The sequence below is a fragment of the Aegilops tauschii genome, chromosome 1, assembly GCF_002575655.3.
Source record: "Aegilops tauschii subsp. strangulata cultivar AL8/78 chromosome 1, Aet v6.0, whole genome shotgun sequence".
In the NCBI taxonomy this organism is placed as follows: Eukaryota; Viridiplantae; Streptophyta; class Magnoliopsida; order Poales; family Poaceae; genus Aegilops; species Aegilops tauschii.
Window position 1 is genome coordinate 331,822,188 of NC_053035.3, and position 72,089 is coordinate 331,894,276.

Here is a 72,089-nt window from a genome sequence, read left to right on the forward strand (position 1 = left end):
TTCCCACACTTGGCGCACGCGGGCCTCCGGGGTTGGTGGCCCCTCCCGGTAGACCCCCGGAACCCTCCGGTGGTCCCGGTACATTACCGGTGACGCCCGAAACTCTTCCGGTGGCCAAAACCTCACTTCCTATATATTATTCTTTACCTCCGGACCATTCCGGAACTCCTCGTGACGTCCGGGATCTCATCCGGGACTCCGAACAACATTCGGTAACCACGTATATCTATTCCCTATAACCCTAGCGTCATCGAACCTTAAGTGTGTAGACCCTACGGGTTCGGGAACCATGCAGACATGACCGAGATGTTCTCCGGCCAATAACCAACAGCGGGATCTGGATACCCATGTTGGCTCCCACATGTTCCACGATGATCTCATCGAATGAACCACGATGTCGGGGATTCAATCAATCCCGTATACAATTCCCTTTGTCAATCGGTATGTTACTTGCCCGAGATTCGATCGCCGGTATCCCAATACCTCGTTCAATCTCGTTACCGGCAAGTCACTTTACTCATTCCGTAATGCATGATCCCGTGACTAACTACTTAGTCACATTGAGCTCATTATGATGATGCATTACCGAGTGGGCCCAGAGATACCTCTCCGTCATACGGAGTGACAAATCCCAGTCTCGATTCGTACCAACCCAACAGACACTTTCGGAGATACCTGTAGTGTACCTTTATAGCCACCCAGTTACGTTGTGATGTTTGGTACACCCAAAGCATTCCTACGGTATTCGGGAGTTGCACAATCTCATGGTCTAAGGAAATGATACTTGACATTAGAAAAGCTCTTAGCAAACGAACTACACGATCTTGTGCTATGCTTAGGATTGGGTCTTGTCCATCACATCATTCTCCTAATGATGTGATCCCGTTATCAATGACATCCAATGTCCATGGTTAGGAAACCATAACCATCTATTGATCAACGAGCTAGTCAACTAGAGGCTTACTAGGGACATGTTGTGGTCTATGTATTCATACATGTATTGCGGTTTCCAGTTAATACAATTATAGCATGAACAATAGACAATTATCATGAACAAGGAAATACAATAATAACCATTTTATTATTGCCTCTAGGGCATATTTCCAACAGTCTCCCACTTGCACTAGAGTCAATAATCTAGTTCACATCACTATGTGATTGTAATGAATCCAACACCCATGGGGTTTGTTCATATCTCGCTTTGTGAGAGAGGTTATTAGTCAACGGGTCTGAACCTTTCAGATTAGTGTGTGCTTTACAAATCTCTATGTCATCTTGTAGATGCAGCTACCACGCGCTACTTGGAGCTATTCCAAATAACTGCTCTACTATACGAATCCGGTTTACTACTCCGGATTAGTGTCAAAGTTTGCATCGACGTAACCCTTTACGACGAACTCTTTTACCACCTCCATAATCGAGAAAATTCCTTAGTCCACTAGATAGGATAAGTTCGACCGCTGTCATGTGATCCATTCCTGGATCACTCTTGTACCCCTTGACTGACTCATGGCAAGGCACACTTCAGGTGCGGTACACAGCATAGCATACTGTAGAGCCTACGTCTAAAGCATAGGGGACAACCTTCGTCCTTTCTCTCTCTCTTCTGCCGTGGTCATGTCTTGAGTCTTACTCAATACTCACACCTTGTAACACAGCCAAGAACTCCTTCTTTGCTGATCTATTTTGAACTCCTTCAAAATCTTGTCACGGTATGTATTCATTTGAAAGTACTATTAAGCGTTTTTTATCTATCCTTATAGATCTTGATGCTCAATGTTCAAGTAGCTTAATCCAGGTTTTTCCATTGAAAAACACTTTTCAAATAACCCTGTATGCTTTCCAGAAATTCTACATCATTTCTGATCAACAATATGTTAACAACATATACTCATCAGAAATTCTATATTGCTCCCACTCACTTCTTTGGAAATACAAGTTTCTCATAAACTTTGTATAAACCCAAAATCTTTGATCATCTCATCAAAGCGTACATTCCAACTCCGAGATGCTTACTCCAATCCTTAGAAGGATTGCTGGAGCTTTGCATACTTGTTAGCATCTTTCAGGATTGACAAAACCTTCTGTGTATCACATACAACCTTTCCTCAAGAAAATCGTCGAGTAAACAATGTTTTGACATCCTATCTGCAAGATTTCATAAATAATGCAGTAACTGCTAATATAAATCCAACAGACTCTTAGCATCGCTACGAGTGAGAAAATCTCATCGTAGTCAACTCCTTGAACTTGTCGGAAAACATCTTAACGACAAGTCGAGCTTTCTTAATGGTGACACTTACCATAATTGTCTGTCTTCCTTTTAAAATCCATCTGCACCCAATAGCCTTACGACCATCAAGTAGTTCTTCCAAAGTCTATACTTTGTTTTTATACATGGATCCTCTCTCGGATTTTATGGCCTCGAGCCATTCGTCGGAATCTGGGCCCACCATCGCTTCTCCATAGCTCGTAGGTTCATTGTTGTCTAGCAACATGACTTCCAAGACAGGATTACGTACCACTTGAAGTAGTACGCATCCTTGTCGTCCTACGAGGTTTGGTAGTGACTTTGATACGAAGTTTCATGATCACTATCATAAGCTTCCACTTCAATTGGTGTAGGTGCCACAGGAACAACTTCTTGTGCCCTGCTACATACTAGTTGAAGTGACGGTTCAATAACCTCATCAAGTCTCCACCATCCTCCCACTCAATTCTTTCGAGAGAAACTTTTCCTCGAGAAAGGACCCGTTTCTAGAAACAATCACTTTTGCTTCCATATCTGAATTAGGAGGTATACCCAACTGTTTTGGGTATTCTATGAAGATGCATTTATCCGCTTTGGGTTCGAGCTTATCAGCCTGAAACTTTTTCACATAAGCGTCGCAGCCCCAAACTTTTAATAAATGACAGCTTAGGTTTCTCTAAACCATATTTCATACAGTGTCATCTCAACGGAATTACGTGGTGCCCTATTAAAGTGAATGCGGTTGTCTCTAATGCCTAACCCATAAACGATAGTGTAATTCGATAAGAGACATCATGGTATGCACCATATCCAATAGGGTGCAGTTATGATGTTCGGACACACCATCACACTATGGTGTTCCAGGCGGTATTAGTTGTGAAACAATTTCCACAATGTCTTAATTGTGTACCAAACTCATAACTCAGATATTCATCTCTATGATCATATCATAGACATCTTATCCTCTTGTCACGACGAACTTCTACTTCACTCTAAAATTACTTCAGACTTGTATTTCATCAAGTAAATATACTTAGAATCTACAATCATCGGTGAAGTAAGAGCATAATGATATTCACTGCGTGCCTCAGCACTCATTGGATTGCACACATCAAACGTATTACTTCCAACAAGTTGCTCTTTTGTTCCATCTCACTGAAAACGAGGCCTTTCAGTCATCTTGCCCATGTGGTATGATTTGCATGTCTCAAGTGATTCAAAATCAAGTGAGTCCAAACGATCCATCTGTATGGAGTTTCTTCATGCATATCTACCAATAGACATGGTTCGCATGTCTCAATCTTTTCAAAAACGAGTGAGTCCAAAGATCCATCAACATGGAGCTTCTTCGTGCGTTTTATACCAATATGACTCAAATGGCAGTGCCACAAGTATGTGGTACTATCATTACTATCTTATATCTTTTGGCATGAACATGTGTATCACTACGATCGAGATTCAATAAACCATTCATTTTAGGTGCAAGACCATTGAAGGTATTACTCAAATAAACAGAGTAACCATTATTCTCCTTAAATGAATTATCGTATTGCGATAAACATAATCCAATCATGTCTACGCTCAACGCAAACACCAAATAACAATTATTTAGGTTTAACACCAATCTCGATGGTAGAGGGATCATGCGATGCTTGATCACATCAACCTTGGAAACACTTCCAACACATATCGTCATCCCACCTTTAGCTAGTCTCTGTTTATTCCGTAGCCTTTTATTTCGAGTTACCAATACTTAGCAACCGAACCGGTATCTAATACCCTGGTGCTACTAGGAGTACTAGTAAAGTACACATTAATATAATGTATATCCAATATACTTCTGTCGACCTTGCCTGCCTTCTCATCTACCAAGTATCTAGGGTAGTTCTGCTTCAGTGACCGTTCCCCTCATTACAGAAGCACTTAGTCTCGGGTTTGGGTTCAACCTTGGGTTTCTTCACTAGAGGAGCAACTGATTTGCCGTTTCATGAAGTATCCCTTCTTTCCCTTGCCCTTCTTGAAACTAGTGGTTTTACTAACCATCAACAATTGATGCTCCTACTTGATTTCTACTTTCGCGGTGTCAAACATCGCGAGTTGCTCAAGGATCATCATGTCTATCCCTGATATGTTATAGTTCATCATGAAGCTCTAGTAGCTTGGTGGCAGTGACTTTGGAGAACCATCACTATCTCATCTGGAAGACAACTCCCACTCGATTCAAGCGATTGTAGTACTCAGACAATCCGAGCACATGCTCAACGATTGAGCTTTTCTCCCTTAGTTTGCAGGCTTAAGAAACTTGTTAGAGGTCTCATACCTCTTGACGTGGGCACTAGTCTGAAATCCCAATTTCAGTCTTTGGAACATCTCATATGTTCTGCGACGTTTCAAAAACGTCTTTGGCGCCTCAATTCTAAACCGTTAGCATTACGCACTGAACTATCACGTAGTCATCAAAACGTGTATGTCAGATGTTCGCAACATCCACAAACCACGCTCGAGGTTCAGCACACCGAGCGGTGCATTAAGGACATAAGCCTTCTGTGCAGCAATGAGGACAATCCTCAGTTTACGGACCCAGTCCGCATAATTGCTACTATCAACTTTCAACTAAATTTTCTCTAGGAACATCTCTTAGTAGAACTAAAGCGTAAGCTACGACATAATTTGCAAAGACCTTTTGACTATGTTCATGATAATTAAGTTCATCTGATTATTTAATGAACTCCCACTCAGATAGACATCCCTCTAGTCATCTAAGTGATACATGATCCGAGTCGACTATGCCGTGTCCGATCATCACGTGAGACGGACTAGTCATCATCAGTGAACATCTCCATGTTGATCGTATCTACTATACGACTCATGTTCGACCTTTCGGTCTCTTGTGTTCCGAGGCCATGTCTGTACATGCTAGGCTCGTCAAGTCAACCTAAGTGTTTCGCATGTGTAAATCTGGCTTACACCCGTTGTATGCGAACGTTAGAATCTATCACACCCGATCATCACGTGGTGCTTTCGAAACAACGAACCTTCGCAACGGTGCATAGTTAGGGGGAACACATCTCTTGAAATTTTAGTGAGGGATCATCTTATTTATGCTACCATTGTTCTAAGCAAATAAGATGTAAACATGACAAACATCACATGCAAATCATAAAGTGACATGATATGGCCAATATCATCTTGCGCCTTTTGATCTCCATCTTCGAGGCGCGGCATGATCACCTTCGTCACCGGCATGACACCATGATCTCCATCATCGTGTCTTCATGAAGTTGTCTCGCCAACTATTACTTCTACTACTATGGATAACGGTTAGCAATAAAGTAAAGTAATTATATGGCGTTTTTCATTGACACGCAGGTCATACAATAAATTAAGACAACTCCTATGGCTCCTGCCGGTTGTCATACTCATCGACAAGCAAGTCGTGATTCCTATTACAAGAACATGATCAATCTCATACATCACATATATATAATTCATCACATCCTTTTGGCCATATCACATCACATAGCATACCCTGCAAAAACAAGTTAGACGTCCTCTAATTGTTGTTGCATGTTTTACGTGGCTGCTATGGGTTTCTAGCAAGAACGTTTCTTACCTACGCAAAAGCCACAACGGTGATATGCCAATTGCTATTTACCCTTCATAAGGACCCTCTTCATCGAATCCGATCCGACTAAAGTGGGAGAGACAGACACCCGCTAGCCACCTTATGCATCAAGTGCATGTCAGTCGGTGGAACCTGTCTCACGTAAGAGTACGTGTAAGGTCGGTCCGGGCCGCTTCATCCCACAATGCCGCCGAATCAAGATAAGACTAGTAACGGTAAGCAAATTGAACAAATCATCGCCCACAACTACTTTGTGTTCTACTCGTGCATAGAATCTACGCATAGACCTAGCTCATGATGCCACTGTTGGGGAACGTAGCAGAAATTCAAAATTTTCTACGCATCACGAAGATCAATCTATGGATTAACTAGCAACGAGAGAGAGGGGAGTGCATCTTCATACCCTTGAAGATCGCGATGCGGAAGCGTTGCAAGAACGCGGTTGGTGGAGTCGTACACGAAGCGATTCAGATCGCGGCCGAATCCGATCTAAGCACCGAACAACGGTGCCTCCGCGTTCAACACACATGCAGCCCGATGACGTCTCCCGTGCCTTGATCCAGCAAGGAGAGAGGGAGAGGTTGGGGAAGACTCCGTCCAGCAGCAGCACAACGGCATGGTGGTGATGGAGGAGCGTGGCACTCCAGCAGGGCTTCGCCAAGCACTGCGAGAGACGAGGAGGGAGAGGGATAGGGCTGCGCCAAGAGAGAGGGAGACTCGTGTCTATGGCAGCCCCAAAACCCCCACTATATATAGGGGAAGGTGAGGGGCTGCGCCCCCATCTAGGGTTCCCCCCCTAGGGGTGGTGGCCAGCCCTAGATTGGATGGAGGGGGCGGCCAAGAGGGGGAGAGAGGGGGGCGCGCCCTAGGGTGGGCCTTAGGCCCATCTGCGCCTAGGGTTTTCCCCCTTCCCCCCTTCCCTGCGCCGTGGGCCTCTTGTGGGAGGCGCACCAGCCCACCTAGGGGCTGGTCCCTTCCCACACTTGGCCCACATAGGCCTCCGGGGTTGGTGGCCTCTCCCGGTAGACCCCCGGAACCCTCCGGTGGTCCCGGTACATTACCGGTGACGCCCGAAACTCTTCCGGTGGCCAAAACCTCAGTTCCTATATATTATTCTTTACCTCCGGACCATTCCGAAACTCCTCGTGATGTCCGGGATCTCATCCGGGACTCCGAACAACATTCGGTAACCACGTATATCTATTCCCTATAACCCTAGCGTCATCGAACCTTAAGTGTGTAGACCCTACGGGTTCGGGAACCATGCAGACATGACCGAGATGTTCTCCGGCCAATAACCAACAGCGGGATCTGGATACCCATGTTGGCTCCCACATGTTCCAGGATGATCTCATTGGATGAACCACGATGTTGGGGATTCAATCAATCCCGTATACAATTCCCTTTGTCAATCGGTATGTTACTTGCCCGAGATTCGATCGCCGGTATCCCAGTACCTCGTTCAATCTCGTTACCGGCAAGTCACTTTACTCATTCCGTAATGCATGATCCCGTGACTAACTACTTAGTCACATTAAGCTCATTATGATGATGCATTACCGAGTGGGCCCAGAGATACCTCTCCGTCATACGGAGTGACAAATCCCAGTCTCGATTCGTACCAACCCAACAGACACTTTCGGAGATACCTGTAGTGTACCTTTATAGCCACCCAGTTACGTTGTGACGTTTGGTACACCCAAAGAATTCCTACGGTATCCGGGAGTTGCACAATCTCATGGTCTAAGGAAATGATACTTGACATTAGAAAAGCTCTTAGCAAATGAACTACACGATCTTGTGCGATGCTTAGGATTGGGTCTTGTCCATCACATCATTCTCCTAATGATGTGATCCCGTTATCAATGACATCCAATGTCCATGGTTAGGAAACCAGAACCATCTATTGATCAACGAGCTAGTCAACTAGAGGCTTACTAGGGACATGTTGTGGTCTATGTATTCACACATGTATTGCGGTTTCCAGTTAATACAATTATAGCATGAACAATAGACAATTATCATGAACAAGGAAATACAATAATAACCATTTTATTATTGCCTCTAGGGCATATTTCCAACAGCAACCACGGACTAAGCCACAAAGCGGGACCGCCTGGGCAAGCTGAAGGAGGATGTGGACAAGGCCCAGGCGTACCGTGCCCAGCTCGTCTCTAAGGCAACGACACGGCTGGAAGCCAGGGAGAAGACCCTCGTCGCCACCGAGAAAACGGCGGCCATGGAACGCGAAGTCTTCGTCTCCCTCGAGCTCAGGTCTCGCGGGGCACTGTGCTCCATTTACAGAGGGGGGTACGAGAAGCCACTGGTGACTCCGGAGGATGGCCTTGCCGGGCTTCTCCCCAAGCTTGCTAAGGCGCTTGAGGGCGTCACCGCTGGGGTGGAATCCGCGGTGGAGGAGGAGTGCCACGCGCTCTTCACCTCGGCCGCAATGCGCGTCTTCAGCCGCCTCCACCTCCGGGACCCGGGCTTCGACCTTAGTGCACTGATCGAGCTGGTGGCCCTTGAGTCCCACACCGTTGCCGCTGAAGCCGTGAAGAAGCAGGTGGAAGACCTGCTGGGGAAGTTCCTCTGCGTCCCCGACCCCACAGCCGCGGCGGCAGAGGCCGGCGGCGAAGATGGTGGCAGCATCATCAATCAGGGGCTTCCCAAGGCGAGTGGCAGCGACCAAGGCGGTGGCAGTGCTTCTTCCTAGTTTGACCCTACAACATTTATAGTGCCTCGTGGAGGTGTGAGAACTTCTGCTTAAATTTGTGGGACATCATGTTTTGTAATAACTTATTGGAACTCCACGATTTCCTTTTCGTGCTCAATTTCGTTCCTGCTTGCCTTAATGTTCAGCGTCGGCAGGGCCCGGCCCCGCGCATACCTCAGCCGCCGTTGGGGCATCCGGATCACCAGGACGAGGCCAAGGCATGAGGGGCTACATGACCAGTGAGGCCCCTGAATCGCGATGCTCAGGAATCCCCCTTGACGTACGAACAGCCCTCATGAAGGAAACGTGAGCAGTCTGAGTTAATCCGGAGCCCTCCATACCTTTCCTCGCCAGCTTTTGTGTGTGTGGGGGGGGGGACGCGAGAAGACCAGGTGCGATAGACTTGGTGAGGTGGCATGCGTCAGGCGTGGCCTGAGCATAGCCCCCGTGCCCAGCCCCCTCGCGCGGCCCTCCCATAGGGAAAGCGGCGGGGTGGGACCGTACAACGAGCCTATAGGCCCTCCTGAGTTTATTGCAGCCGCTAGGGTGCCCTCAGTTGTTTATTCACCAGCACAGAGCATGGTGCTTCCACTTTACCATGGACATAGCCGCTTCTCGACCGTGTCGTCCGCCAGCAGGAGCATGGGGCTTCCACTGGTGCGTGGGTGGGAGTTCCCTCGGGGGGGACTCTGAGGCGTGTACAGCCCCATCGGTACATGTGGCTTAGCACGGCATGACTGGAGGAGGTGTATATGGGCACTCATGAGCCAGCTCGGGACTCACGAGGCCCTACCTCAAGGCGGGTTGTGTTGGGAAACATAGCATGCAATTTCAAAAATTTCCTACACTCACGCAAGATCTTTCTAGGAGATGCATAGCAACAAGAAGGGGAGAGTGTGTCCACGTACCCTCGTAGACCGAAAGCGGAAGCGTTTGACAACGCGGTTGATGTAGTCGAACTTCTTCTCGTTCCAACCGATCAAGCACCGAACGCACGACACCTCCGAGTTCTGCACACGTTCAGCTCGATGACGTCCCTCGAACTCTTGATCCAGCAAAGTGTTGAGGGAGAGTTCTATTAGCACGATGGCGCGGTCACGGTGAAGTAATCTGCGCAGGGCTTCGCTTAAGCACTACGTGAATATGACCGGAGGCGTAAACTGGGGAAGGGGGCGCCGCACACGGCAAACAATGGTTGGTGTGTGTTCTAGGCGGTGCCCCCCTCATATATATAGGTTGGAGGGGAGGAGAGGCAGCCAAGGGGGCGCCCCAAGTAGGAGGAATCCTACTTGGGTACCTCCCAATTCGGCCTCCCCCCTTTCCTATTCCTATTCGGAGTAGGAAGGGAAGAGGGGAAAGGGGGAATCCTATTCCCTTTTTCCTTTCCTCCTTCCCCTTTCCTTATCCAATTTGGCCAGCCCATATGGGGGGGGGGCGCACCAGACCCTTTGTGGCTGGTGTGTTTCCCCTCTTGTCCCATAAGGCCCATATCTTTTGCCGGGGGTGCCCGGAACCCCTTCCGGTGACCCGATAAGTACCCGGTGTTTCCCGGAACACTTCCGGTGTCTGAATACCATCGTCCTATATATAAATCTTTACCTCTCGACCATTTTGAGAATCCTCTTCATGTCCGTGATCTCATCCGGGAATCCGAACAACATTTGGTCACAAAATCACATAACTCATATAATACAAATCGTCATTGAACATTAAGCGTGCGGACCCTACGGGTTCGAGAACTATGTAGACATGACCGAGACACCTCTCCAGTCAATAACCAATAGCGGAACCTGGATGCTCATATTGGCTCCCACATATTCTACGAAGATCTTTATCGGTCGAACCGTTATGACAACATACGTTATTCCCTTTGTCATCGGTATGTTACTTGCCCGAGATTCGATCGTCGGTATCTTCATACCTAGTTCAATCTCGTTACCGGCAAGTCTCTTTACTCGTTCCATAATACACCATCCTGTAACTAATTCATTAGTCACTTTGCTTGCAAGGCTTCTTATGATGTGTTTTACCGAGAGGGCCCAGAGATACCTCTCCGATACTTGGAGTGACAAATCCTAATCTTGATCTATGTCAACCCAACAAACACCTTCGGATATACCTGTAGAACATCTTTATAATCACCCAGTTACGTTGTGATGTTTGATAGCACACAAGGCATTCCTCCGGTATCCGGGAGTTTCATAATCTCATAGTCGAAGGAATATGTATTTGACATGAAGAAAGCAATAGCAATAAAACTGAATGATCAATATGCTATGCTAACGGATAGGTCTTGTCCATCACATCATTCTCCTAATGATGTGACCCCGTTCATCAAATGACAACACATGTCTATGGTTAGTGTCGGATTTCGGGTTCCGGCAAAACCCTTAAGGTTCGAACACTGGGGTGCGCGCGAAGATCTCCCCCTCACACACTTCGCGATCCCTAGGCTAGGCACGACAAACTCACAACACACGAGACACAAGATTTATACTGGTTCGGGCCACCGTTGTGGTGTAATACCCTACTCCAGTGTGGTGGTGGTGGATTGCTGATAACCACAAGTATAGGGGATCAATTGTAGCCTCTTTCGATAAGTAAGAATGTCGAACCCAACAAGGAGCTAAAGGTAGAAAAAATATTCCCTCAAGTTCTATCGACCACCGATACAACTCTACGCACGCTTAACGTTCGCTTTACCTAGAACAAGTATGAAACTAGAAATACTTTGTAGGTTTTTTCGGATAGGCTTGCAAGAATAAAAAGAGAGCGTAAATAAAAAGTAGGGGTTGTTTAGATAAAGAAGCAACTAAAGTAAATATAGCAAGTGTGGAAAAGTGGTGGTAGGAGTTGCGAAATTGTCCCTAAGCAATTGACTACTTTACTAGACCGATAGCAAGTTTTATGTGGGAGAGGCCACTGCTAGCATGTCATCCCTGACTTGGAATTCTATGCACTTTTGATTGGAACTATTAGCAATCATCTGCAACTACTAACGTTCATTAAGGTAAAACCAAACCATAGCATTAAGATATATTGGTCCCCCTTCAATCCCGTATGCATCAATTTCTATGCTAGGTTGAAGCTTCTGTCACTCTTGCCCTCCAATACATAGTCCTATCAACATACAACTAACCCTATGGTGTGATCCACGCGCGCGCTCATATGATGGGCACCAAAGGACAACAACATAACCACAAGAAAATTAAATCAATCATAGCAATTCATCAACCACCGATAGGACAACGAAAATCTACTCGGACATCATAGGATGGCAACACATCATTGGACAATAATATGAAGCATAAAGCACCATGTTCAAGTAGAGGGTACTGCGGGTTGCGGGAGAGTGGACCGCTGTAGATAGAGGGGGGAAGGTGATGGAGATGTTGGTGAAGATGGCGGAGGTGTTGGTGAAGATTGCGGTGATGATGATGGCCCCCGGCGGCGTTCCGGCGCCACTGGAAGCGAGGGGGAGAGAGCCCCCCTCCTTCTTCTTCTTCCTTGACCTTCTCCCTAGATGGGAGAAGGGTTTCCCCTCTGGTCCATGGTCTCCATGGCGTGGGAGGGGCGAGAGCCCCTCCGAGATTGGATCTGTCTGTCTGTCTCTCTTTGTTTCTGCGCTCTCCCGCTGCCCTTTAACCGTTTCGTGTATATATGGAGATCCGTAACTCCGATTGGATAGAAACTTTCGCCCAGATCTTTTTCCAAAAATTAGTTTTCTTGCGGCCGAAGAAGGGCATCAACCGCCTTACGGGTGGCTCATGAGGGTCAGGGGCGCGCCTGCCTGGAGTGGGCGTGGGCCCCACCCTCGTGGCCACCTCGGGCACCGTCTCGCATTAATTTTACTTCCCAAAAATCACAAATATTCCAAAATAATTCTCCATATGTTTTTATCCCGTTTAGACTCCGTTTGATATGGGGTTTCTGCAAAACATAAAACATGCAACAAACAGGAACTGGCACTGGGCACTGGATCAATATGTTAGTCCCAAAAATAGTATATAAAGTTGCCAAAAAGTATATGAAAGTTGTAGAATATTGGCATGGAACAATCAAAAATTATAGATACTACGGAGACGTATCAGCATCCCCAAGCTTAATTCCTGCTCGTCCTCGAGTAGGTAAATGATAAAAAAGATAATTTTTGATGTCGAATGCTACCTAGCATAATCTTGATCATGTATCTAATCATGGCATGAATATTAAGACACGAGTGATTCAAAGCAATAGTCTACCATTTGACATAAAAACAATAATACTTCAAGCATACCAACCAAGCAATTATGTCTTATCGAAATAACATAGCCAAAGAAAGCTCATCCCTACAAAATCATATAGTCTGGCTATGCTCCATCTTCACCACACAAAGCATTCAAATCATGCACAACCCCGATGACAAGCCGAGCAATTGGTTCATACTTTCTAACGCGCTTCAGCCTTTTCAACCCTCACACAATACATGAGCGCAAGCCATGGATATAGCACTATAGGTGGAATAGAATATGATGATGGGGGTTATGTGGAGAAGACAAAAGGGGAGAAAGTCTCACATCGACGCGGCTAATCAACGGGCTATGGAGATGCCCATCAATTGATGCTAACGTGAGGAGTAGGGATTGCCATGCAACGGATGCACTAGAGCTATAAGTATATGAAAGCTCAAACTGAAACTAAGTGGGTGTGCATCCAACTTGCTTGCTCATGAAGACCTAGGGCATTTGAGGAAGCCCATCGTTGGAATATACAAGCCAAGTTCTATAATGAAAATTCCCACTAGTATATGTAAGTGATAACTCAAGAGACTCTCTATATGAAGAACATGGTGCTACTTTGAAGCACAAGTGTGGTAAAAGGATAGTAACATTGCCCCTTCTCTCTTTTTCTCTCATTTTGTTGTTGTTTTATTTTCTTTTTTTTGGGCCTTCTCTTTTTTTTGGCCTTTCTCCTTTTTTATTTTTTACTTTTTTTCGTCCGGAGTCTCATCCCGACTTGTGGGGGAATCATAGTCTCCATCATCTTTTCCTCACTGGGGCAATGCTCTAATAATGATGATCATCACACTTTTATTTACTTACAACTCAATATTACAACTCGATACTAGAACAAAGATATGACTCTATATGAATGCCTCCGGCGGTGTACCGGGATGGGCAATGATCTAGCGTAGCAATGACATCAAAAAATGGACAAGCCATGAAAACATCATGCTAGCTATCTTACGATCATGCAAAGCAATATGACAATAAATGCTCAAGTCATGTATACGACGATGATGGAAGTTGCATGGCAATATATCTCGGAATGGCTATGGAAATGCCATGATAGGTAGGTATGGTGGCTGTTTTGAGGAAGATATAATGAGGCTTATGTGTGATAGAGCGTATCGTATCACGGGGTTTGGATGCACCGGCGAAGTTTGCACCAACTCTCGAGGTGAGAAAGGGCAATGCACGGTACCGAAGAGGCTATCAATGATGGAAGGATGAGAGTGCGTATAATCCATGGACTCACATTAGTCATAAAGAACTCATATACTTATTGCAAAAGTTTATTAGCCCTAGAAGCAAAGTACTACTACGCATGCCCCTTGGGGGATAGATTGGTAGGAAAAGACCATCGCTCGTCCCCGACCGCCACTCATAAGGAAAGCAATCAAAGAACACCTCATGCTCCGACTTTGTTACATAACGGTTCACCATACGTGCATGCTATTGGACTTGCAAACCTCAACACAAGTATTCCTCAATTTCACAATTAATCAACTAGCACGACTCTAATATTACCATCTTTTATATCGCAAAACTATTGCAAGGAATCAAACACATCATATTCAGTGATCTACAAGTTTTATGTAGGATTTTATGACTAGCCATGTGAATGACCAATTCCTGTCATCTCTCTAAATAGATATAAGTGAAGCAAGAGAGTTTAATTCTTTCTACAAAAGATATGCCCACGCTCTAACAAATATAAGTGAAGCAAAAGAGCATTCTACAAATGGCGGTTTTCTATGTAAAGAGAAACAGGCAATCCAAACTTCAAATGATATAAGTGAAGCACATGAAGCATTCTATAAAGCCATATCAAAAGATATAAGTGAAGTGCATAGATCATTCTATAAATAAACCAAGGACTATATCATACCAGCATGGTGCATAAAATAAAAATGAAAACTAAATGCAAAAGACGCTCCAAGATTGCACATATCGCATGAACGAAACGAATCCGAAAACATACCGATACTTGTTGAAGAAAGAGGGGATGCCTTCCGGGGCATCCCCAAGCTTAGACGCTTGAGTCTCCTTGAATATTTACTTGGTGTGCCTTGGGCATCCCCAAGCTTGAGCTCTTGCCTCTCTTCCTTCTTCTCACATCGAGACCTTCTCGATCATCGAACACTTCATCCACACAAAACTTCAAAAGAAAACTCGGTAAGATCCGTTAGTATAATAAAGCAAATCACTACTCTAAGTACTGTTGCAAACCAATTCATTTTTTTTCATTGTGTCTACTGTAATATAACTTTTTCATGGCTTGATCCACTGATATAAATCGATAGTTTCATCAAAACAAGCAAACTATGCATCAAAAACAGAATCTGTCTAAAACAGAACAGTCTGTAACAAACTGAACATTCACCATACTTCTGTTACTTGAAAAATTCTTCAAAAATTAGGAAAACTAAACAATTTGTATATAAAGACAGTGCAAAAAGAATCAGAACCATTTGACATTCCAGTAAAAAACTAAAAATCGTGCACTACAGCCAAAGTTTCTGTCCTGCACCGCACAAACCAACAAGCGTTGTAAACATCCTAAAGGCAAACCTTGGCACATTATTTTTATAATACAATGGAATTGTACAAGGGGATAATTATTTTTTTTGAAATTTTTCTGTAATCAAGATTCACAAAGTTTCCGTGAGCATGAACAAAGTTCAAGGAGCTCTCCCACTTCAACAATGCTTGTCTTTCTCACTTTCGCTTTTCTTTTTGAAAAAGTTTTAGGTTCCCCTATTTTTTTTTAACTATATAAAAGCACACAAAGGAAATAAATGACTCTCTAAAACTTCCGGGTTGTCTTCCTGGCAGCGCTTTCTTTAAAGCCATTAAGCTAGGCATATAGTGCTCAAGTAGTGAATCCACCCGGATCCCAAGGTATATCAAAGCCAATTCTAAGTAGCAATGATTTGGCATTTAGTAGTGAGCACAAGGCAACATCTATCACGCAACAACGAAGTCTAACTCTCTTCCTACGCATCGGCATGTCATAAAAGAACAATTCATGCACACATAGTAAAGGCCAATGCATAGTATAAACAGTTTCTTGCAATTTTTTCATGTTGGAAACATAGAGAGGTGGAGATATAGTTCCTCTCCCATAATAATTGCAAGTAGGAGCAGCAAGCACATGCATATTATATTCATCAAAATCGTCATGTGTAGTAGTAAGAGGCAACCCATCAATATAATCCTTAATAAGGGCGAACTTCTCCGATATAGTGTATTCGGGAGAATTCAAAAAGATAATGGGACTATCATGCGTGGGTGCAATAGCAAAAATTTCATGTTTAACATAAGGAACTATAGCAAGTTCATCTCCATAAGCATAATTCATATTGGCATCTTGGCCACAAGCATAGCAAGCATCATCAAAAAGGGATATTTCAAAAGAATAAAAGGGATCATAACAGTCATCATAACAATCATCCTTCGGTAAGCACGAAGGGGAATTAAACAATGTATGAGTTGAAGAGTTACTCTCATTAGAAGGTGGGCATGGGTGATCAATCCGCTCTTCCTCCTTTTGTTCTTCACTCTCCTCCTCATCTTCTTCATCCAATGAGCTCACAGTTTCATCAACTTCTTCTTCCATAGATTCCTGCAAAATATTAGTCTCTTCTTGGACAGCAGAGACTTTCTCAATAAGTGCATTAATATCGGAATTGTATTCATAATTCTCATAGCAATATTTGAGGATAGCTAAATTTTCAGATCTATAAACAACATCATCAAAATCTTCAAACTCTTTAAACATAGATTCAATTTCATAAGCACCCATAAAAGCAACAAATTCTTCTATTTGTTCCACATCATAGTAATCATATATACCATTAGCATAAGAAGCTAATGTTTTATTATCATTAAAATTGCATGAAAAGGGAAGGTGTGGAGCCTTCATCCTAGAGCAACAAGTATAATCATATCTCAAGCATAGTTGCCTAGCATACCACTTCAATATATGAATTTGATCCCATAATAGTTTCCCTTTTTGAGTCAAGCGATAATCCCTAAAGTATTCATGTTGACCCAACATTACTCCCATTACATAAATGAATGGGGTTTTCTCAGGATTATTAAAGTAGTACATAATATCTTTCACATAACCAGCATCGAGGGTTTTAGGAGGTTCCCCATCTCCATGAGCAGCAAGTACACCTAATTTTTTTGGTATTTCGTGTTCCATATCCATAACTAAAGATAGAGAACAACTAAGAACAGCAAATAAAAATTACTTAGTGATAAAGCAAATAAGCACACACGAGAATATTCACCCCACGCTATTGCTCCCCGGCAACGGCGCCAGAAAAAGGTCTTGATAACCCACAAGTATAGGGGATCAATTGTAGCCTCTTTCGATAAGTGAGAATGTCGAACCCAACGAGGAGCTAAAGGTAGAACAAATATTCCCTCAAGTTCTATCGACCACCGATACAACTCTACGCACGCTTAACGTTCGCTTTACCTAGAACAAGTATGAAACTAGAAGTACTTTGTAGGTGTTTTCGGATAGGCTTGCAAGAATAAAAAGAGAGCGTAAATAAAAAGTAGGGGTTGTTTAGATAAATAAGCAACTAAAGTAAATATAGCGAGTGTGGAAAAGTGGTGGTAGGAGTTGCGAAATTGTCCCTAAGCAATTGACTACTTTACTAGACCGATAGCAAGTTTTATGTGGGAGAGGCCACTCCTAGCATGTCATCCCTGACTTGGAATTCTATGCACTTATGATTGGAACTATTAGCAAGCATCCGCAACTACTAACGTTCATTAAGGTAAAACCCAACCATAGCTTTAAGATATATTGGTCCCCCTTCAATCCCGTATGCATCAATTTCTATGCTAGGTTGAAGCTTCTGTCACTCTTGCCCTCCAATACATAGTCCTATCAACATACAACTAACCCTATGGTGTGATCCACGCACGCGCTCATATGATGGGCACCAAAGGACAACAACATAACCACAAGCAAATTAAACCAATCATAGCAATTCATCAACCACCGATAGGACAACGAAAATCTACTCAGACATCATAGGATGGCAACACATCATTGGATAATAATATGAAGCATAAAACACCATGTTCAAGTAGAGGGTACAGCGGGTTGCGGGAGAGTGGACCGCTGTAGATAGAGGGGGGAAGGTGATGGAGATGTTGGTGAAGATGGCGGAGGTGTTGGTGAAGATTGCGATGATGATGATGGCCCCCGGCGGCGTTCCGGCGCCACCGGAAGCGAGGGGGAGAGAGCCCCCCTTCTTCTTCTTCCTTGACCTTCTCCCTAGATGGGAGAAGGGTTTCCCCTCTGGTCCATGGTCTCCATGGTGTGGGAGGGGCGAGAGCCCCTCTGAGATTGGATCTGTCTGTCTGTCTCTCTCTGTTTCTGCGCTCTCCCGCTGCCCTTTCACCGTTTCGTGTATATATGGAGATCCGTAACTCCGATTGGATCGAAACCTTTGCCCAGATATTTTTCCAAAAAATAGCTTTCTTGCGGCCGAAGAAGGGCATCAACCGCCTTACGGGTGGCCCACGAGGGTCAGGGGCACGCCTTCCTAGAGTGGGCGTGGGCCCCACCCTCGTGGCAACCTCGGGCACCGTCTCGCGTTGATTTTACTTCTCAAAAATCACAAATATTCCAAAATAATTCTCCGTCCATTTTTATCCCGTTTGGACTCCGTTTGATATGGGGTTTCTGCGAAACCTAAAACATGCAACAAACAGGAACTGGCACTGGGCACTGGATCAATATGTTAGTCCCAAAAATAGTATATAAAGTTGCCAAAAAGTATATGAAAGTTGTAGAATATTGGCATGGAACAATCAAAAATTATAGATACGATGGAGACGTATCAATTGCCTCTTGGGATGAGGATGAACAGTACAAGGGGAAGAACAGCCTCCTGAGGAGAGGTGCTCTTGTGCTTGGTGAGTGGGTGTGCGGCTGAGGATCCCATCCCCTTTTCTACTGTGGTGGCTAGTCCTATTTATAGAGGCCATGGCCCTCTTCCCAAATATTGAGCGGGAAGGGATGCCACAACGGCTAATTTGAAAGGGGACAGCTAGTATAACTTATCCTGACAAAAGTAGTCTTCGCCTACCAAAGGCTCTGGTGGTGACGCCGTCTTGGGCTCCACGGTGACTGAGGGAGTCCTAGACTAAGGGGTCCTCGGGCGTCCGACCTGTTATCCATGGGCCAGACTGATGGGCTGTGAAGACACGAAGGCCGAAGACTATACCTGTGTCCGGATAGGACTCTCCTTGGCATGGAAGGCAAGCTTGGCGATCGACTATGGAGATTCCTTTCTATGTAACCGACTCTATGTAACCCTAGATCTCCCCGGTGTCTATATAAATCGGAGAGCTTAGTCCGGATAGTGACATATTCATTACCATAGTCATACAGGCTAGACTTCTAGGGTTTTAGCCATTACGATCTCGTGGTAGATCAACTCTTGTAATACTCATATTCATCAAGATCAATCAAGAAGGAAGTAGGGTATTACCTCCATGGAGAGGGCCCGAACCTGGGTAAACATCGTGTCCCCCGTCTCCTGTTACCATCGACCTTAGACGCACAGTTCGGGACCCCCTACCCGAGATCCACCGGTTTTGACACCGACATTGGTGCTTTCATTGAGAGTTCCACTGTGCTGTCGACGAAAGGTTCGATGGCCCCTTCGATCGTCGATAGTGATGCTGTCCGAAGGGAAACCTTCCTTCCCGGACAGATCTTCATGTTCGGCGGCTTCGTACTGCGGGCCAACTCGCTTTGCCATCTGGAGCAGATCGATAGCTACGCCCCTGTCCACCAGGTCAGATTCGGAAGCTTGAACTACGTCACGGACAACCGTGGAGACTTGATCTTCGACGGATTTGAGACCGTGGCGATCGCTCCCTGATAATCCCCAAGTGCACGGAATCATCGTAGCAATTTCCAAAGGTGGAAGTGATAAGTATGGAGTGTTGAACCCACAAGGAGCTAAAGGTAAGATCAATATTCTCTCAATCCCTATCTGCCACCGATACGACTCTACGTACACCGAACGTTTGCTTCCAACTAGCAACGAGAAATAAAACTACGTTGTGGGTATGAAGTGGATAACTTTGTATGATATCGGAGAGCTAAAACATAAAAGTAGGTGATGTTATCATAAAGTTAGAATATATTACTAAATATTATAAATAGCGAGTGTGGAATAATGGTGGATCGGTGTGCGGAATTGTCCTAGGCAATTGTTAACAAGACCGATAGTCGTCATTGCAATTTCATATGAGGGAGAGGCTTAAGCTAACATACTTTCTCTACTTGGATCACATACACTTATGATTGGAACTCTAGCAAGCATCCGCAACTACTAAAGATCATTAAGGTAAAACCCAACCATAGCATTAAAGCATCAAGTGCCCTTTTATCCCATACGCAACAACTCCCTTACTCGGGTTTAAGCTTCTGTCACTCTAGCAACCCACTATAAGCGAATCATGAACGTATTGCAACACCCTACAACGGGAATCCCTCACGCTTGCGCGACACGGAGGGCACCATAGGACAGCACCAAAATAAAACATACAACTCGTACCAATCTAGATCATCAATCAACCCAAGGACAAAAGATATCTACTCAAAACATCATAAGATGGCAACACATCATTGGATCATAATATGTGGCATAAAGCACCATGTTCAAGTAGGGATTACAGCGGGGTGCGGGAGAGTGGACCACGTAAAAGAGATGAGGATGGTGATGATGGTGGTGATGTTGATGAAGACGATCACCGCGGCGATGATTCCCCTCTCGTTGGCACTCCGGTGCCACCAAGAGAGAGGAGGAGAGGTTCTCCCCCTTGTGCTTCCTCCTCCATGGCCTCCCCCCTAGATGGGGAAAGGTTCTCCCTCTGATCCTTGGCCTTCATGGCGATGATGGCCTCTCCGGGATACTCCTCCATGGCCACCGGTGATGTTGGCCCCCTCCGGCAGGGTGCGGAGAGGGCCTAGATTGATTTCTCATGGCTATAGAGGCTTCTGGCGGAGAGACACCCGATCTAGGTTAATTTTTCGAGGTTTCTGTATTTATAGGAATTTTTGGCGTCGGTCTGACGTCAAGGAGGTGCCCGAGCTGTCCACGAGGCAGGCCCACGCGCCTAGGGGGTGGGCGCGCCCCCCACCCTTCTGGGCAGCCCGGGAATCTTCTGGCCCAACTCCGATGCTCCGTGGTCTTCTTTTGGTCCATAAAAAATCATCAAAAATTGGCACGTCAATTGGACTCCGTTTGGTATTCCTTTTCTGCAAAACTCAAAAACAAGGAGAAAACAGAAACTGGCACTGGGCTCTAGGTTAATAGGTTAGTCCCAAAAATCATATAAAACAACATATAAAAGCCCATTAAACTTCCAAGATAGATAATATAACAGCATGAATACTTCATAAATTATAGATACGTTGGAGACATATCAGCATCCCCAAGCTTAATTCCTGGTCGTCCTCGAGTAGGTAAATGATAAAAGAAATAATTTATGAAGTGCGAATGCTAGCAAGTGCTTAAGTTTGATCAATGATAATTCCAATCACTTTTTCTAGCATCATTATATGTCATAACAGTAGCTCATCTCATAAAACTTTTCATGATCAAGTAACAAGCTATTCACATGTTAAAGTATAGATCATAAACTTTCTTGAAAACTAACAAACCGTGTTATCAGTCATCAAACAATTACAATTCATCTTATTTTCAGGAAGAGTCTATGTCAGAGCTTTGATTTAGCAAACTCCACATACTCAACTATCATTTAGTCTTTCACAATTGCTAACACTCATGCGATATTTATGGGTTCAAAGTTTTAATCAGACACAGAGAAAGATAGGGGCTTATAGATTCGCCTCCCAACCTTTTACCTCAAGGGTAATGTCAACAATAATAGTTCATGATGCCTTACATCCAACTGGATATATATATATATATATATATATATATATATATATATATATATCAGAATCTTTCCAACACAATGTGCTTGCCAAAGGATAAAATGTAAAAAGAAAAGGTGAAAAATCACCATGACTCTTGCATAAGGGTAAGAGATAAATGTAAAAGATAGGCCCTTCGCAGAGGGAAGCAGAGGTTGCCATGCGCTTTCAGGGTTGGATGCAAAAAATCTTAATGCGAAAGAACGTCACTTTATATTGCCACTTGTGATATGGACCTTTATTATGCAGTCCGTCACTTTTATTTCTTCCACATCACAAGATCGTATAAAGCTTATTTCCTCCACACTAATCAATCATACATATTTAGAGAGCAATTTTTATTGCTTGCACCGATGACAACTTACTTGAAGGATCTTGCTCAATCCATAGGTAGGTATGGTGGACTCTCATGGCAAAACCGGGTTTAAGGGTATTTGGAGGCACAAGTAGTATCTCTACCTAGTGCAAAGAATTTGGCTAGCATGAGGGGGAAAGGCAAGCTCAACGTGTTGGGCAATCCATGACAATATACTTTATTTCAGATATAAGAAAACATAACCCATTACGTTGTCTTCCTTGTCCAACATCAACCTTTTAGCATGTCATATTTTAATGAGTGCTCACAATTACAAAAGATGTCCAAGATAGTATATTTATATGTGAAATCCCTTTTCCTTCAATATTCTTTCATGAATTGTTCAAGTGACCAATTCTACGTTTGCTAACTTTCAATAAGTTTACTACCTATACTTATTATGTGTGAAGTCATTACTCCGCATGTTATAAGCATATGAAACATATATAAATTTAGGTTTATGAAATTCAATTTATTCAACCATTTACTCATAGGATATACGTGAAGCACATGAGTAAATGACAAACTACTCCAAAAGATATGAGTGAAGAACACTGAGTAGTCAAATAATTAACTAGCCATGGGAGGATTCTTTTTCATTCAATATTTCAGATCCAATGATTTTATTCAAACAGCAAGTAAAATTGAAAATACGCTCCAAGCAAAACACATATCATGTGACGAATAAAAATATAGCTCCGAGTAAGGTATACCGATAGTTTTGAAGACGAAAGAGGGGATGCCTTCCGGGGCATCCCCAAGCTTAGGTACTTGAGTCTTCCTTGAATATTACCTTGGGGTGCCTTGGGCATCCCCAAGCTTAGGGTCTTTCCACTCCTTATTCTCCTCATATCGATATCTCACCCAAAGCTTGAAAACTTAAATCACACAAAACTTAACAAAACTTCGTGAGATAGGTTAGTATGATAAAGAGTAAACCATCCACTTTAGTACTGTCTAATACAAGGTTCATAATTTTTCCCACACAATGTCTACTGTACCACATCATTTCTACAATTTATATTGAGAAATATAAGTCATAGAAATTAGAAAACAAGCAAACTATGCAATGAAAACAGAATCTGTCAGAAACGGACTGTAATGATCTGAACATAAACCATACTTCTGCTACTCCAAAAATTATGAAATAAATTGTTGGACGTGAGTAATTTGTGTATTAATCTTCTGCAAAAATAATCAACTCAAAAGCACTCTTTTGTAAAAAATGACAGCTAATCTCGTGAGCGCAAAGTTTCTGTTTTTTACAACAAGATCACATTAACTTTCACCCAAGTCTTCCAAAAGGTCTTACTTGGCACTTTATTGAAACAAAAGCTATAAAACATGATTACTACAGTATATTAATCATGTAGACACACAAAAACAGTAAGGGTAAATATTGGGTTGTCTCCCAACAAGCGCTTTTCTTTAATGCCTTTTAGCTAGGCATGATGATTTCAATGATGCTCACATAAAAGATAAGAATTGAAACATAAAGAGAGCATCATGAAGAATATGACTAGCACAATTGATTCTAACCAACTTCCTATGCCTAGGGATTTTGTGAGCACACAACTTATGGGAACAAGAATCAACTAGCATAGGAAGGCAAAACAAGTATAACTTCAAAACTTTAAGCACATAGAGAGGAAACTTGATATTATTGCAACTCCTACAAGCATGTATTCCTCCCTCATAATAATTTTGTAGCATCATGGATAGCAACTTTGTTCTCATACTCAATTGGAACCTCTTCCAAAATAGTGGAATCATTATTAGCTAAAGTTGACACTCTTCCAAATCCACTTTCATAAATGTCACACTAAGATTCAACACCCTCCAAAATAGTGGGATCACTAATTCCTAAAGTTGACACTCTTCCAAACCCACTTTAAATTATAGTATTACTCATACTCCAAAAGATATAAGTAAAGTTCATGGAGCATTCTACAATTAATATAGACTAACCAATATCCAAGCTCAAAATATGTAAGTGAAGCACACGAAGCATTCTATAAAACCATACTCAAAAGATTTAAGTGAAGCACAAAGAGCAATTCTATAAGGTCATACTTAAAAGATATAAGTGAAGCACATAAAGTATTCTATAAATCAATGAAGGGCAATCTCATGCTAGCATGGTTCTTAAAGGAAAAAAAACACAAAGGACACAAATCATGTGAACAAAACAAAAACGAGGTATACCGATAATTGTTGAAGAAGAAAGATGGGATGCCAACCGGGGCATCCCCAAGCTTAGATGCTTGAGTATCCTTTGAAATATTTACTTGGGGTGCCTTGAGAATCCCCAAGATTGAACTCTTGCCTCTCTTTATTCTTCTCATATTGATAGTTCCTCGATCTTCAAACACTTCATCCACACAAAACTTTAACAAAAACTTTGTGAGATCCGTTAGTGTAATAAAGCAAATCACTACCTTTATGTACTGTAATGAACTCATTCTTTATTTGTATTGGTGTTAAACCTACTGTATTCCAACTTATCTATGGTTCATACCCCCGATACTAGCCATAGATTCATCGAAATAAGCAAACAACACACGCAAAACAGAATCTGTTAAAAACAGAACAGTCTGTAGTAATCTGGAAGTTTGGTAAACTTCTGTAACTCCTAAAATTATGAAATAAATTTGATAATTTTAACAATTTGTACAGAAGTAATGTGCAAAAAGTTTCAGACCCATTTGACCTTCCAGTAAAAAATGTAAATTCATGCACTACAGCCAAAGTTTCTGTTTTTGTTCTGCACATAGTAAACAAGCAATCTAATCATCCTAAAACCAAAGCTTGGCACATTATTTTTATAATACAATGGATATACAAAAAGGGGATAATTATTTACAGAGAAACTTCCATGAAAAATTCTACATTGTTTCCGTGAGCATGAACACAAGTGCTCAAGGTCGACCCTCACTTCTTCAATGCATAACTTTCCAATCACTTCTCTTTTTGAAAAACTTTTTAGGCATGAAGGGCAAGTAAATTTTTTTGCATTTTCATTCTTTTAATTTTTTTGTATGTTTCACCCACAACTAAACTAAAACAAAAAGGAAAAAACAAAATCTACTTAGTGAAGAAAGCAAACAAGCACACACGAGAATATCAACCCCACGCTATTGCTGCCCGGCAATGGCGCCAGAAAAGAGCTTGATAATCCCCAAGTGCAGGGAATCATCGTAGCAATTTCCAAAGGTGGAAGTGATAAGTATGGAGTGTCGAACCCACAAGGAGCTAAAGGTAAGATCAATATTCTCTCAAGCCCTATCTGCCACTGATACGACTCTACGTACACCGAACGTTTGCTTCCAACTAGCAACGAGAAATAAAACTACGTTGTGCGTATGAAGTGGATAACTTTGTATGATATCGGAGAGCTAAAAACATAAAAATAGGTGCTGTTATCATAAATTTAGAATACATTACTAAATATTATAAATAGCGAGTGTGGAATAATGGTGGATTGGTGTGCGGAATTGTCCTAGGCAATTGTTAACAAGACCGATAGTCGTCATTGCAATTTCATATGAGGGAGAGGCATAAGCTAACATACTTTCTCTACTTGGATCAGATGCACTTATGATTGGAACTCTAGCAAGCATCCGCAACTACTAAAGATCATTAAGGTAAAACCCAACCATAGCATTAAAGCATCAAGTCCCCTTTTATCCCATACGCAACAACTCCCTTACTCGGGTTTAAGCTTCTGTCACTCTAGCAACCCACTATAAGCGAATCATGAACGTATTGCAACACCCTACAGCGGGAATCCCTCACGCTTGCGCGACACGGAGGGCACCATAGGACAGCACCAAAATAAAACATACAACTCGTACCAATCTAGATCATCAATCAACCCAAGGACAAAAGATATCTACTCAAAACATCATAAGATGGCAACACATCATTGGATCATAATATGTGGCATAAAGCACCATGTTCAAGTAGGGATTACAGCGGGGTGCGGGAGAGTGGACCGCGTAAAAGAGATGAGGATGGTGATGATGGTGGTGATGTTGATGAAGACGATCACCGCGGCGATGATTCCCCTCTCGATGGCACTCCGGTGGCACCAAGAGAGAGGAGGAGAGGTTCTGCCCCTTGTGCTTCCTCCTCCATGGCCACCCTAGATGGGGAATCTTCTGGCCCAACTCCGATGCTCCGTGGTCTTCTTTTGGTCCATAAAAAATCATCAAAAATTGGCACGTCAATTGGACTCCGTTTGGTATTCCTTTTCTACAAAACTCAAAAACAAGGAGAAAACAGAAACTGGCACTGGGCTGTAGGTTAATAGGTTAGTCCCAAAAATCATATAAAACAACATATAAAAGCCCATTAAACATCCAAGATAGATAATATAACAGCATGAATACTTCATAGATTATAGAAACGTTGGAGACGTATCACTCCCCCTCGCTCCGATGAACATGACTTAAATCTGTCATCGGACGACAATCAGGAGATGGTTCCTGATACTGCTCTGGCCTTAGATCCGGAGCGGATCGTGCCATCCGAGGCCACGGAGTTCGCGGTGCAGGAGCCGCACACAGACTCAACCTCACGCAATACCTACGTTACCGAAACTCCAGACTCATCTCCAGCTATAAATTCCGAACCACGTACGCATGCGGACACCGAGCTTGATCGGTTATCGATTTCGAGTTCAGTGCCGCAGACACCTTCCAACACTCGCCCTTCGGCGATGTGCTAAACTCATTAAAGAACCTGTCCTTGGCGGAGGACTATGTCCCGTTCAAACTAGGGGCTGAGGATGGAGAATTTAGCTTCCCACCCGCCACCCACTTCATAGCCACTGTCGAAGACTTAACCGACGTGCTTGATTATGGCTCCGAAGACATCAAAGGTATGGACGACGATGCCAACAAGGAGCAAGGCCAGGACCCGCCATTCACTGGACGTTGGACGGCCACCTCTTCGTACGATGTGTACATGGTTGATACACCTAAAAAAGTCAATGACGATGACAAAGAAAATCCAGTTGAGAATATACCTCCTGAGACACAGTCCAAGCACAGGCGCCCTAAACGCCGCTCTAAGTCACGTCGCTCAAAAGACAACAGCACTGGCACTAGAGAAAACAATACTCCGGATGACGCTGAAAACAATGAAGACCCTGTGGGAGCAACATCCGAACAGGAGGAACAAGAAAATGGGCAAGCCAGCCCTGACGAACAGGCCCTGCCCATTGACTCGGAGGACGGTAGTTATCGTCCACCCTCCAAGGATGAGGAGAGCCTCGGCAACGAGGATTTCATCGTGCCTGAAGCACCCCTCGAGCAGGAGCGCTTCAAGCGCCAGCTAATAGCCACTGCAAGAAGCCTGAAGAAGAAGCAGCAGTAGCAGCTCCAAGCTGACAAAGACCTGCTCATTGACAGGTGGACTGATGTCCTGGCAGCCGAAGAATACGACCTCAAGCGCCCAGCCAAGAGCTACCCGAAACGCAGACTGCTACCTTAGTTCGATGAGGATGCGCCGGAGCCCGTACCTCCCTCGCGCAATACGGAACGACCACCACGTGGTCGGGACAGTGCGGCGGACCGACCACCCCGCGGTCGGGATAAAGCGGCAACTCAGGCCGAACAGCAGCCCGCCCCACCGCCACGCAAAAACAGAGACAAAACAACTCGGGATTGGACGTGGGCGTCTCCGCTTCCCCACGCCACCTCGGCAACTGTTCGATTTGACGAGTTCTTGCTGAATGCAAAGAAAAAACCATCATTACCTGTGATCGTGGGGGGTGCTGGTTGGCCTTGTCCTGCTATAAATGGGGAGGGGGGCTGAGCCCCCATCGCCCATCTCTTCCTATTCCGCTCGCTTCTCCCCTTTGCTCCATTGCTAGTAGCGATACCAATGGCGCCCATCCGAAGGTTTTCCGCTGCGGAGAAGGGAAAGACTCCTCGCGATGAGCCAGGGCCGCTCCCGCCGAAGAAGAGGCTGGTCCATCGCCATGACGCGGCGGTGATGCAGGAGGTGACAAGGCCTTGGTGCGAGCGGCCTCCTCCTGGGTATCCATTACCCCTGTACGCCCAAGCCGTGGGCTCAGGAGGAAGAGGCGGCGAGCGGCGCCGCCCGCGCCGCAGCCATGGTCGTCGCACCGCGATGGCGTGCGTCGTCGCCCCCGGAGTCCACGCCGCGGACTCCTCGCGCGAACTCGTGCTGTGGGCGGCGATGCCTCCGAGTACTTGGATCTGCTTCCCTTCCTTCTTCTCTGCCGAGATGCCGCCGAGGGGGCCCCTCGAGCTTTGGCTGCGGCATGCCGATTGCGACCGGAGCGGAAGTTGAAGCCGTCTCTTTGGGCAAGATCTTCATGACCCGGGGCTGGGGTGAGATCGCTCGAGTGTGCCGTGCGGAAGGCGCCCTCGCGATCCACTTCGAGTACGACGGCGCCTCCACGCTGTCCTTCAAGATCTTTGACGTGGAAGGCCGCCGCCTGGAGTGCTGCTCCAGAAGGGGCCGTCAGGACAGAGTCGCAGCAGGAGCAGGGCCTGCTGCCCGTGCCGCCAGCGGCTCCTTCGGTAGCAGCAGCGACGCCGGGGAGTCCAGTGATTCTCCCAGCTCTACGAGACCCCGGAGACGAGCGACAACAGCTACGTGCCCCCGAGCTTTCGCCGCGCTCGGAGCAAGGCTGCAGCGTTCAGGTGCCGCCGTTGCTGATCTGGATGGGGTTGGCGTCGCCCCCCATGGCCCACTGTTGATGATGGCGTCGGCCACGCTGGCGTGTGTAGATAGGGCTGCTTGAATTTCCTTTCTTTTGTTCCCTGCGAGGAATCGAGAAGAGCCCCGATGGGGCGTGTAAAGGGTCAGCAATATCCTTTGTTGATATTATCCTTACTATGAAATTGTGTGCGTGCGTGTCCCGTTCCGGCTCGGTTTCCCCTATCCAACCTCGCGACGGCATGGTGCTCTACGCTGACAGGTCCCGGTCCCCAGGCAGGCTTCAGCCGTCGCTCGTATGCCAGGTCGCAATGCCGTGGTCAAGGCCAGGAGGTGAGCGGCCCGAGGTCCAGTAAGAGCCCCTGAGACGCGATGCTCAGGAGGTCCCCTTTAGTGCGCAAGCGACCGTCGAGGGGTAGGAAAGGGAGACTACGTTGCCGCAGCGGGGCAACACAAATGAGAGCTCTGTGCCATAGCGATTGGTTAACCCGAGCGTGAAACTTATCTTGGCAGTCCCGGGCCGGTCCTTCGCGAGGCGCCAGAATCGTGCGCTGGCGGTCGTGGCGCAGCTAGGTCAGGCCCGTACGAGTCTCCTTCTCTTCCCCACGCTCTCCATCGTGCTCTACATCCTCAGGCCCCGGCCCTCGAGCAAGCTCAGCCGCCGCTGGTATGCCAGGTCACGATGCCGTGGTCAAGGCCAGGGGGTGAGGGCTGGAGAGCCAGTAAGAGCTCCTGAGTCGCGATGCTCAGGAGACCCCCTTTTAACGCACAAGCGGATTACATGGGAGAAAAGGGGAGCCCGCGGTGCTGCCCGCTGTGGTCCTTAGGAGGTTCCTGCAAGTCAGCACGAGGAAGGGCGCGGATCGCCATTATAATTGCCGGCCGGCCACTGGTCGCTCCGTGATAGAGTGAAGGCACTGAGGGCCTAGTGAGGTGACACGCGCGGGGCGTGCCGCGGGCTAGAGCTCGATCGCTCAGATTTGTCGACGTTGCAGGGACGGACCCATGCACAAGCGTCGTGCCGGTGCGAGCGGCTCCCGTGGTGGGTGACAATCAAGCAGGTGATAGTCATAGATAGATTAAGCATGGAAAGCAAACTAGCTCAAGTAAACGCAGGGGAGATACATGCCACTGGGTCAGGCCCGAGCGGCTTGGGGATGATGCAGCCCGTGGGGCGCCCCCAACAAGGTAAGCTAAAGATGTAAAGGGCCGCATGCCACAGGGACGGACCCACGCAGCCTGGGAATAATGCAGCCCATGGGGCGCTCCCAGCTAAATGAACTTGGAAAATGTCACCTGGTTCCGTCGTAGAAGGAGTGTTGGGGCAGCTGAAGATGCGTGGTGCAGGGGTTGCTCCTCACGAGCCACCGTGGTCCTGAGCCTCGGGAGGCCCTGGGGGTCCAGGCGGTTCCTTGAGGACCGTCTCCATCTCCGCCAGGACTGCGTGGTGTCTGGCCTCCAGAGCCGCCGGGATGCTCTGCAGGCTGTGCTGGAAGGTGGAAGCCACTCTTGGCAGGCCAAAAGGCATGCGAACATAGCTGTGAGGTGGGCCCTTGCAGCGTCCCACGCGCGAAGGCCATAAGAGCTCCTGAGACGTGGCCCTGTTGAGCCCTGGGACGTTGATGCAGACGCGCAGCCCAGCATCCTCGTCTGGATGGGGAGCTGCGCCCGGTGAGCGGCGGTCGCCGCGCATGGCTCTCGCGTCTTGCAGTTCCTGAGTGGTCTTGGCAATGAACTCCTGAGCATCGAGCGTCCCTCGCCCTGCGTCCTCCTGAGGGAGACGTGCCATGATGCACGCGTCCAGGTGGTGCCCGAGCGCCTCCCTCGTGACATTGGCAAGGTCTGAGGCCCTCCAGAAGAGAGCCCCCGAGCCCTGCCCGAGGAGGGCGCCGGGCGCGCCTTCCTATGCGAGGGAGGGAGGGGCCCCAGGTGCGGGCGCCGATCCTGACGAGGTACCACTTACAGCGCCATTCTCCTGAGGTCCGGCACGGAGTAGCTGCTTCTTCTTCTTGGGGACGACCTCAGGAGGGTACTGAGCTGCATTGTTGTCGGGGTCTTCGATTGACACTGCTTGGAAGGCGCGCTCGAGGGAGCACACCGCATCTCTTTCCTCGCAGGGGACTGTGATGATCCCGCTGCTTCCTGGCATCTTGAGGACGTTGTAGCCGTGGTGTGTCACTGACATGAACTTGGCCAGGGCTGGGTACCCGAGGATGGCATTGTATGGCAGACGGATGTGAGCGACGTCGAAGTCGATGAGCTCGGTGCGGTAGTTGTTGCGTCCTCTGAAGGTGACGGGAAGGCGGACCTGCCCCAACGGCGTGGTGGAGCCGTCGGTCACTCCTGAGAAGGGCTTGTTAGGCTGAAGCTGATCGTATGGCACTTGAAGGCTGTCGAACGTCTCGACGGATAGGACGTTGAGCCCTGCGCCGCCGTCAATGAGGGTCTTGGTGACTTGTACGTTGCTGATGACGGGTGAACAAAGCATCGGGAGAGCGCCAGCGGTTTCCGCGCACTTGAGCTGATCTGCCGAGCTAAAGGTGATGGCGCACTTGGACCACCTGAGCGGGCGCGTTGCCTCGAGCCTGGGAAGGACTGCGTTCACCTCGCGGGCAAACTGCTTGAAGATGCGTTGAGAGGCTGGGGCTTGAGCTCCGCCCAAGATGCAGTCGATCGCTCGCGACTCTTGGAAGCCCCCAGCCCCCTCGTCTTGATGGTGGTCGTCGTTCCTTCTTGGTGGTGGAGGCAGTGGAGGAAGACCGGCGTTTCCCTGAGGGCGGTCCTCGCGAGGCTGATCCCTCCAGGCGCCCTCGTGAGGCTAGTCCTGCTAGCGGTCCTCACGAGGCCGGTCGCGCCACTCCTGGCGTGGGCCACGGTCATCCCAGCGTCTTCCGCCACGTCCTCCTCCTCGGCATAGCCTCGGTCGTTACGCTCGGGGCGCCGACTGAAGCGTCCCTCGTGAATGGCCCTGAGCTCTTGACAGTCGTTGGTGTTGTGGCTGTGCACGTTGTGGAAGGTGCAGAACGGTCGGCTGCTCTTGGATGACTCGGGCTGGTCTCTGCCGTGCTTCGTGTCTGGCTCTGTCGCGAACACGGCCACTCCCTTGCACTTCACGTCCTTGGCCTTGGCTTTCTTTTCCTCTGGGTCGGCAGCTGGGAGCTCGAGGAGGGAAAGGCACTCTTCCTCAGCCATTGCGCACTTGGTCGCTAGGTTGAACAGCTCCAGGGATGTGCACAGCTCCTCATGGATGGCGAGCTCCTCCTTCATCTTGACGTCGCGGACACCATCAGAGAACGCCGAGATGATGGCTTCATCCGTCACCTTGGGGATCTTGAGGCGAACGTTGTTGAAGCGCTGGATGTACTTCTGGAGGGTCTCTCCTGGTTGCTGCTTGATGCGGCGCAGGTCACCCACGACCGGGGGGCGGTCGCGCGTGCCCTGGAAGTTGGCGACGAAGCGGTCGCGCATCTCGTCCCAGGAGGAGATTGAGCCCGGAGGCAGGTTTAGGAGCCAGGAACGAGCGTCGTCCTTGAGCGCCATGGGGAACCAGTTCGCCATGACTTTCTCGTCGCCGTTGGCCGCCTCGATGCTCAGCTCGTAGAGCTGCAAGAACTCCGCGGGGTCGGGGGTGCCGTCGGGGCAGAACCGGCTTGAACTTGCCCGGCCAGGTGACGCTACGCAGCTCAGGGGTGAAGGCGCGACAGCCTGCCGTGGTCACTGGGGCCCACTGTGTAGGTGGAGCTTGATCTTGGTGCCTGCGTGCTGCCACAGCAAGTGGTGCAAGGCCCTGCCGCGGCAAGCGATCCTGACGTGGCGGTGCGAGGAGCGGTGGAGCGTTCTCTTGGGGTTGAGGGACTTCTTGACAGCTTCTTTCTTCACGCGCAGGTGCTTGGCGCGGCGGGTCGCGCCACGGGGCCGCATGTCTTGGCGCCAGGGCACCGTCTTGGTGGAGAGGTGGTGGAGGTGCTCCGTGAGCTACGCTGTCCGTAGCTGGCGGTGGACGAGGCAGCGAGAGGGACGGTGCAGGGGAGCCCCCTGCGGCGCTGATGAGCTCGGTGATGCGGTCCAGCCAGTCTTCGTAGAGGTCGTCGACGGGGCGGTAACGCGGGAGCTCGTGCACCATGAGTAGCGCAGCCCGTGCGTCCGTGGGAGCGCGACGAGCGTGAGACGACGAACCGGCGGGGGTCAGCGATGGAGTGGCGGTGCGACCGTCCCGCCGCACCGAGGGGTGCAGCAAGGATGCTAGCTGCTCGTTCCCCACCGGGCCGATGGCGGCGTTGGCGGCGGGTGATGGAGAACGACGGGGAGGCCCGCCGACAGGAGCCGTATGGGCGACGCGGGCGGCGAGGGCGCCCGGCGATCAGCGCGGGCGCGACAAGCGTCCGACATGGTTGCGACGAAGCGATGGGATGCGAGTCAGTGAAGGAAGAACTCCGGCGCACCCCTACCTGGCGCGGCAAATGTCGGATTTCGGGTTCCGGCAAAACCCTTAAGGTTCGAACACTGGGGTGCACGCGAAGATCTCCCCCTCACCGATCACGCCCTCACACACTTCGCGATACCTAGGCTAGGCACGACGAACTCACAACACACGAGACACAAGATTTATACTGGTTGGGGCCACCGTTGTGGTGTAATACCCTACTCCAGTGTGGTGGTGGTGGATTGCCTCTTGGGCTGAGGATGAATAGTACAAGGGGAAGAACAGCCTCCTGAGGAGAGGTGCTCTTGTGCTTGGTGAGTGGGTGTGCGGTTGAGGATCCCATCCCCTTTTCTACGGTGGTGGCTAGTCCTATTTATAGAGGCCCTGGTCCTCTTCCCAAATATTGAGCGGGAAGGGATGCCACAACGGCCTATTTGAAAGGGGACAGCTAGTACAGCTTATCCTGACAAAAGCAGTCTTCGCCTGCCAAAGGCTCTAGTGGTGACGCCGTCTTGGGATCCACGGTGACCTCCGTCTTGCCATCCTTCTGGTCTTGGTCTCGTTGCACCGATATGGAAACCTTTGCTTGACGCCTCGGCACTCCTTGCCTGCGCTTGCCTCCTTAGCACCAAAGAGGAAACAAGGACACTGTGCGCGCTGGCGCCCGCCTGGTCTCGATCGTCATGGCTTGCGTCATTGGAACCTCGCGAGGTTTGCCTTGCCTTGATCTCTCCGCCCCTCGCGAGTTATCCTGGTGAGGCCGCTCCCGAGGAGGTCTTGCATCGTCCGCCTCGCGAGGGTCTTGAGTGCTAGCTGGTGAAGATGGGTCGTACGGGCCCACTTGTGGAGCCACACCGTGGGCCGCAGGCAGGCAAGTCTGGGGACCCCCGTTCCCAGAACGTCGATAGTTAGGAAACTTAACCATCTTTGATTAACAAGCTAGTCTAGTAGAGGCTTACTAGGGACACGGTGTTTTGTCTATGGATCCACACATGTATCAAGGTTCCGGTTAATACAATTCTAGCATGAATAATAAACATTTATCATGATATAAGGAAATATAAAATAACAACTTTATTATTGCCTCTAGGGCATATTTCCTTAAGGTTGCGCCTGAATTTTCAGCGCGGGGCGCAGGTAAGAAACCTATGAAATGCTGAGGTGGCCTGCGCCGAGTGAATCTCCAGAGGACATCGCATGAGAAGGCCAAACACCAACGACCCCAGGAGGTGACGTGAACGGGGCTGGCCCGCAGCTCAGCCGTTGGGTTTATCGATGCTGCAGGGACGGACCCGAGCACAAACGCCGTGCCTAGTCTTCTCATGCAATAATCCTAAAGAAAGACAACCGGCATGCGGCTCCTGCGGCGGCGAGGCACCGGGTCACGTGCCCTGACTCATCCACTCTTGATTATCTCAAGCGAGAACAAGGCACCAAGGGCCACGGGAGCTGATGTGCACGGGAGCTGGCCCGCGAGACAGAGCTCGGGTACTTGGGTTTAGCGACGCTACAGGGACGCACCCGAGCATAGACGTCCCACTAGTCCTTAATCATGAGGCGGTCGCGGGCGGGTTTGTGAGGGTGCACGGCATTCATGGTGGCGAAGCACCGGACATGCATGTTTCAATTTTTAAGAAACTCATGAAAGGCGAGGCCAGTTTGGATACATGCACAAAATAATACACGCTGCAGGGGCGGGCCCTGATAGCTTGAGGATAATGCGGCCCGAGGGGCGCCCTCAACTGAACAAACCAAAAAAGTCATGTGGCACCATCGTTGTAGAAGCATTGAAGTAGCTGAAGACACGTGCTGCAGAAGTCGCTTCTCACGAGCCGGCCCACTCCCGAGTCCCGGGGGGCTCCGGAGGTCCGGCACCTCCTCCGTCAAGATCGATTGGCGCCTGGCTTCGTGAGTCGCCAAGATGCCCTGCATGTAGCGCTGGTGCAAGGCAACCACGTTTAGCAGGCCGAACGGCATGCAGATGTAGCTGCGGGGGCAGCCCCCACTCTGGCCGATGCGGGACGGCCAGAAGAGCTCCTGAGAGGCAGCCCTGTTGAGCCCTGGGATGTTGACGCAGATGTGCAGCTCGCCACCCATGTCAGGGGTAGCAGCTGCACCGGATGGTGCAGGGCGACGCTCGCCACACATGGCTCGCGCCTCCCGAAGCTCCTCGATCGCCTTGGTGATGAACTGCTGAGCGCCTGGTGCCTCGGCCTTGCGCCTTGCTCATGAAAGCGCGTGTTGAAGCACGCCTCCACATGGTGCCCAAACACCTCCCTCGTGACGCTGGCCAGGTCAGAGCCCTCCAGATGAGAGCCCCCGAGCCCGTCCTGAGAGGGGCGTCGGGCGCGCCTTCCTATGCGAGAGGGAACGGCGCCCCAGCAGTCGCTGCGGGGCCTGAGGCACGATCATCGGGCGCCCCAGCCCCCTAACGTCCCTTGGGGAGGAGCTTCTTCTTCTTCTTGGGGATGGCCTCAGGAGGCCGGACGGCACCCTTGCCGTCGGAGTTCTCACCTGCCGCAGCCTGGTAGGTGCGCTCAAGGGAGCACACCGCAGCCTTTTCATCACAGGCAACCGTGATGATGCGGCCACTCCCTCACATCCTGAGGACATTGTAGCTATGGTGAGTCGCTGCCATGAACTTGGCGAGGGCTGGATACCCGAGGATGGCATTGTACGGGAGGCGAATTTGGGCGACGTCGAAGTCGATGAGCTCGGTGTGGTAGTTGTCGCGCTTGCCGAAGGTGACAGGGAGACGAATCTACCCTATGGGGACGATGGAGCCGTCGGTCACCCCTGAGAAGGGCTTGGTGGGGAGGAGCTGGTCGTATGGCACTTGGAGCGTCTCGAACGTCTCGACAGAGAGAACATTGAGCCCCGCGCCATCATCGATGAGTGTTTTGGTGACGAGGACGTTGCTGATGGTCGACGAGCAGAGCATCAGGAGTGCACCGGTGGTGGCTGAGCACTTGAGCTGGTTCGTAGAGTCGAAGGTGATGGTGTACTTGGACCAGCTGAGGGGACGCGGCGCCTCAAGCTTGGGAAGGCCCGCGTTCACCTCACGAGCGGACTGCTTGAAGATGCGATGAGAGGCGGGGGCCTGAGCACCACCCAGGATGCAGGTGATTGCGCGTGGCTCCTGGAAGCCCCCAGCCCCATCATCTTGGCGGTTGTCGTCGTTTCTCCTTGGTGGCAGCGGCAGCAGAGGAAGGCCGACATTGCCCTGAGGATGGTCCTCGCGGGGCTGATCAAGCCAAGGGCCGTCGCGGGGCTGGCCCTGCCAGCAGTCCTCACGAGGTTGATCGCGCCAGTCCTGGCGGGGGTCGCGATTGTCCCAGCGGCCACCGCTGCGGACTCCTCCGCGGTCGTGGCCACGGTTGTTGCGCTCGGGCCGGCGGCCAAGGCGCCCATTGCGGATTGAACTGAGCTCCTGGCAGTCATTGGTGTTGTGGCTGTGGACATTGTGGAAGACGCGGAACGGGCGACTGCCCTTGGAGGATTCTGCGTGGTCGCAGCCGCGCTTCATCTCAGGTTCTACCGCGAGCACAGCGGGGCCCTTGTGCTTTACCTCCTTAGCCTTGCCTTTCTTGTTATCAGGATCGGCCTCCGGAAGCTCCAGGAAGGAGAGGCGACCTTCCTCTGCCCTTCCGCACCTGGCGGACATGTTGAACATCTCCAGGGCCGAGCACAGGTCCTCGTGCATGCAGAGCTCCTCCTTCATCTTGACATCCCGGTCGCCTTCAAAGAACGCCGAAATGATTGCCTCGTCCGACACCTTCGCGATCTTGAGGCGAACGTTCGTGAAGCGCTGTATGTATTTGTGCAGGGTCTCGCCCAACTGCTGCTTTATGCGCTGCAGGTCACCTGCTGCAGGAGCGCAGTCGTGAGTGCCCTGGAAGTTGGCGATCAAATGCTCATGCAGCTCGTCCCAGGAGGAGATCAAGAGCGGACGCCGTCCTTGAGGGCCATGGGACACCAGTTTGCCATGACCTTCTCGTCACCATTTGCCACCGCGATGCTTAGCTCATAGGGCTGGAGGAACTCAGCGGGATCAGGAGTGTCGCCGTAGCGCAGGGGTAGATCCGACTTGAACTTGCCGGGCCAGACGACACGGGCAGCTCCGGGGTGAAAGCACGGCAGCCTGCCGCACTCACAAGGGCCGGCCGCAGGGGAGGAGCCTGATCTTGACGCCCGCGCACCGACGCCTCTGGTGGCACGCGGTCTTGACGTGGTGGTGCTGGAAGCGCATACGCTTCTCCTTGGGGCCGCTGCACCACCTGGCAGCTTTCCTCATCGCGCACCGGCGCCCTGCGTGGCGGGTCGCGCCGGGGTGCCTCATGCCCGGGCTCGGGATCCGCGTCGTGCAGAGGAGGAAGAGGAGGCGCGCCGTGAGCCACGTTGCCCGCCATGGACAGCGGAGGGCGAAGCGAACGGGACGGTGCAGGAGCCTCACCGGCGGCGTTGACGAGCTCGGCACTGCGGCCGAGCCAATCGTCGTAGAGGTCGTTGGCAGGGCGATAGCGTAGAAGCTCACACACCATGAGCAACGCAGATTGCACGTTCTTCGGCCCACGATGAACATGAGAAGACGATGTCATGGCCGGAGTGGGTGATGGAGTCGCGATGCGGCCGTCGCGACGCACGGACGATGGCAGCGATGAGTGCTGCTACTCGCGAGCAGCAGGGTCGGTGGCGGCGTTAGCCACCGGGGAGGAAAGCCAGTGCCTACGGGTGCCGTCTGGGCGACACGATCGGCCCGGCGCTCGGCACAGATACGCCGAGCGTTGGCCATAGGAACGGCGGCGGAGTGAACGGTGGAAGAGAGGCTTCGACACACCCCTACCTGGCACGCCAAATGTCGGATTCAGGGCTCCGCAAACCTAAGAAAGGTTCAAACTCTGGGGCGTGTGCGGAGAGCTCGACCTCTCCAGCCAACCAATAGGGGCAGCAAGGCACGTATTGTATTGTTGCCATCGAGGATAAAAAGATGAGGTTTTCATCATATTGCTTGAGTTAATTCCTCTACATCATGTCATGTTGCTTAATGCGTTACTCCGTTCTTTATGAACTTAATACTCTAGATGCATGCTAGATAGCGGTCGATGTGTGGAGTAATAGTAGTAGATGCAGGCAGGAGTCGGTCTACTTGACATGGACGTGATGCCTATATTCATGATCATTGCCTTAGATGTCGTCATAACTTTGCGCTTTTCTATCAATTGCTCGGCAGTAATTTGTTCACCCACCGTATTATTTTCTATCCTGAGAGAAGCCTCTAGTGAAACCTATGGCCCCGGGTCTATTTTCCGTCATATAAGTTTCCGATCTACTATTTTGCAATCTTTTACTTTTCGATCTGTAAACCAAAAGTACCAAAAATATTTACTTTACCGTTTATCTATCTCTATCAGATCTCACTTTTGCAAGTAACCGTGAAGGGATTCACAACCCCTTTATCGCGTTGGGTGCAAGTTGTTTGTTTGTTTGTGCAGGTATTTGGTGACTTGTGTGTTGTCTCCTACTTGATTGATACCTTGGTTCTCAAACTGAGTGAAATACTTATCTCTACTTTGCTGCAGCACCCTTTCCTCTTCAAGGGAAAAACCAACGCAAGCTCAAGAAGTAGTAGCGGTCTCCGCGCATTGCTAACCCGCCTCTCGCTCATCCCACAACGGGGTCTATGGGCACGACGCCTGTGCTTGGGTCCGTCCATGCAGCGCTGATAAACCTAAGAGACCGAGCTCTGGCTCGCGGCCGGCCCCGCGCACGTCACCTCACCGGGTCCTTAGTGCCTTCGTCTTCTCGCGGAAAAATCGCCAGCCGGATAGCAAGCGCGGCTGCCTGTTATGTTTTACTGCAAACTCGGAGGAGCCCCTGGAGGTAGGTCCACAAGCGTACTCGCTGACACCTCGTCATCATGGAAGGATGCCGCGCTACGCGCCGACGGGCGCAACCCCTCCTAGGCACCCCCTGGGAGCCATCCACTCTTTTCTTGCGCAAGTCGCTTGCACATTAAAGGGGGGCTTGAGAACCATGCCTCAGGTGCTCCTACTGGCTCTCGATCCCTCACCCCTGGCCTTGACCACGGCATCGCGACCTGGCATACCAGCGGCGGCCAAGCCTCGCTTGACGGCCGGGTCCCGAGGACGTAGAGCACCTTGACGAGCGGAAGAGATGGAGTCGGCGGGAGCCCTGCGGGGGGGGGGGCATCGGGAGAGGCTGTAGCCTAGCATCGCACAAGAAGCTCACCCTCATGGCAAAGAAACCACCGCAGGCTCGCCAAGATAAGTCACCCCACACACGCAGGCGTGAATCTCATAATTAGCATTTTGTCTCTCACGATTTCGCTTGGGCAAGGAAACTTCCCTCTCAGTCTTTCAGGAGCCACTCACCTCCTGGCCTTGACCACAGGGGACCTCCTGAGCATCATGCCTCAGGCGCTCTTACCGGACCTCGGGCCGCTCACCTCCTGGCCTTGACCACGGCATCGCGACCTGGCATACCAGTGACGACCGAAGCTTCCCTGGGGACTGGGTCTTGTCGGCATAGAGCACTAAGCTACCGCGAGAATGAAAGGGGGGAACCATGCCAAAGCGAGAGACGCAAACACAACATCAATTGGAAATGATAACATTAAAGTGCGAGCATTACAGTTTTTACATACCCCCGCGGGGCCCATCAAGATTTTCGCGCAGGAATAAAAGAAAAGGAAAAAGGCCTCTGGAGGATCGCGGCTCAGGCAGCATCACCCACGACGTCAGGCTGGCACCACCCCTCCCCTAGGCCCAGGCGCAATGACGTGGCGGCTCGTAGCTGTCATCATCGCTCGAGCTTGGTCCGGAGAAAACGCTGCTGCCGCTGGAGGAGTCGCGGACAAGGCCAAGGGCAAGTTCACTACTGGTGGCTTCATCGCCTCGCCGGCCCATAGGGGGGCCGCTGTCTCGATCGCCTCCTATTGGGGATGTAACTATTGAGTGTAACCGGTCCAGAAGGGACCGGGTTATGCTCATGGCGGTTTATTAAAGCAAAGCCCATGAAGATGCTGAAGAGGGCGGTTCACTATGCAAACTCATTGAGGGCCCGAAGCCTAAAGGCGACTTAAGGCCCAATAAGTGTAAACCGCCATATATGTATGACTTGTATTATAAGGCATGTACAGTTAGTCACCGAGCCAGACACGTTGTTTATGAGCCGGCCAGGACTCCGTGAGCCGTCGGGCGTCAACCTGTGTATATAAGGGGACGACCCGGCGACGACTTAGGATGAGAGAGAAGAGATCGAAAGCTAGGTCAAGTGTATTCGCTCTGTGATAATCGAAACATAAGCAATACCACCCCAAACTGGATTAGGCCTTTACCTTCACCGCAAGGGGCCGAACCAGTATAAACTCCCTGTGTCCTTTGTCCCGTTTAACCCCTTTAAGCTAACCAAGTTGCGATGGCTCCACGATAAGTCCTTCTACTAGGACACCTGCCGTGACAATTCCACGATAGTTGGCGCCCACCGTGGGGCCAGCGCACGGTGGTTTTGAGTTCTTGAAGGGCAGCTTCAAAGGGATCAAGGGATACGCTGTGGGCCAGATGAACAAGAGTCGTCGCGGCAAGCTCTACATCGACGATGCAGGCTGGGGCCCCGAGACTGTCTCAATCGAGTATGGATACCGGGTCCCCTTCGGCGGAATCCACGTCTTCACCGGCAAGATCGGCGAACCAGGCCCTGAGCCGGACATCTTCACCGACATCATTGAGACGGCTCAGCGTGCATGACCCGCCCGAGTTCAGCCTGCCGTGAAACGTGCCTTCGTGGGATTCATCCATGGGGCGGACTCTGAGGATAGATCTGTGTCTGGTGGTGAGACGGTCTCTACTCTGATGGTGAGTCATCCACTAGCAAAATTGAGTCGTTGTATCAACTGCAAGATGGCCAGCTTGAGGGCTATTCCGATGGCAACAGTATTCCGGACCCTTATGAGCCGCCAAACAGGGTCGTGATTTTCATGGCCGGTACACAACCAGCGCAGAATTCTACGACTACGGCAGCGATGATCTTCGGGTCAGCAACGGCAACGGCAGCCGGGGCAGGAGGCCCTGCACGGCCGTCGGCTCAGGTCTTGACCGACTTACTGGACAATCTGACAACATTGTTAACATCAGATGTTAACCCGGCAAATCAAGCTCAGCATAACGCGGAGGTTGCAAAATTGCATGACGAGATAGCACAAGCCAAGGAAGATCTGGCGGCTGAAAACGCTAGGATGACTGCACAGCAGGCTGTTTTGGATGCTCAGGCACAACAGATTCAAGCGGATTCTTACTGACTCACATTGGATCAGAACGCTTCAAACGAGATCCTGAGGAGGAGACACCGGAGTCATCTGCCCCGGTTTATGAGCCGAGGAACCTTTTCAATATGCCCGGAGCGGGGACCAGTAACCCGCCAGAGGTAAACCGGGTGGTGGCCACCCCTAGGACTGGAGCGTCGGCTCAGCCGTGCACAACAGATCCGCCTCGTTTGAATACAATTCCGCCGCAGTACGTACCGACGCCACCGGGTCATTATTCCAACCCTTTGGATAATATGATCGCTGCAGCGACACGATTGGCGGCTCTCCTAGTTGAAGGCGAGTCTCTGGCTGCGATTGAAACACGGAGGGCTAGAGAACTTCTTCAGAAAGCACTGGTACAGCAGGAGGCTTTTTACAGTCGTGAGAGGATTCACTCAACCACTCGCCCGAGCCGGAGTTATAGCAGACACATTGACTCACCAGCCGTTTCAAGCAGTGACAGGCGCCGTAACCAGCCTCGTGGACATGACCCGTCGCGTGATGGTACTCAGGATTTGGTGGATCAGGGCAGAGCACATCGGGAGGCTGAGCTGGCGGCTCAACAAGCAGTTCATCAGCATTCTCCGGTTTATCCGACAACCTCGGTCGAGATAGGTGTAACCTCCAGAACCTTGGGAGTGCCATGTTTAGTGCCGGCTTTACGTAACGTACGCTTGCCCAAGGATTTCAAGGGTCCTCGCAAGGTGACTAACTACACAGCTGACTTACCCCCCTGAAGCGTGGGTTGAGAGTTATGAGATGGCAATGGAGCTGTTGGATGTTGACGATGCTGCATGCGCAAACTATTTCACTATGATGTTGGAAGGAACGGCCCGTACTTGGTTGAAAGGGCTGCCAGCCAACTCCATCAGATCATGGCCCAAGTTAAAGGCCCGGTTTATCTAGAATTTTAATGATACGTGCAAGCAACCTATGTCAATTGTGGATTTGGACGCCTGTGTCCAAAAAGAGGGCGAGTCAACAACCCATTGGGTGTGCCGGGTCTCGGCTATCCTGCACTCATCGGATCACATCAACGCCGGCTCAGCAGTCTTAATGTTAGAGAAGAATTGTCATTTTATGCCCCTTAAACAGAAGCTAGGGCGGCTCAAGCGCCACTGCAGCGACATGGGGGAGCTGATGGCGGCTCTAGTTAAGTATGCCGACTCTGATAGTACCAAGGACCTCGAGTCTGATGATGAAAAGCCGGGAAAGGGAAAGAAGAGTAGCAACCCCAAGGGGCAGCATCATAACCCAGTGAGTCAGGGGGCAATGGTAAGCGCAAGGCTAATAATAATTCGGATTTTGTGGCTAATACCAACACACAAAATAATGGTCAGCGTCATAAGGGAAGGCCACCTCCTCGAACTGGAGGGTCAAGTTTCAATCTTGAACAGATGCCGAATCAGCCCTGCCCGAAGCATGGTACACGGGAAAGGCCGTCCACTCACCTCTGGAAGGATTGTTTCATTATGAAAGAGTACAAAAATTCCAATCTTTTCCAGGACAATCATGGGCCGGGTGGTGGCTCAAGTTCCAGCTCTCATGGTCCGGGTTACGGTGGTGGTGGTTCTAATTCCGGATTCCAGGGCCAAGGCAATCAAGGCAAACAAGGCAATCAAGGTGGTTATAATCAGCACTCTGGTCAGGGGAATCAGCAGCAACAATCTGGTTATCAAAGTAATCCGAAGCAGCTGAATAGTGGGCAGTACCACGTCTTCACCACGAGTTTGTGCAAGCGGGATCAGAAACTCCGTAAAAGGGTTTTGAACGCCGTTGAGACGGCGGTTCCCCCTTACTTGTGTTGGTTTGAGCAGCCCATTGTGTGGAGTCGTGAGGATCACCCGCCTCGGGTTGATAATCCGGGTCAATTGGCTTTGGTGGTGGCACCTCAGGTTGGAGGGTACAAGTTCACTAAGGTACTCATGGATGGAGGCAGCAGTATTAATATCCTTTACTATGACACTTTCCGTCGTATGGGATTAACTGACAAAAATCTTAACCCGTCCAATACTGTTTTTCATGGAGTGGTGCCTGGTAAGTTGGCATATCCGGTAGGCAAGATTGCTTTGGAGGTGGCCTTTGGAGATGAACATGACTCCTGGGCCGAGACGTTAACCTTTGAGGTAGTCAAGATTCAGAGCCCGTATCACGCTCTGTTTGGACGGCCGACTTATGTCAAGTTCATGGCACGGCCTTGTTATGTTTATCTACAGCTCAAAATGCCGGGTCATGAGGGGACCATCGCAGTGCATGGAAGCCGGAAGATAGCTCTGGAGTGTGAAGAAGGCGACGCTGCTTATGCTGAGTCTGTCCGTGCAACAGAAGAATTGAAGTTCTACAAGGACAATGTTGACCCGACAGATATGACGTCTTTGAAAAAGCCAACTATAGAGCATGATCCGGCATTGAAGTTTAAGTCAGTAGATGACACTAAGCTAGTTGATTTCGTTCTTGGCGATCCATCCAAGCAGTTCAGCATCAGTGCTAATCTGGATCCAAAATAGGAAAGCACGCTCATCGAGTTCATCCGTGAGAACCGGGACATCTTTGCATGGAAACCTTCTGATATGTCAGGTGTACCGAGGGAACTCGCTGAGCACACTCTTAATATTGATCCGAAGTTTAAGTCGGTCAAGCAATTCCTTCGTCGTTTCAATGAAGAGAGGCATAAGGCCATTGGTGAAGAAGTGGCCCGGCTCTTGGCGGCTGGGTTCATTGTGGAAGTTTTTCATCCTGAGTGGTTGGCTAACCCGGTGCTAGTACTTAAGAAGAATGGCACCTGGCGTATGTGTGTGGACTACACAGATTTAAACAAGGCTTGTCCAGCTGATCCTTTTGCTCTTCTCTGTATTGATCAAATTATTGATGCTACAGCGGGTTGTGAGTGTTTGAGTTTTTTGGATGCTTATTCTGGTTATCATCAGATCAAGATGGCAGTTAAGGACTAGGAGAAGACAGCTTACATCACTCCTTTTGGAGCCCTCTATTATGTGTCTATGCCTTTCGGGCTCAAGAGTGCCCAGGCGACTTACCAGCGATGTGTACAGAATTACCTTCATGAGCAGATTGGGTGCAATGTTCATGATTATGTGGATGATATTGTGGTAAAGTCCAGAAAGAAGGAAACCTTGGTAGACAATTTGAAAGAGACATTTGACAATCTCCGGGTCTACAAGATGATGCTTAACCCAGCCAAGTGTGTCTTCGGTGTGCCAGCAAGCAAGCTCTTGGGTTTTCTGGTTTTCGAAAGAGGCATTGAAGCTAACCCGGAGAAGATCAAGGCCATTACATCATTGGCTAAATCGGCGTGTATCAATGATGTTCAGTGTCTAGCAGGTCGTATTGCGGCCTTAAGCCGGTTCATAAGCCGGTTGGGTGAGAGAGCCATACTGCGGTACCAAATGATGAAGAAAACAGATCACTTTGTTTGGAGTGATGCTACTAATGAAGCGTTTGAAGCCTTGAAGAGATAGCTAGCGGAGCCGCCATTCCTTGCTGCTCCTATTGATAAGGAGCCACTATTGTTATATGTGGCAGCTAATGCCCGGGCTGTCAGCGTAGCTATTGTGGTGGAGCGGAAGGAAGCAGGCAAGGAACATCCGGTTCAGATGCCAGTTTATTATCTCAGTGAGGTGCTTATTGAGTCCAAGCAGAGGTATCCACATTGGCAGAAGCTGGTGTATGGAGTCTTCATGGCTAGTCGAAAGCTCAAACAATATTTCTTTGGTCATCCTATCGCCGTGGTTAGTTTTGCTCCCTTAGGGGGTATCATTCAAAACAGAGAAGCCACAGGTCGGGTAGCCAAGTGGCCCATTGAGCTTGGACCCCATGGTTTGAAATATATGCCTCGTACAGCAATCAAGTCGCAAGCGCTTGTGGATTTCATTAATGATTGGACAGAGTTACAGACACCTGAAGAGAAGCCGGATAACACATATTGGACTATTCTCTTTGATGGATCCAGACAGTTGGAAGGCTCGGGGGCTGGAGTCGTCTTGACTTCCCCACGAGGTGATAAATTTTCCTATGTTCTCCGACTGATGTTCCCTTGTACTAACAATGCAGCTAAGTATGAGGCCTTCCTCCACGGTCTTCGGATGGCTAAGGAGATGAACTTAAGCCGGGTGAGGTGTTTCGGCGACTGAGATCTGGTAGCTCAGCAAGTTTCTAGCACTTGGGATTCTAAGGATCCACTCATGGCGGCTTATCGTTGAGAGGTTGATGCTATCGCAGGTCACTTCAAGGGTTATCAAGTTGAACATGTTGATCGCGGGAAAAATGAGGCGGCTGATGCTTTAAGCCGGTTAGGGTCTCAGCGTAAGCTGGTGCCACCTAACACTTTCCTGGATATTCTGCATAACCCTTCTGTCAAACTGCCTACAGAAGAGGATCTTGCTATTCCTGACCCAGAAGCACAATTGGTGGCGGCTCTTCATGCTATTCCCGACTGGACAGTTCCATATTTGGTTTATATGACCCGGGATGAGTTACCTGAGGATGAAACTTTGGCCAGGCAGATAACCCGGCGGTCTAAGTCAATGACTATTGTGAATGGAGAGTTGCATCATCGCAGTGTCACATGGGCGTTTCAACGTTGTGTTTCTCCTGAGGAGGGCCGTGAAATTCTTCGCGAGGTTCATGAAGGAGATTGTGGTCATCATGTCGGCTCTAAATCTCTTGTGGCTAAGGCTCTTCGTCATGGGTTTTATTGGCTGATGGCTCACGCTGATGCAGAGGACTTGGTCAGTAAATGTGATGGTTGTCAGAAGTTTTCGCGATGAGCTCATGTGCCGGCTCAAGAATTGAGGATGATTCCAATTACTTGGCCGTTTGCAGTCGGGGGGCTTGATATGGTTGGGCCTTTCAAAAGGTCCAAAGATAAAAAGACTCACCTTTTGGTGGCAGTTGACAAGTTTACAAAAGGGATAATTAGATTTATGCCCCTAGTTGTGTCCCACTCGTCTGTTTTACCCCTAATTCCCAAAAGTCACCGGTTCTATCCAAGTCACTTTGCTCCTCTTATGCTTTTGCCCTTTGACCGTTTGACCGTCAGCTTGAAAACTTCATAACTAATTCATACAGAATCAGAAAAATGCAAATAAGATACCAAAATGTTCAGAAAAACATCACCTATATGTCAGTGTCATTTGCATTCATGAAAAAAGTGTTGGAAAGTGAACATCCGAGTTTTAGCTCTTTTGATACCACCATGAATAGTGAACTCTAAAAAAATTCAAAAAAAATCAAAAAATATATGGTGGCGAAGAACAACAAATATTCTAAGTGCTTGCCAAGTTTCATTAGGGAGCGACATTCGTGGAAGTCGTGGCAGAAAAATAATCTATTTTGGAGTGCTGATTGTTTTTTTGCCGCGGCACCCACGAATGTTATTCCCTGATGAAACTTGGTACGCACTTAAAACATTTGTCATTCTTTGCCACCAATTTTTTTCAATTTTTTTGAACTTTTTTTGATTTTACTATTCATGGTGGTAGCATAAGAGCTAAAACTCGGATGGGCACTTTCCAACACTTTTTTCATGAATGCAAATGACACTGACATATAGGTGATGTTTTTTGAACATTTTGGCATCTTATTTGCATTTTTCTGATTTAGTATGAATTAGTTATGAAGTTTTCAAACTGATGCTCAAACGGTCAAAGGGCAAAAGCATAATAGGAGCAAAGTGACTTGGACAGAACCAGTGACTTTTGGGAATTAGGGGTAAAACAGATGAGTGGGACACAACTAGGGGCATAAATCTAATTATCCCTTTACAAAATGGGTTGAAGCAGAACCGGTTAGTAAGTGTGACGCGGAGACGATGGTTCAATTCATCAAAAAGGTGATTTTCTGTTTTGGCTTTCCCCATAGCATTATAACTGATAATGGCACTAATTTATCCAAGGGTGCTATGAAAGAATTTTGTCAACGTGAGCATATCCGGCTTGACGTATCATCAGTGGCTCACCCCCAGTCTAATGGTCAAGCTGAGAGAGCCAATCAGGAGATCCTGAGAGGCATCAAGCCCCGGCTTATGGTTCCTTTGCAGAGGATGCCGGGTTGTTGGGTGGAGGAGTTACCCTCAGTGTTATGGAGTATCAATACTACCCCCAACAGATCTATGGGTTACACTCATTTCTTCATGGTTTACAGAGCAGAGGCGGTTCTCCCTAGTGACATCCGTCACGACTCGCCTCGCGTGGCGGCTTATGTTGAAGCTGACAATGAAAAAGCACGTCAGGATGCACTTGACCTGTTAGATGAGGAGCGTGACCTTGCGGCGGCTCGTTCAGCGATTTACCAACAAGATCTGCACCATTATCACGGCCGTCGGGTTAAGACCAGAACCTTTCAAGAAGGTGACTTGGTGCTCCGGCTTATCCAGGATCAAACTGATATGCACAAGCTATCCCCACCTTGGGAAGGACCCTTTATGGTCAGCAAGAATCTGAACAATGGATCATACTACCTTGTCGATGTTCGAGACCACAAGGACTCACGCACGTCGGAGGAGGAGACCTGCCGGCCGTGGAATATTGCTCATCTTTGGCCTCATTACACCCGAGCCACCGGCAATTGTGATGTACATATTTTGACAATGTATATATTAAATATAATAAAGCCAGCATCCCTGATAAAGCAGGGCCTCTGTCGTTTCATTTCCGATAATAATGAGTCTTTATGGACACTTCATACGGTCACATGGGGGCTTCCTTCTCACTGAGCATAGCTATGCTTACCCTTTTGATCCGGCTTATACGCCACGGTTACAAAACACTCAGGGGCTTCCTGCTCATTGAGCATAGCTATACTACCCTTTGATCAGGCTTACAGGCTGGGCTGTAAACATCACTTGGGGGCTTCCTGTTCAAACATAGCGTCACTACCCTCTTGACTGGCTTGGAACACCAGGTGTATTCACCAAAGTTTCTAGGTTATCTTGTTCAAACATAGGTGTATTCACCAAAGAGGACATAACCTTTTTTGGCGTGGAATGCCAGGTGTATTCACCAAAACTTTCCAGGTTATCTCGTTCAAACATAGGTGTATTCACCAAAGAGGACATAACATTTTTCAGGCTTGGAACCCAGGTCTATTCACCTAAAACCCCGGGTTATCCTGCCTTTTTAAGTCTGCCACTCCGCCCAGGTAATCCTGGAATGACCCGCCGTACTTTTGACAGTCAATCTTATACAAGACCCTGAACTTGTCAAAGTTAAAACGATGATTGGTCATGTGAGGCCCGGCTTATAAGGTTTAAAAGGTTTAACTCAACGGCTGTGCGGCCCATGAAAGCACTTGAGATTTAGGCTTGGCGGCCTATGAAAGCCTTGTTTTTTCTGATTTATTATTTTTATTTGAACATTTTTTGGGTTCATCTTTGTACCATATTGACATGTGGTTTAAAACAATTCAGGCCATGCAGCCTCAATCTCTATGGCTCATATTTGAGTATATCCGTGCTTTGTGACAACCCGGCCTGGCTTTGGACTATAAGTCGCCACTATATGATGATATTAAATACTTGGAAGCATTGTGCTCTGAGTTTCTGGATATTACCCCTTGCTGCGTACGGCGTTGTAAGCCGGCAGTATATGACAATTAAACTGGGCATTATGTGCTCAATGTTTTGGGTTTTCAGCCTTACTGCACTGGTATGATAAGCCGGTAGTGTGATCAAATATCACAGGTATGTTATTTTATGATTATATATGGTTATGATTAAACCGGGCCTGGTTATGAACTGTTTTAGTCACCAGTGGTTTTATATGGGGTATTATGACCCATCCTGCGATAAACCGCCATGGCACTTGTGATCTGTTTGTATGCAGGAACAAATTCAAAGTGATGGTATTATAAGCATCAGTAGCAGATCTTCCTTTGGAGGAGTGTTTGCAAAACAAAACATGTACGATGGCATGTCATATCAAGAGTTTAACTAGCCTATTACAAAGGCATCTGATGCCCCAAAGGACTAATTGTCTTAGCAGTTTTGTTGAAAAGCAGATGCTAAGCCGACCTACGGCTTATGACTCTTGGCCTTGCTGCGTTGAAGGTTGTGGATCATCCAGCGCCGGTTCATCTTCCTCCTCTTCACCCAATGGCTGGAAGTCAGCGGTCGCCCAGTCGATCCTAGTTAAAGTTATGAATACAACTTCATCACTTATAAGTGTTGATGGATCAACATCAGGGGCATAAGTGTGCTTACGGATCGGAGGAGTCAGGTCCGGAGCATCATGAGTCGGCGCCTTAATCTTCTTATTGTTGGCATCATAAACCGGCTGGTAATGTGTAAGATCAGTGTATGCAGCCAGTTTACTAGCCAAAGGACGCATTTCCCTCGTAATGGCGGCGAAGTCATCTGCGCTGAAGGGTGACCCATCTTATTTTATGCTCAGGCAACCGTTTGCCAAGTCTGCCGGTTCAAGATCAGCTAGCCATGCTTTGGCCCGGGTTAGCACGGTAAGTGCCCCGGCTCTCGCAGCTGATTTCTTTAACTCTTCGATCCGTGCAGGCAACATAGATAGTTTCTCCAATGTATCCTTGATAAGGGTTGGAGCCGGTTTGTTGTGAGCAGCTGTGCAGATGACTCGTTGTGCGCCAGTATATAACTGTTCTATGAGCGTGTAGGCGGCTTTCAGCTTTTTCCGCATGTCTGAGCCAAGGTGGGTAACTCGGGATCCTGTATCATCAAGGACATTTGTAAGCCGGGAGCACATTGGTTAACATATGTTAAAAAGATTAAGAGGAAGCTATTTACTGAAAACGGCAGTAGTCATGGCATTTATTTGCTGTTTTAAGATAGCAAGCTCTGCAGATACCGGCTTAAGGGCCGCTTCAGCATCCTCAGCCCTCTTCAGCAGGGCTGACTTCTCTGTATCCCAACCCGCTTGTTCAGCTTTGAAGCTTTCCTTCAACTTCTCCATCACTGCTAAAGCACTGGTCAATTCATCTTTGGCCTTGGATGGTTCTACTTGTTGAGACTTGATGTTTTCTTGAAGGTCGGCGACTTGGGATTCTTTTCTCAGCCTACAAGAGATAAACAATAAATGCGATGGCAATGAATTTATTTGAAGTCCCAAGCACAATACAAGTATTATACTTGGCACTTGGGGGCTAATGTTTATTGCTTCTTAAAATACTGTGAAGTCCCAAGCATAATACAAGTATTATACTTGACACTTGGGGGCTAATGCATATTACTCTTATCAAAGACGAATTTATTTGCTGACCCGGACAAATGGTGGTGATCCGGCTCATGAAGGTTACGAATGGGATTATGGATCTCCTGCAAGATGATTAGTTTCGACTTAACATATTTGTTAAGCCTACCCTTGGGGGCTACAGATGCAAAGTTGAAGTGCTGGTATTATAAAGTTCCAGTTCATATTGAAAGTATAAACCGGCCCTTAGGGGCTACTGGATTTGAATCTATGTAATTATTGAAGTTTACAACACATTCTATTCTATAATGTCCAATAAACTTGGCGGCTAAAGGGAAATATATTCATGTAAAAAAGAGTTGCAGCGTTTACCTCATAGCGCTCCTTCATTAGGTTTACTAAGTCGGCTTCAAAGTCATGGCTGGTGTACAGATGATTCAGATAACCAGAGTGGAGGTCTTGGGCACTGAAATGGGTATAAATCTCCAAGTCTACCTTCCACTTGCCTTTATCTTCAGCATAAATTTCTTCTTTTGCGCTGTGTTTGGATAAGACAGAGGGTTGACCCGGAGCTGTGTATCCAAATCCAGTGACAAGAACATCATCAGTCTTCTCCTCAGCAGGCTTAATTGGGCTTGGCGGCTTAGAGAGATCCGGTTCAACATCCATATCATCTGGAGAAACTTCATGATCTTGTGGTGGTGGATCATCAAGGGTGGCATCAGCAATTGGGTTAGCAGGTTCTGACTGTTGTTTTTCCGGTTTAGATGGGTTAGAATCGTCGACCGGCCTATTCGGCTTAGCCTTCTTGCTGGGTTTGGCTTGACCCCTGAGAATAAGAAACATAAAGAGGTCAGCATAATGATCAGATATAAGGTTTGGATGGTTGAATATATTCTTATCCAGGTAGAGTCTTGAAAGCTGGGATTTGAGTTCCCGTTGACTCGCCAGAGGAGGAATGAGGAGTCCCCTGATAGTTTGAATCAGATAGGTTAAGCGGTTGTCGGAAATGACCCGCCTTGGGATAAAGTATATCAGAAATATGAAAGACCTCTGGGCGGCGTTTGCGAACCGGCGTATTTGGTAAGCCAGAGGAGGTGATTTGTCCACCACTATGCTGGGTGGCTCGGCGAGCTTCGTGTTGCTGTTTCTTTAAAAGAAAGTTGGGATCCAAGTGAGCTAGAGGGTGAGAAAAGCTTACTTTCTGGCTTGCTTGTCGGGTTTTCTGTGTTGGCAGAGGTTCTGAGCCGGGAGGAAGAATAATTACCTGTGCGTCACCTGCACGGCTGGCCTCTGCGTCGTCCTGATAACAATCATTGTCAATGAGATGTATAAAAAAGGAGCCAAGAGAGTCAATTTCTACCTCCGACTCATTATCATTGTCATCATCAATGTTTAAATCGGCGAACTCAGTGGTCTTCTTGGTAGATTTCTTGGTGGCTTTGGTTTTGGTACGAGCCGGTTTGGCCGGCTTATCCTGCGTTTTCCTCTTCCAAAATGGATCATCAGCCTGTTAAGATTGAAAAGATCATAAGTAGGTATCAAAAATATGGATTAAGCAAAAGGTGTGCAACTCTTACAGCTGGCGGCTTGTTGAAGGTGAAGAAAGGACTAAGTCTAGTTTTGCTCCATTCCTTTAAAGATTCATTCAACAATTTTTTGGTGGCTTCAGTAATTTCCGCATCAGACAGTTGAATGTCACAATGGCGCTGAGGATCTTTTACGTCACCAGTGTATTCGCACATTAAGCCGGGGAGACGGCTTAATGGCAAGATACTCCAAGACAGCCAGCACCGGACAAAGTCGACGCCTGTTAAGCCATTGGCCATAAAGGCTCTGGGCTTTGAAAAGGCTGTTGCATATTTGGCCCGTTCCTTTGAATTGAGCCATTGGGGGAGTGGATTTGTGCTGCTAAGTCAGTGGTCACGATAACCCGACAGAGGATTCTCACTGGCTGGAGATGTATCTTAACAATAGAACCAAGTTTGGTTCCAGTCTTTGGGGTGACTATGCGGCTTGGTATGGGGAAAACTGACTTCTTTCCTCTTTTGAATAGAGACTCCACCGAGCTCTTGGCACGGCCCGTCAGTGAACTCTATTTGATGGTTTAGATAGTAGAACTCCCTGAATAAGTCAACTGTGGGCTCCTATTCGAGATAAGCTTCACAGAATACTTGGAAATTGCAGATGTTGGACACGGAGTTGGGTCCAATGTATTGAGGGTGAAGTTGGAAGAAATGAAGCACACCACAGAAAAACTTTGAGCCGGGTGGGCTGAACCCCCGACTCAAGTGGTCAGCAAAAACAATTACTTCTCCATCTTTCGGTTGAGGAAGAATTTCTTCACCAGGGGCCCTCCAGTGGATGACCTCTTTCTTGGCTAAGGCACCACTGGCGACAAAGTTGTTCAGTTCTTCTTCAGTAACCCGGGATTGGACCCAGTTGCAAGAAGTGTATGTCTTAGCCATTTCTTCAATGATCTAAAAGAAAGGTTATGCCGGTTCAAGTTTACATGGTTAAGCCGGCTTATGGTTAAAAGGCAAACAATAATGAAGCATGCATAGGTGTTAAACCGGAGATTGGCATTGAAAGTTATAAATATGAGCTATTGGCGAATTAAGAGGGGAATAATTGTGACGCCCCCGATTCAATCGTACACTAATCATGCACGCAAATGTGTACGATCAAGATCAGGGACTCACGGGAAGATATCACAACACAACTCTACAACATAAATAAGTCATACAAGCATCATAATACAAGCCAGGGGCCTCGAGGGCTCGAATACAAGTGCTCGATCATAGACGAGTCAGCGGAAGCAACAATATCTGAGTACAGACATAAGTTAAACAAGTTTGCCTTAAGAAGGCTAGCACAAACTGGGATACAGATCGAAAGAGGCGCAGGCCTCCTGCCTGGGATCCTCCTAACTACTCCTGGTCGTCGTCAGCGGCTTGCACGTAGTAATAGGCACCTCCAGTGCAGTAGGAGTCGTCGTCGACGGTGGCTTCTGGCTCCTGGGCTCCAGCATCTAGTTGCGACAACCAGGTAGAAGGGAAAGGGGAAAAAGAGGGAGAAAAGAAACCGTGAGTACTCATCCAAAGTACTCGCAAGCAAGGAGCAACACTACATATGCATGGGTATATGTGTAAAGGGCCATATCGGTGGACTGAACTGCAGAATGCCAGAATAAGAGGGGGATAGCTAATCCTGTCGAAGACTACGCTTCTGGCCACCTCCATCTTGCAGCATGTAGAAGAGACTAGATGGTAAGTTCACCAAGTAGCATCGCATAGCATAATCCTACCCGGCGATCCCCTCCTCGTCGCCCTATTAGAGAGCGATCACCGGGTTATATCTGGCACTTGGAAGGGTGTGTTTTATTAAGTATCCAGTTCTAGTTGTCATAAGGTCAAGGTACAACTCCAGGTCGTCCTTTTACCGAGGGACACGGCTATTCGAATAGATAAACTTCCCTGCAGGGGTGCACCACATAACCCAACACGCTTGATCCCATTTGGCCGGACACACTTTTCTGGGTCATGCCCGACCTCGGAAGATCAACACGTCGCAGCCCCACCTAGGCACAACAGAGAGGTCAGCAAGCCGGTCTAAATCCTATGGCACAGGGGTCTAGGCCCATCTCCCATTGCACACCTGCACGTTGCGAACGCGGCCGGAAGCAGACCTAGCCTAGCAGGCGTTCCAGTCCAATCCGGCGCGCGCCACTCAGTCGCTGACGTCACGAAGGCTTCGGCTGATACCACGACGTCGAGTGCCCATAACTGTTCCCACGTAGTTGGTTAGTGCGTATAGACCAAATGGCCAGACTCAGATCAAATACCAAGATCTCGTTAAGCGTGTTAAGTATCCGCGAACGCCGACCAGGGCCAGGCCCACCTCTCTCCTAGGTGGTCTCGACCTGCCCTGTCGCTCCACCACAAAGTAATAGTCGGGGGCCGTCAGGAACCTAGGCCCACCTCTACCGGGATGGAGCCACCTGTCCTTTCAGCCCCCTCATCAGAATCACTTGCGGGCACTCAACGAGCCGACCCGACTTTAGTCACCACATGTGTCATGTATATAAAGTATATAGTATATACCCGTGATCACCTCCCGAAGTGATCACGGCCCAGTAGTATAGCATGGCAGACGGACAAGAGTGTAGGGCCACTGATGTAACACTAGCATCCTATACTAAGCAGTAGGATAGCAGGTAAGGGTAACAACTGTAGCAACAATGACAGGCTACGCAACAGAATATGATTAACCGACATCAGTAACATGCTACACTACTCTAATGCAAGCAGTATAGAGAATAATAGGCTATATCTGGTGATCAAGGGCGGGGGGGGGGGCTTGCCTGGTTGCTCTGGCAAGAAGGAGGGGTCGTCAACTCCGTAGTCGAACTGGGGGTCGCCGGCAGTCTCGGGGTCTACCGGAAAGAAGTAACAGAGGGGGAACACAATAAATAACAGAGCAATCAAAGCATCACAAAGCATAACATGGCAATACGCGGTGCTAGGTGTGCCCTAATGCGGTAGTAGGTGAAACCGACGAAGGGGGGAAACATCCGGGAAAGTATCCCCGGTGTTTCGCGTTTTCGGACAGATGAACCGGAGGTGAAATGTTGCACGTTTGCTATGCTAGGGACATGTGGCTGACGAACGGGCTGCGTATTCGGATTCGTCTCGTCGTTCTGAGCAACTTTCATGTACAAAGTTTTCCATCCGAGTTACGGTTTATTTTATAAAGATTTAATCATTTACTGGGATTATTATTAATTAATTAATTCAAAAAGGAATTACTTCATCATCATGACGACAGCATGACGTCAGTGGTCAAAGTTGACCGTTGACCAGTCAACTGACAGGTGGGGTCCATTTGTCATTGACAGTGTACTAACAGTGGGGTTAGTTTAATCTAATTAGTCTAATAATTGTGTGGGACCTACTGTCAGTGGCTGTATTAATTATAGTTTAGGTTTAAATTCGGATTAGTCTTAGTTAACTGAGGGGGGTCCCACATGTCGGTGGCACATGGTGCCCAGTCAGCAGGGTTGACTGGTCAACCCAGTCAACTAGGGGCCCTGGGCCCACGGGTCAGTGAGGTTAGCTGGCGGGTTAGTGGCCAAGTGAGGGCCACGTGGCGGGCCAGGTCAGCACCGGCGACCGGAGCAACTCTGGCGACCCAACACACGGCGGCGCCTCGCCGTTGTTGGCCGGAAAAACGCTACGGTGGCCCGTTCGTGGCGTGCTTAGGCTCGTTCGATCGAGCGTTCAATGCCACATCCATCTACGGTGGCGGTGCGGCCGTAAACGGCCGGAAACTACGGCGGCGAGAGGCGGAGCGGACGCCGGAGTTCGGCCCTCGCGTGAACTGTGGCTAGAGGGCACGGCAGGACTACTGGGGAGGCTCTACGGGGTCCTGGCGAGGCCTAGAGCACGGTGGCGAGCTCGGGTGAGCACGACATCGACGAGGACGATGGTGACGAGCTCCGTTGTGGAGTGGGCTTCGGGCGGCGATGGCAACGGCGGCTACGGTGATGGATCCGTGCGGGGGAGCGAGGGGGGAGACGTGGTGGCTCACCGGGAGCCGTAGGGAAGTGGCAGTGTGCTCGGGGAGGCGCGGAGCATCCGGAATCGACGGCGATAGACGGCGGCGATCCGACGAAGGAGAAGAAGATGGCGACGGCGTGGAGGCTTCCCAGCTCGTTCCGTTCGGCGTAGTCGACGTAGTCGACGTCGGGGAGCCGTTCGGGCACGTCGGCGGGGCAATCGGGGCACGGTGGCCGCGGGATCGAGCGTCGCGGCGGCGAGCTCTCGGGCAAGCTCGCAGCAGGAGCGATAGAGAGAGCGAGGGGGAAAACTGGGGGTAGCTAGGGTTTCCCGGGGGTCGGGGTGGCCTTAGCCGTGCGGGGGCTCGGCGGATGGTCGCCGCGTGGCCATCCGCGGCCTGGACGAGCGCCCGGCGGCCACCGAGCTCGGATGAGCAGTAGGAGGAAGGAGGGGACTCCAGGTGGGCTGGGCCGCACCTGTAGCTAGTAGGCCTAAGTGCATAGTAGAACTTAGGCCCCTTTTTATTTTCTTATTTCTGTTTTTCTTTTACTTTTCTTTTATTTATTGTTCTTTTACTGTTTTATTTTAGTTCCTCTTTTATTTTAGTTTTATAAATTATAATGTAAATTCCTAAATTAGCGATATTAATTATGCTACTTCCCCATTATCTTTTTGGCAACTAAATGAATAGTTTAATATTTTATAAAATACAAAAGGCATTTATTTAATTGTTTAACTACTGTTTTAATTATCTTAGAGCCTTTAAGCATTCTATAAAAGTGTGGTTTCTCCACCATAATTACCTATGCAATATTTGGTTCACTCCGAACATTTTAGCTTTAATATTTGAAAACTTTTATTGTTTGCTTTTATTTAAATTTTGAATTTGTTTCAGTTCTGAACTATCGAGAGTTTATCAACAGTGACCGTGGTGACATGGCATCATTAGCGGGGGATCACTGTAGCTTAATTATCCGGGCGTCACAATTCTCCTCCACTACAAGAAATCTCGTCCCGAGATTTAAGAGGTATGGTGAGGGGGAAAAGACTTGGTTACGAAGTTCCATCGAGTCTTCCCGATCTTGGTTGCCCTTCTCGAACAAGTTGATCCCTCTCGTTGATGTCTTCATTTCTCTGCTTTAGGGCATCATGATGAAGCCGTCATCCTTTCTTCGGAGTTTTCATCGTACTTACGAATAGGGTAGAAAGGGGGAAATGATAAGGACATATGTCAGTGAGGACTGACAATCGGTAATTACCTCAGGGAATGAAACTCAAGGTATCTCTCGAGTTAAAATTCAAGAAGTTCATCAAGAGCAAAGTAAGAAGGTGCCATAAGAAGTTTCAAGTGGATAGGCAATCGTTCGTTGCCTGTAACATAGTGTGAAAGGGGTTCAGAGCAATGGGAATAAGTATTGTGTCTGATACCAGAGTTGATGATCTTTCGAAAGGTGGCTCGTGAAGTACTTACGAAGCCACGCGTGAGGAATAACTTTGGCCACATAGGTGTATAGGAGAGTCAGGTTTTCGATCCTGTGGAACTGTGGGTTATGGACCCACCATGTGGGTTAAAAGTAGGAAGAGGGGTGACGTCTTGCATGATCATGTAAGCAAGGCATGTCAAAGAATAACCGGTCAGTTATGTTGGCAGCATCATTGGTACCAAGGGCGAGGGACGAAGAGAACCATTTTCCTGCTCGTTGAAACGAGGCGGACCAATAGGCAAAGTTCTCGTCCATCGGTGGTTACCGAAATGTCATCAACAATAGTAACACAGTCTTGCTGACACAGTTGCACACCAAGGTGTTTACATAGGCAGAAGAATATTACTGTTTAGATCATATAGATCACAAGCAACGTTAAACCAACCAATGGAAAGGAAAAATATGATTATCAGAATAAACAGAACAATGGAAAGGAAAATGTGTTTAAACACATATTTCAGGGGTATATCCTTCCCAAGGACAATGGTTAGAAGAGAACCAGTTAGGTTAGGGAAGAGGAAGTTCATGACATTACCCAAACAACGGTGTTTGAATAATTGGTAACGAAAATTTAGCATTGTGCTTCAAATGTTTTTATTGAAGATCGGAGTACCACAGACATGCTTCGAGATAGCATTGACATGGTCATTAGGTAAAGAACAGGCTATGGATACACAAAGGATCCATCAGGAACAACTTATGGAATAAGTCTTACGATTTCCTCATGGAAGAATCAATAACCTTGTTAAGTGGGGAACTATAACAGTAGGGTCCTCCGGCCAGGTGTACTAGGCATGACACCACCTTACCGGGTCATATAACGACCAATGTTATAACTCTTGAAAATATGTTCCAACCATCATATCTGACCGAGATTCAGATCTGGTTGGTGTCAGGATAACTCAGACTCAGGATGCCTGAGAAGAAAGGTGCAACACAAATTGTCGAGATGGCATTGTAATATTCTCGAGAATTGAACTATGGAAGCGAGTTCTGAAACAAGAGTTCAGCATTAAATCAAGGAGGTGAGGAGGTGGCTGATTGACTCAGCGACAATTCATTGAGATTTCCAAAAAGATGGATTTCCACAACTATGTGAACAAGGAGATAACATTATCTAGATCGAATGACTTAATGATGCATGCTCGAGGAAAACATACACAGTTAAACATTGGTTGAAATGTGCACCCGAAATATGGGCTAGGTAGCACGATCAATGTTCGAATGATGATTCATTAAGCCATAGACGTAGAATGAAACTATAGACCAATAACTTCAAAGCAATAGGGTTGCTAGAAGTTTAGAATTTACACATCACACACCATTTGTCGGTATTTCATTCAGAAACAACACGGGGACCAAGAAAGAATGGTGATGGTGAGAAGTATCACTGTACCAAGAATTCTTAAGAGGTGGAGTAATGCTCACGACATTCTTGACATCAAAGATGGTAATACTCCACGGTAGAACATAACATAAGTTGGATAGCAGGGAAATGAAGATACAACACAAAATATGAACAAGTTTGTGTTGGGGGGAGGCAAGAATGTTGTCAATGATAACACAATTCATCGAGGGGCAAGGATGGTATTTCTCAGCATGAATTCAATTGATATCTCGAAAGAAGTTAAAATGTTGACGATGATCACGACACACTTGTCGAGAGGTTTCTTGAAGATGTAATCGATCGGCAATGACATCAAGTCAAAGGAATGGTGAAGCAAAAAGTTATTGGAACCAAGGGTACGACACAATCTCCAAACCAAGCTTGTTGTTGGAGGTGAAACGATAAGATGAGGAAGATCAACATAAGCTTAGCTCATCATCGAAAGTTGTGCTCCATGGTTAAGGACCAGGTAGCACAGTTAAAATTTAGCATGCTAATGATATAGCCGATCAGGCTAGGAATGACTTAAATGATTATTAAACTCATAAGCAACGAAAATTACTTAGAGTTATTGAATTGGAGTGTGGAATTGATTCACTTATCAGTGTCCTTGAGGGGTTCTAACAACTCAGAACCCGTTGGAAAAATGGAATCGGCAAGAATATTAGTTGATGAAGAACTCATAAGAAGTTAAGTAGTTCCTTGGCATTCTCGAGATACCGGGGGGGTAATACTCGACGATAGACCAAAGTAGAGGTTGGACGGGGGTATTGCTCTGCAGAGGACAAGTGCTTAAACTTGCACGAGACATGGTATTTGAAGGAGAACATGGTCAGAACCACGATTGAAAAAAGGCCAGATCCCAGATATAAGATGAACTTATACCAAGGGAATAATTAATTTTAAAAGAAGATTCGATGAGAAGATCTACATCGTGTCCATGGGCATGAACACAAAGTTCAAGGTCGACTCCCACTTCTCCAATGCATATCCTTTCATTTACTTCTTGCGTTCGATGAAGTTGTAGTGTTGAAATTTTATATGGCAAAATACCAGAAGAGTATGACTCGTGAAAACTTTCGAGTTCACACATATTAAGGAAGGCATAGGTTCAAGCCATCGGGGCTTCTTAGAACATATACCACAAACTTCAGAAGTAAATAACACAAGCTCAAAAGTAGAGTATGGTTATCAAGCAGAGGATACAAATTACCAAATGCATTATATATCCATGGAAATGATCACAAGGTTATTGAATATGAAGGACACTCTCGGATAATAACCCAACAAGGGGTCTTGTTCTCTACAATGGAGCTGATGCGAGTATCGGTACTCTATCAGAGGAAGAAGGAACGAAAGGGCATCGGACTATAAAAACAACTAAGTAATTCAAAGCTCAAATGCAAAGGAATTATCATTTCCAAATCAAGGGATCAGAAGCCAATGGTCTGATTAAGAATGGATAAGTTGAATAGACTTAGGGGTACAATCGACGGCAATTTGATTGGTCGATAACCAGTTCACGTTTCAAATGACGTCTGAGCCGGAAGGATGAATTCTAGGCTCTGATTGAGGATTGCGAGCATTCGCAACAATTGAATCAACGGACTCAAAATGATAATGACAAGAGATGCCAATAAGATTACGAGACTTAAGATTAATCATAATGCAAGTAAGCAAGAATTTCAAGAGCAAAAAGGCTCCTGAGGATTTTCGGAAGATCGAATGGTATTTTGAACACTTTTGTGAAATACTTGAATCAACTGGGGATGAGCGGATACTCGGTAAGTGCGAGAATTATCCGTAGGGGTATTCAGGTGACAAAGAACAGCAAGGCAGTAAGCTCAAAGGATTCTCGGAACAACAGAGAGAATTTCGGGGTATCTTGTAATAACAAGATCAACTGGGAAACATTGTATGAATGGCGAGCATACGTGGTTATCCATAGGAGTTTATCGATGAAAGGGAATTGCAACAGCGATGAACACAAGTTCTCGGGTTATCAGCGGAGAGTATCTTCAGGGTCTTCACGTGCAGCAGACGATCATCAGTAATAAGGGGCTCTCCGGGTGAAAGTGATAACGAGATCCTAATGTTAGATTTAGCAAAATTCACTTAACCCGAATAGAAGAGAGATCAGAGTCCCAAAGTATAGACAAGGGGTAAAAGATCCTAATACCACCCAATAGCGACGTGGGCCCGTAAGCCACACAGGCATGTTAGTAAAAGTTTTTCAATGACTAGACTCGACTTCGGCCAAGGAGTTGGAAAGGGGGATTCCTACAGGCAGTCGGCTCTGATACCAACTTGTGACGCCCCCGATTCAATCGTACACTAATCATGCACGCAAATGTGTACGATCAAGATCAGGGACTCACGGGAATATATCACAACACAACTCTACAACATAAATAAGTCATACAAGCATCATAATACAAGCCAGGGGCCTCGAGGGCTCGAATACAAGTGCTCGATCATAGACGAGTCAGCGGAAGCAACAATATCTGAGTACAGACATAAGTCAAACAAGTTTGCCTTAAGAAGGCTAGCACAAACTGGGATACAGATCGAAAGAGGCGCAGGCCTCCTGCCTTGGATCCTCCTAACTACTCCTGGTCGTCGTCAGCGGCCTGCACGTAGTAGTAGGCACCTCTGGTGCAGTAGGAGTCGTCGTCGATGGTGGCGTCTGGCTCCTGGGCTCCAGCATCTGGTTGCGACAACCAGGTAGAAGGGAAAGGGGAAAAGAGGGAGAAAAGCAACCGTGAGTACTCATCCAAAGTACTCGCAAGCAAGGAGCTACACTACATATGCATGGGTATATGTGTAAAGGGCCATATCGGTGGACCGAACTGCAGAATGCCAGAATAAGAGGGGGATAGCTAATCCTGTCGAAGACTACGCTTCTGGCCACCTCCATCTTGCAGCATGTAGAAGAGACTAGATGGTAAGTTCACCAAGTAGCATCACATAGCATAATCCTACCCGGCGATCCCCTCCTCGTCGCCTGTTAGAGAGCAATCACCGGGTTATATCTGGCACTTGGAAGGGTGTGTTTTATTAAGTATCCAGTTCTAGTTGTCATAAGGTCAAGGTACAACTCCGGGTCATCCTTTTACCGAGGGACACGGCTATTCGAACAGATAAACTTCCCTGCAGGGGTGCACCACATAACCCAACACGCTCGATCCCATTTGGCCGGACACACTTTTCTGGGTCATGCCCGGCCTCGGAAGATCAACACGTCGCAGCCCCACCTAGGCACAACAGAGAGGTCAGCACGCCGGTCTAAATCCTATGGCGCACGGGTCTGGGCCCATCGCCCATTGCACACCTGCACGTTGCGAATGCGGCCGGAAGCAGACCTAGCCTAGCAGGCGTTCCAGTCCAATCCGGCGCACGCCACTCAGTCGCTGATGTCACGAAGGCTTCGGCTGATACCACGACGTCGAATGCCCATAACTGTTCCTGCATAGTTGGTTAGTGCGTATAGACCAAATGGCCAGACTCAGATCAAATACCAAGATGTCGTTAAGCGTGTTAAGTATCCGCGAACGCCGACCAGGGCCAGGCCCACCTCTCTCCTAGGTGGTCTCGACCTGCCCTGTCGCTCCGCCACAAAGTAATAGTCGGGGGCCGTCAGGAACCTAGGCCCACCTCTACCGGCATGGAGCCACCTGTCCTTTCAGCCCCCTCATCAGAATCACTTGCAGGTACTCAACGAGCCGACCCGACTTTAGTCACCACATGTGTCATGTATATAAAGTATGTAGTATATACCCGTGATCACCTCCCGAAGTGATCACGGCCCAGTAGTATGGCATGGCAGACGGACAAGAGTGTAGGGCCACTGATGTAACACTAGCATCCTATACTAAGCAGTAGGATAGCAGGTAAGGGTAACAACTGTAGCAACAATGACAGGCTATGCAACAGAATAGGATTAACCGACATCAGTAACATGCTACACTACTCTAATGCAAGCAGTATAGAGAATAATAGGCGATATCTGGTGATCAGGGGGGGCTTGCCTGGTTGCTCTGGCAAGAAGGAGGGGTCGTCAACTCTGTAGTCGAACTGGGGGTCGCCGGCAGTCTCGGGGTCTACCGGAAAGAAGTAACGGAGGGGGAACACAATAAATAACAGAGCAATCAAAGCATCACAAAGCGTAACATGGCAATACGTGGTGCTAGGTGTGCCCTAACGCGGTAGTAGGTGATACCGACGAAGGGGAAAGTATCCCCGGCGTTTCGCGTTTTCGGACAGGTGAACCGGAGGTGAAATGTTGCACGTTTGCTATGCTAGGGACATGTGGCTGACGAACGGGCTGCGTATTCGGATTCGTCTCGTCGTTCTGAGCAACTTTCATGTACAAAGTTTTTCCATCCGAGTTACGGTTTATTTTATAAAGATTTAATCATTTACTGGGATTATTATTAATTAATTAATTCGAAAAGGAATTACTGCATCATCATGATGACAGCATGACGTCAGCGGTCAAAGTTGACCGTTGACGAGTCAACTGACAGGTGGGGTCCATTTGTCATTGACAGTGTACTAACAGTGGGGTTAGTTTAATCTAATTAGTCTAATAATTGTGTGGGACCTACTGTCAGTGCTGTATTAATTATAGTTTAAGTTTAAATTCGGATTAGTCTTAGTTAACTGAGGGGGGTCCCACATGTCGGTGGCACATGGTGCCCACTCAGCAGGGTTGACTGGTCAACCCAGTCAACTAGGGGCCCTGGGCCCATGGGTCAGTGAGTTTAGCTGGCGGGTTAGTGGCCAAGTGAGGGCCACGTGGCGGGACAGGTCAGCACCGGCGACCGGAGCAACTCCGGCGACCCAACACACGGCGGCGCCTCGCCGGAGTTGGCCGGAAAAACACTACGGTGGCCCGTTCGGGGTGTGCTTAGGCTCGTTCGATCGAGCGTTCAACGCCACATCCATCTACGGTGGCGGTGCGGCCGTAAACGGCCGGAAACTACGGCGGCGAGCGGCGGAGCGGACGCCGGAGTTCGGCCCTCGCGCGAACTGCGGCTAGAGGGCACGACAGGACTACTGGGGAGGCTCTACGGGGTCCTGGCGAGGCCTAGAGCACGGTGGCGAGCTCGGGTGAGCACGATATCGACGAGGACGATGGTGACGAGCTCTGTTGCGGAGTGGGCTTCAGGCGGCGATGGCAACGGCGGCTACGGTGATGGATCCGTGCGGGGGAGCGAGGGGGGAGACGTAGTGGCTCACCGGGAGCCGTAGGGAAGTGGCAGTCTGCTCGGGGAGGCGCGGAGCATCCGGAATCAACGGCGATAGACGGCGGCGATCCGAGGAAGGAGAAGAAGATGGCGGCGGCGTGGAGGCTTCCTAGCTCGTTCCGTTCGGCGTAGTCGACGTAGTCGACGTCGGGGAGCCGTTCGGGCACGTCGACGGGGCAATCGGGGCACGGTGGCCGCGGGATCGAGCGTCGCGGCGGCGAGCTCTCGGGCAAGCTCCCAGCGGGAGCGAGGGGAAAACTGGGGGTAGCTAGGGTTTCCCGGGGGTCGGGGGTGGCCTTAGCCGTGCGGGGGCTCGGCGGATGGTCGCCGCGTGGCCATCCGCGGCCTGGACGAGCGCCCGGCGGCCACCGAGCACGGATGAGCAGTAGGAGGAAGGAGGGGACTCCAGGTGGGCTGGGCCGCACCTGTAGCTAGTAGGCCTAAGTGCACAGTAGAACTTAGGCCCCTTTTTATTTTCTTATTTCTTATTTCTGTTTTTCTTTTACTTTTCTTTTATTTATTGTTCTTTTACTGTTTTATTTTAGTTCCTCTTTTATTTTAGTTTTATAAATTATAATGTAAATTCCTAAATTAGCGATATTAATTATGCTACTTCCCCATTATCTTTTTGGCAACTAAATGAATAGTTTAATATTTTATAAAATACAAAAGGCATTTATTTAATTGTTTTAACTACTGTTTTAATTATCTTAGAGCCTTTAAGCATTCTATAAAAGTGTGGTTTCTCCACCATAATTACCTATGCAATATTTGGTTCACTCCGAACATTTTAGTTTTAATATTTGAAAACTTTTATTGTTTGCTTTTATTTAAATTTTGAATTTGTTTCAGTTTTGAACTATCGAGAGTTTATCAACAGTAACCGTGGTGACATGGCATCATTAGCGGGGGATCACTGTAGCTTAATTATCCGGGCGTCACACTAATGGTACCTGGTGGGTTACTATTTTTAAGTTAAGCCGCCCATGTAATTATGGAAATACAGATCTGGGAAAGGAAAAGTTACTAAGTGTTGAGAAAACAGGTTTCACAGATTGGTGCTATGATTTCGGATCTACGACACTCCAGTTAATGAAAAATATATTTAGACATAAATTACAGTACTTGAGCAGTTCATGGGTTCAGATCACGATTTCTTATGCGGAGGAGATGTTCTAACAGTAAAAAGGAGTGCTACAACTACCACCGCATAGGACGAGTACCAAGTTCGGATCTATAATCATAAGCTGCAGTGAAAAGCGAACATGAACTCTGACGAACTCGCGGAAACCCTATTGAGATTTATGGGAAGAGGAAGAAGGAGAACTCACCAGGGCTGTTGGACAGCGGAGGCACGCGGACGAAATCTGGTCAAATCAGGTTGATGTAGCGGCCGTTGTTGAGGCAGAGGCAACGGTCGACGGCGGCGGCAGAGCTCGAGTGCTGAGGTGTCGCGAGGTGGAAGACAGAGACGAAGAGGCAGGGGGAAAGTGAATGGGACCACTGGCCCTATTTATAAGATGAACGATAAGTGACATGCGCGGGAATCGAGGAGGCCCAAAAATGGATATATGACAGCGCAGATGCCTCGATTTTTGGAGATTCATTAAAAGAAAATATATATATATTAAGATTTGGGAAAATTGACATGAACTAGTTCAAATCAAGGCAAGCACGCCGACTGTTGTTGAAGGCAACCAAGCCGAGACTCGCTAGCCGGCCACTCCACCAGCCGGCGCCCCCGACTCCTCCAACCTATCAGACTCGCCTGCTGCTCCTTTGGCCTAGGCCGCTAACTTATCGTAGCTTTTCCTGCTTAGTAGCCTTCTCAACAAACTTTTGTTAAATTTGCACAATTCCACCCGCGGGGTGTATTCAAACTATGTTGACTGTTGGCCGAGGGCCTTTTGGTGTGTAAATTATTTCCCACACAAGCTTTGCTTTTGCCGAGTTCTGACTTTTCTCGCTTTTTGCTCCTTGGCTTTTTCCTTTGCTGCCCTCCCATGGTTTCCTACTTTCCAGCCGGACAGCCGCTCTGCAGACTGCGGCCTGGTCAAGTATATTGCCATTGTGGGAGGACAAGTACTTTGGCCGATTGGAATGCTGCAAGCTAAGTGGGAAGCCGGCCGGCCGGCTGCTTAGCAGTCGGTTGGTGAGGCGAGAGGCCGGCTCGTCCTATGTCAGCGTTTTTGGTCCTTAGCCATTTTTCATGTGAGCACCGTTTCTTGCCCTTAACTCTTGCCAAGCGAACAGCCGCTCTGCGAGCTGCAGCTTGTAGCAAGAGAAGGCTTTGGTGTTGGCACATTACTTGTCCGACTGCAGGAAAACACCGACATAGTACAAGGCGGCAAGCCCCCGGGCCGACTGGTCGAACCCGTTTCCTGGCGGAAGAATGAAATAACACATTCATAGGCATAATACTTATCATATAGATAAAAAGGGGTAGACCTCAAGTGCTCCTCGAGGGACCCGAAGTCTTCGTACTTAATACAAAAGGTAGCGTGGTACATACTGCATCAACTGTAAAATCTTCGAAGGAGATTTGCGTTCCATGGGCGCTCTGTTTCCTTGCTGGAGGTCATCCCTCTTGCACGCCCTGGGCTTCTGGGCATCGATCAGGTAGTAGGAGTCGTTACCCAAGGCTTTGCTGATGATGAAAGGGCCTTCCCAAGGGGCCAAGAGCTTGTGTTGTCCGGCTGTTCGCCGGATCAGCCGGAGCACAAAGTCTCCCTCTTGGAAGGATCTTGGTTTGACCTTCCGACTGTGGTAGCGGCGTAGACTCTGCTGGTAGATGGCGGACCGACTGAGTGCCAACAGCCGACCTTCTTCCAGCAGACCGATGCCGTCTTCTCGCGCTTCCTTAGCTTCCGCCTCGGTGTATTCGAAGTAGTGCGCAGACTCCAGAGGATGGCCGGCAGCTCATCGAGCCAGCAGCCGGCCAAACGCTCTAGAGGCTCGACCAGTCGGCACTTGATTCCTGACAAGATGGGGCCGTTTGCTCGCTCAACCTGGCCGCTTGACTGTGGGTGGGCAACGGACACTAAGTCTAGTCGGATGCCCTGTGTTGCACAGAAACAGGCCAAGGCGCCTTTGGCAAAATTTGTGCCATTGTCGGTGATGATGCTGTGAGGTACACCGTACCGAGTAGTGATGTCTGCGATGAATGTCATAGCAGTCAGACCGTTAAACTTCTTGATTGGTTTTGCTTCTATCCACTTGGTGAATTTGTCCACGGCGACGAGCAGATGAGTCATGCCGCCGCGTGCTATCTTGAACGGTCCCACCATGTCCAGTCCCCAGACGGCAAAAGGCCAGGCAAGGGGAATGGTTTTGAGTGCAGAAGCCAGCAGATGTTGCTTTGTACTGAACTTCTTGCCCCCCTTGCATTTCTTGACCAAGTCTTTGGCGTCTTCTAGAGCAGTCGGCTAGAAGAAACCATGGCGAAAAGCTTTGGCCACAAGTGATCTTGAGGCCGCGTGGTGGCCACACTCGCCTTGGTTGATCTCCTTGAGGATTGCTTGGCCCTTCTTCGGCTCTACGCAGCGCTGGTACACACCAGTGACACCGCGCCTCACGAGTTCCCTGTTGACGATGGTGTATGCTGCTGCCCGACGTTGCACCTGTCGGGCCAAGATCTCATCGGTTGGCAGCTCTTTGTTCATCAGAAACTTGAGGATAGGCTCTGCCCATGATGGTGCTTGAATTTCTTCTACCGCCACTATGGCCACTTGTATGAGGGCGGTTGGGTTGGGAGGTGGCGGGTTGGAGTCGGCCGCCGCTTGCTGTGTTGTTGAAGTCCCCGAGCCGACTGTTGCAGTCCCCAGACCGGGATCTGAAGTCCCCGAGCCGGGTGCGACTGCTGCAGTCCCCGGACCGGGATCTGAAGCAAGGCGGGCCTAGCGCATCTTCTTCTTCTAGCGCCAGGGATCGGTTGAGGCGGTCGATCCGATGGCGGGCATCGTTCTCTCCGACTCCTTCTCGGCGGCCAAGGCGGTCGCCGAGTGTCGGGTAGTCAACAGGCGGCGGGGAGGTGAGCCTCTCCCTGCGGGGAGGAGGGGGAGGCGGACAGTCATCCCGTCGTTCCACTGCTCTTGGGCGGCCGTCTTGGTCGCGCTCGATGGTGATGCGTGTCCGACTGCGGCTGGCAGTCGGCTCCTTGTCTCTTATGTCGCAGACGCCACCAGTCGATGTCCGGAATGTCACGCCCTGATCTCGGCGAGGAGGCGGGTCTGCTGCGTGTGCGCCGGGCTCCGCCTGGCGGCGGGCGGCGGTTTCTTGCTGCTCAGCAGCCGCGTCGATGAGTCGCTGGACGCGTTCCGTCATGTGGCGACGCTCGTCACCCTCGAGCTTGTCCAGCTCGTCTGCTGCCGCCTGGGCAGCTCGTATGTTCTCTGCAGGCGTGGCGTAGACAGGGCGGTCTGCCCCGAACATGCTGGCAATGGCCGCGCCATGTTGCCGGACCATGCCGATGCGGCTGGGTCCGCCAGGAGCCGGCGTGCTGCCCACAGCGCGGTCCCTCTCGGGCTGGTAAGCCTCTGAAAGGCGTCTCATGCTCGCCAACTTCTTGGTGCTCTCGACGAGCTGGACGCGGCGCACCTCCAGCGTCTCAGCATCGGCATCATCTGCGATGGGCGCAAACAGGTCTCGTAGCGCCGCTTTGAGCAGATCTTGGGCGCCGCCACCAGAGGCTCCATTGTGGCTGATGACGAGCACCTCCGTGACGGTGCTGGCGCTGCTGTCGGCGCAAGGGAGAGGGTCATTGATGACCACCACGTTGGTGGGGAACGAGTCAAGTGACGCCGTGTCGGAGTCGACAAGCATCGGGTCGGTGGAGCCAACCGACTCCAAGTCGACGGCTGACTCGTTGGCGATGTGGAGCTGGTCGAGGAGGTTTACGAGGCGGCTCTCGAGGCCATCTGTGCCTGTGTCGGATGCAGGCTCGTCGGAGAGGCGGATCTCGCCAACAAGGTCGGCGAGGCAGCTCGCTGCGCAGGCAACCTCCATGCCATGCAGCGCGTCGGCGCAAACGCCGTCTGGCGTGCCGGGCTGGCTGCGCTCGCGGGGGAGGAAAAGGGTTTCCGTCCAGAACAGATCTCCGAACGACGGTGCACCAAGCCCCACGGTGGGCGCCAAATGTCGGGGTTTTGGTGCGACATATGCCAACGGGTGGCTTATCATGGTGGGGGATAGTAAGACGCCGCCGGTGCCAGGAAGCGGGATAAGGCGTAGACACGTACGCTGGCGAACTTTACCCAGGTTCGAGGCTCTCCTAGGAGATAACACCCCTAGTCCTGCTCTGCGGGGTCTCCACATGCTCGATATCTCAACAAGTAGCTACAAGATGCTCCTTGAGTTGTTTGCTAGAGGAGGAAGAAGGGCAAGGCTAGCTCTCTCCTCTCTCTATATGTGTGCAGTGTGGTCTAAGGGTCTGAACCCTTTGCATGGGTGCCCTGGGGGATTTATATAGGCCTACCCCCCAGGGGTACAATGGTAAACCGGCCGGGTATAGGCCCGGGCCATCAGTGTCTCCTGCTGCCGGCTTCTCCGCTGGCTGCTGGGGCCCGCCGGCCGCCTCGTACTTGGCTGACAGGCCGCACCCGCCACTTGTGGGTCTTGCGGGCTGCTCATTACTGTAGCTGTGCTTCTAATGATGCTTGTTTTGTCGGGGTAGGCATGGCTACAGTTCCGCCGCATGGCGGGCGTTCACTGTAGCCATTCCCCATCTCTTTTGGTTAATGGCGCGCAAACTCCTAGGAAGGGGGAGGGCCTCCTGCTGGGTGCCGACCTCCCTTCTTGGCCGACTGGTCTGGCTTGCCGCCTTCTAGCTTCTGACTGGCAGATAGGGCCCGCCGCCTGTGGGCCATACCGACAGCCCGTCGTGGGAGCATGGTCCTTCTGACTTGGGTGATGTCACGGGCGGAGGGGCTACAGTGCCGCGCCGTGCCGGAGATCCCTGGCTGATACGGTGCACTGTAGCCACAACCCACCCTGGATTCGGGGATGGCAGACTTCACTGTAGCCATGCCCCGTCTCATCGTCTTTATGGGGGTGCAAACTTTGAGGGCGCTTGGGGCCGCCTGCTAGGAGCCGTCCTCTCTGGCGGCCGCCTGCTAGAAGGCGACCCGCTTCATGGCCGTCTCCTGGGATCCTCCGCCTTCTGGCAGCCGGCCGAGTGGACCAGCCGGCCACGAGAAGGTGGCGACCAAGCTTTGAGACTTGAGGGGCGCAGTCGGCCCCGATGTCTTAAAATGTCATGGGGGCAGATGAGGCTACCCATGGCCAATAACTCCGGCAATGATGTTGCGGTGACGCAAGCCATGGCGACCAAGGCCAAGCGGGCGCCAGCGGGCGCAGAGAGGCAGCTTCCTCTTTGGTGCTAAGGAGACAAGCGCAGGCGCGGGTTCCCGAGGAATTTGGCAAATATTTCCATTCCGGTCCAACAAGACCAAGGCCGCCAGAACGGGAGGACAGATGTCATCGCCGAGCCCACCACAGTGTCACGACCAGAGGCTTTGCAAACAAAGACCACCTTTCGTCAGGATAAGAAGTACTACTTGTCCCCTTTCAAATCGACCGTTGTGGAAACCCTTCTCGCCTACGTTTTGGGGGAAGAGGACCGAGGCCACTATAAGTATAGGTTAGCCACCACTGTAGGAGGCATCGGACCCTTTCCACCCTCACCAGAGCAAACCTCGCGAGGTTGTTCATCCATTGTACTAGTTCATCCTCAGCCCCTCGTGAGGCCAATCCACCACAACGCAGGAGTAGGGTCTTACACCGCAAGGTGGCCCGAACCTAGGTAAACTGACGTGTCCATCTTCTTTCTTGCTTGTGTGCATCGAGCTAGTCCATGGGGCGACGGGCCGGTAGGCTGGAGAGGTTGAGTTCTTCGCACACGCCCCAGAGTTCGAACCTTTCTTGGGTCTGCGGAGCCCGAAATCTGACACATAGCTAGTAGCTAGATGGCTTCTTCTCTCTCTTTGATCTTCAATACAATGTTCTCCTCGATGTTTTTGGAGATCTATTTGATGTAATACTTGTTTGTGGTGTGTTTGTTGAGATCCGATGAATTGTGGATTTATGATCAGATTATCTATGAATATTATTTGAGTCTTCTCTGAACTTTTTATGCATGATTAAGATATCTTTGTATTTATCTTCGAACTATCGCTTTGGTTTGGCTAACTAGATTGGTTTTTCTTGCAATGGGAGAGGTGCTTAGTTTTGGGTTCAATCTTGCGGTGTCCTCACCCAGTGACAGAAGGGGTAGCGAGGCATGTATTGTATTGTTGCCATCAAGGATAAAAAGATGGGGTTTATATCATATTGCTTGAGTTTATCCCTCTACATCATGTCATCTTAGTTAAGGTGTTACTCTGTTCTTATGAACTTAATACTCTAGATGCATGCTAGATAGCAGTCGATGTGTGGAGTAATAGTAGTAGATGCGAGCAGGAGTCGGTTTACTTGTCACGGACGTGATGCCTATATTCACTATCATTTCCATAGATATCATCATAACTTTGTGCTTTTCTATCAATTCCTCAACAGTAATTTTTTTACCCACTGTATGCTTTCTTCAAGAGAGAAGCCTCTAGTGAAACCTATGG